Raw genomic sequence first — 50,729 nt, forward strand, 5'->3', positions numbered from 1 at the left:
CGAGACTAATAAGGAAAAACTAATGAACGAAAACACTATTCACCACCTATTTGAGAACGGGAAAACAACTCAAACAGAGGGGTAAAGAAGGAAGAAAAATAAAGACGAAAAAACACATGGGCATAGATGTTGACAAACTCAAGTCAACCATTTCCCAACGCTTAAAGTACTTACATAAATAAATCAATCTAATTCATTTTCCCAAGACTCAAATAAATAAAAAGACTATTATATCCCCATAATACACGGATGAAATACAAGATAAACACTTAAAAAAGGATAAAAGTGACATAACAAAAAAAAAGACGAAAAATGGACGAATAAAAATTATTGTTCATTACTGTTTCAAATCGATAGTGGGCTGATTTATAAAGTGGGCTGATTTATAAAGTGGCCTATCACATGTTAAAGCTCAAAAAATAAACCCAACCTTCGGCTACCTAAACAGTAGCATATTGCATGTAGAGAATTTACATTTTTAGTTCCTATTATCTCCCCTCCCTTCTCTCTTTCTCGCGCCGACAACTCCAGAGTTCAGACCCCTTCTCTCTTTTCTACCTCCCTCTCTCCCATTCTGTCCCTCACGCCCATTCATTCTCTCCCTCTCTCTCAACTCCTTTCCTCTCCCTTCTCTGTCTCACGTAGCAGAAAACCTCACAGCTACTATAGATCAACGAAAGACAGTATCTACAGAAACGCTCCCTCTTCCGAAGTCTAAGGTGGGAAAACCATAGACCCTGCAATCAAGCTCCTTGGGAAGACGATCCTGGTGGGTAGGAATCGTTTGGAGAATTTGTTGATGATGATTACGAGTACTCTTTTGGATTTGCATTAGAGACTTTTTTTTCCTGATCTGATGAATATTTAGGTTTTCTTTGTTTGTGGGTTTCTGGGTTTTTTTTGTTTTATTTGCTCGGGTATATTTTGGCCGAATGATAAAAATCTTAGTGATTTTTTCGACGTAATGAAATTTTGGGTAATTTTAGTTTTTCCGTGTTTGATGAAACTATGCATATTGCGAAAAAATTTGTAGTGGGGGCTCGTTTGGAGAATTTGTTGATGATGGTTATGGGTATTTCTTTGGATTTCCATTGGAGAAAATTTTTATTTCCCGATCTGATGAATCTTCGGGTTTTCTCTGTTTGTGGGTTTTTTGGTTTTCTTGGTTCGGGTATATTTTGGCCAAATAATAAAAATCTTTGTGATTTTTTTGACGTAATGAAATTTTAGTTATTTTGGTTTTTGTGTCTGATGAAACTATGCATATTGCCAAAGAATTTGTTGTGGGGGCTCGTTTGGAAAATTTGTTGATGATGGTTACAGGTATTTCTTTGGATCTGCATTGGAGAAAATTTTTATTTCTCGATCTGATGAATCTTCGAGTTTTCTCTATTTGTGGGTTTTTTGGTTTTCTTGGCTCGGGTGTATATTTTGGCAAAATGATAAAAATCTTTGTGATTTTTTTGACGTAATGAAATTTTGGTTATTTTGATTTTTTTCGTGTCTGATAAAACTGTACATATTGCCAAAGAATTTGTTGTGGGGGCTCGTTTGGAGAATTTGTTGATGATGGTTACGAGTATTTCTTTGGATTTGCATTGGAGAAATTTTTTATTTTTCGATCTGATGAATCTTTTGGTTTTATGTGTATGTGGGTTTCTGGGTTTTTGGATTTTCTTGGATTGATTGTATTTTGGCCGATAGAAGAAAATCTTGGTTATTTTTACGACGTGATGAAAAATTGGGTTCTTTTGATGGTGCCGATGTCGAGACTAACAAGAAAATATTAATGGATGAAAACACTGTTCACCCCTTACTCGAGAATGGAAAAACAACTCAAACAGAGGAGTAAAGAATGAAGAAAAAAGAAGATGAAAAAATGTATGGGTATAGATGGCAGACAAACTCAAGTCATCCATTTCCCAACACTCAAAGCATTGATACAAATAAATCCATCTGATTCATTTTTCCAAGACTCAAATAAACAAAAAGACTATATCTCTATAATACACGGATGAAATACAAGATAAACACTTAAGAAAAAGGATAAAAGCGGCATAACAAAAAATAAAAAAGACGAAAAATGGATGAACAAAAATTATTGTTCACCACTGTTTCAAATTGATAGCGGGCTTATTTATAAAGTGGCCTATCACATGTTAAAGCCCAAAAAATAAACCCAACCTTCAGCTACCTAAACGGTAGCGTATTGGGTATAGGGAATCTATATTTTTATTTACTATTCTCACCCCCTCCCTTTCTCTTTCTCGCGCCGATAACTCCAGAGTCCAGACCCATTATCTTTTTTCTTCCTACCTCTCTCCCTCCTCCCTCACGCCATTTCCTTCTTTCCCTCTCCACTTCAGGGGCACTCTCTCTTCTCTCCTCTCATCTCCCTTCTATGCCTCGCATAGCAGAAAACCTCACAACTACAATAGATTGACGGAAGATAGTGCCTACAGAAACGCTCCCTCTTCTGAAGTCTAAGGTGGAAAAACAAAAGACCCTGCAATCAAGCTCATCGGGAAGACGATCCTGGTGGGTAGGAATTGTTTGGAGAATTTGTTGATGATGGTTACGGGTATTCCTTTGGATATGCGTTGTAGAATTTTTTATTCCCGATCTGATGAATCTTTAGGTTTTATCTGTTTGTGGGTTTTTAGGTTTTTTTGTTTTCCCTGCTCGGGTATATTTTGGCCGAATGATAAAAAGCTTGGTATTTTTGCGACATAATGAAATTTTGGGTAATTTTGGTTTTTCCATGTTTGATAAAACTGTGCATATTGCCAAAGAATTTGTTGTCGAGGCTTGTTTGGAGAATTTGTTGATGATAGTTACGGTATTTCTTTGGATCTGTGTTGTAGAAAATTTTTATTTTTCAATTTGATGAATCTTCTAGTTCTATGTGTATATGGGTTTCTGGGTTTTTGGATTTTCTTGGATCGGCTTTATTTTGGCTGATGGAAGAAAATCCTGGTGATTTTTGCGACGTGATGAAAAATTGGGTTGTTTTGATGTGGTTTTTTCCAGTTTAATGCATGTGTATGATCTGAGATCTACCATTTCTGTATCTCGAATCCTTTTGATGGTGCCAATGTGGAGACTAACAAGTAAAAACTAATGGTCGAAAATACTTTTCACCCTCTACTCGAGAACGAGAAAACAACTCAAATAGAGAGATAAAGAAGAAAGAAAAAGGAAGACGAAAAAATACATGGGCATAGATGGCTGACAAACTCAAGTCATCCATTTTCCAACGCTCAAAGTACAGACACAAATAAATCCATCTTATTCATTTTCCCAAGACTCAAATAAATAAAAAGACTATTATATCTCTATAATACACGGATGAAATATAAGATAAACACTTAAAAAAAAGGATAGTAGTGGCATAACAAAAAGAAAAAACAAAGATGAAAAATGGATGAACAAAAATTACTGTTCATCAATGTTTCAAATCGATGGCCACTTTTAATCATAGAATAGAGATATATATATATATATATTAATATATATATTAATATATTTGGTCATAAATCCGGTTGATTTTATTGTGACAGTGTGAAATTTATCTTTTGTAAAGTGCTTTATTAATATTATTATTATTTTTTTACTATTAAATTGACCCTCTTTTTTCTATTTTTGAGTTGATTTGAATTTAGAGATGAGATGAGATGAGATGATTTTAGATGAAATATAAAAATTAAAAAAAATATTGTTAAAATTTTATTTTATAATATTGTTATTATTTTGAGATTTGAAAAAATTGAATGAAAATTGAAAAAGTTAAATCATTTATTATATTTTATGTGAAAATTTAAAAAAATTGTGATGATGTAATGAGATAAAATAAAATATTTTTAAATAAAAATGGATTAATTTTTTGATAAATAACTCAGTTGAGATATTTTTTTAAAGAAATATCCCGAATTCGTCGGTGAAACCAAAAAGAACAGTATCCCACGGTCAAAGTATCTATTGTTGAATGTCGACCACTACTAAACGCTAACTTGCAATCCATCTGGAAAACACTCGACAAAATACTTGGGGACATTTGGGGCAACCTCAACACCCTTCAGGAACAGCCATCGAACCAAGCAATCCATTAATGCCGTTGTTGGTAATTGAAGTTGTTTAAGACTACTTTATTATTATTTATTACTATTTATAAATAATTTACTATTATCACAACATGCCATTTTTAAGTTCAAAATAATGGACCCCACTTCCCCTAAATCACCCAAGAGTCATCTTTGATTAAAGGTGGCTTCTTCCTACCATGCGAACACAAATCCTCCGAGTCATTGAAAATCCATTCTATCTTCCTACAATAAACCAAGTTTAATAATAAAAGTAAAATATAATTATGTTTAATAGATTTTAACAATTCTTACTCATTTAATAGTCATAATTTTCATTTTAAATTTTGTCATTTTTTTAATAAACCTGATAAATTAACAAATTTTAAGTAGAATAATTTTTCTCATCAGTCACTATTTATTTTCACACCCTATATCTTATTGAAAAAAAATTATCAGATGTAGAATATAGAGATAAATAATAACTGATGTATAATAAAACACTTTTAAGTAATCTCATACATTAACAAGTAACTATTTAAAATACGTCACCAATGATCTGTAAAATTTGGGATAAAAAATATTTTCCAACTATCTTAGCATAAATTGATTAGGAAAATACATTACATTCAAAGCCAATTACTTTTCGTAGGGCTTTCTAAGACTGCGTTTGGATGTTGAATTTAGCTTAACTGAGTTGAGTTCTTTATGAATAGTAGTGAGTTGAATAATAGAACGAGTTATGTGAAACTCATCTAAACTGAGTTTAAATTATGTTTTGATATTAAGATGAATTTAGTACTTTTTATGAGAAATTGAAAAAGGTTGTGGATCCACGTATAAAGATGTTTTAAGTTGAAAAAGATTGTGGGTCTCACCTGTAAGAAGATTTTAAGTTGGGATGAGTTTAATAATTTGAGAGTTGAGTATTTAGATATTAAATTTAGTTTAAAATTAGACTGAATTTAACTGAGTTTGAGAACTAAACGCAGCCTCAGATTACATGAAAGTAAGAAAAGAATAAACCTAACACGCCGTCGTTTAGTACGTCGCTAGATTCCCCTCCAAAGAAGTGATCCGAGCGCCCCGCCCCCAGATTGTGAAATGAAATCCGTGAAAAAGCAAAATGGACAGCATTAACTGCAAAATACGGTTTAAACCGAATGATTTCCTCGTAACAAAAAGTTTCCTTAGAGGGCATAAATGTAAATGTGTCACTACTAAAACAATGAGTGCAGCAAGAAAATTGCCAGCTGGCCATAACAATGTGGGGGCCTCGTTTTGTTCCACCTTCAAATTTCTAGACTCTCCAACACTCTGTCGCGCTGTCTCTCTCTCCTCTCTGTGTTTTCAGAAGTGGAAGGGAAAAATAGGAGAGCTCGCGATCCTACATGTCTATGGAACTGGCGGTTGTATCTGTATGTTTTCAGATTTCGAGTCCCTCTCTTTTCTTTATTCGTATTTATCTGGTTTGGTTAAGAAGATCTAAGCTAGATTATCCTTCAAAAATTCTCATTATTTATTTTTTTAGTTATGCTCTATGATATTTTTTGTTTTCGGTAAATGGGTTATTAAATTGGGAATTCGTATGAATTGTATCGTGAGCTGGATGATCATGGCCTTTTGGAGTCAAAACTTTCATTTAACGATATTTGATTTGCATGGGTTGGTGGAGTTCCAAACGTATTTACTCATAAAAAAAAAAGCTCCAAACGTATTTGAAAAAATTGGGGAAAGGTAAAAACAATAATAATAACCCAAACTGGATATTGAAATTGAATGTAGTTTTTGGCAGCTGAAACTAAATGTTTTTTTTTTTTTGGCTGTTTATGATTGAAACTCATCCAAGCCAAATGCTTACTTTAGGTATTATGGCCAAGACGGAGTTAAATTCGTTTTATTGGTTACTCTGAAGTTGCTGAAGTTTAGTCCATTTTCTTTCCAAGGCTCTCTCAAAAGCAATTGGAGCTTAATTTCTGATGTATTGATTCATTGCTCAATTTTTTTAACCGAGTTTTAATGATATTGTGGAAGTTATATGTTTAATTTATTTATCTTTTGGGTAAATGTGGTGTATATTTTAATAGATATTGGCAATTGGATTGAATAGTAGCGACCCATTTGGATTTTAAGAGAAAGAATTGGAAGTATTGTGGAGAATGGCATGCAAAGGTTGCTTGGAGTGCCTATTGAAGCTTCTTAACTTCTTGTTGAGTCTTGTGGGTCTTGCTATGGTTGGCTATGGGATCTACTTGCTGGTTGAGTACCAAAGATCTACAAGTAACACCCTTGTGGCATCACCCGTGAGAGGCGATGAGAGTTTGATACAGCTTGGCCGACCCCTGCTCATGGGTGTTTCTCTGTCCAGTAGTATTTTTGATGACCTGCCAAAAGCTTGGTATGGCTGCTGAACATTTTGGCTAAAATTTGTTATGGGTTTCTGATTTGTTCATACTTTTGGCATTATTGAACTTGTTGAATAACTGTCCTATCTTTTGATTTCAAAATTTGACTTCACAGAAAATGCAAAACTAATGGCATGTTTGGGTAACAACAAAATTCGCAAACATTTCTCAAATACAAAATACTTTTCTATTTCAAATTTTAAACTTTTCATCTAACCATTACCTAATTATTACTTAAACACAAATCAATACAACTTTTACAAACTTCAAAACAAAAATAATATTAAAAAATTATATTCAAACAACTGTTTAACTTTATCTATTCACTTTCACGAACTCCATTACAATACTTATTTTAAGAAATGTTTTTATTCAACTCTCTCTCTCCCCTTTCCCAAAACCTAATTTCAAACAAGTTCTCACAATTCTCAAATACTCCATTGAACATGCCCTAAGTTTTTGTGCCTGATTTCCATTGAACATATATTTTTTTTATAAGTAAATTGAAGCATCAAAGTGTAGCCATGGTGGTTTGAACCCATTCTCTTTCCTTTGAAAGAACACACTCTTACAATTGAGCATATATGTTATATCGCATATTTCTTGAGTTTCATATGATATTTGGAGGGAATGAGGGAAGCTGAAGAAACATAATTAAATATGGTCATGAAGGAAAGCCACGTTTGAGATTCTTTTTCTCTTTCATCATGCTTTCAAAGCAAAGGAAAAAAAGAGAAGAGGAATACATATGAATGGGTTTACTTCATTTCTTATTTATTAATGTAGTATGTGGTCCTTGCTTGTCATTAACATGCCATATTTGTTTTAATAGAAATGATAGCAATACTCTTATTTCAATTTTAACTCTTACATTGCTTAGTGATAGCCTGTTGCAAAATCTACCTCACAAGTGCTTAAAATTTGTTTATTACACGGTCTGTAACACATACATACTCTACTGTTATGTTTTACCATGCTTAACATTTGTGGTCACATTTAATTCCTGGAAGCAACTCTTGATCCTGGCATGAGATGTTAGATATTCTTACTATCACTTTAAGAAATTCCAACGCCTACTAAAAGTATACATGGGCTGCTCTATACCAAAGTTTCATTGGCCTGCGAACTTCTCTTTGTTTACTGGATAGGTGAATGTAGGGGTGTAAGAATCTCGATCCGGACCCAAAAAACCGACTGGACCGATTAAGGAATTGTTTGGTCTTGGTCCAAGAAAGTAGGGAAATTCAGTTTTCGGTCCGGTCTCAGTGTGGGGTATTTTCACCTCTGACTGAGCGATTTTTTTTTTTTTGATAATTAATAAGAAATTTTATTACCAAAAATTGGCAAAGCCCAAGTACACAAGATGTATACAAAGGAAATACCTACTACACTTTAGAAAGCAGGAAAAAGACTAATACAAATTCGGACGAACCGAATTTATTATATAAACTTTTAAATAATTTTTATATGATATTTTATAATTTTTTAAAGCAGTTATATAAATTGAAGACAAGTTATTATATAATTTTCTTCTAACTAATTATAACTAATTATGTAACTTTTTCTAACCTAATTATTTATGCTTAGATTGTATAAAATATTAAAGGTTAAGAACTTTAACATAGGGTATTAACTATTAATTATTGATAATACACATACTACTAACATTATTAATTTATTTTACTTAATTAAAATACTTATTAGTTAAGTATATACTTAGGGGACGCTTGAGAAATGAGATGAGATGAGAAATATGTAAATAGTAGTGAAATGGTTTGTGAATAGTAGTAAAATGGTTTGAGTTATAATGTTTTATGGGGTTTTGGAAAAGGAGCTAGAAAAATTTGAATAAAAATATTATAAAGTTAAAGTTTTGTTAGAATATAATTTTTTAATATTATATTTTATTTTGGGAGTTGAAAAAGTTGATTTTTTTTTTTTTTTTTGTTTAAAAGTTTGGGAAAGTTGTAATGATTAGTTTGAAAGTATTTGTGTTTGAGTGATGTTTGGGAAGGAAATAGGATGAGATGAAAAACGTTACCAAACTTTCCCTTAGTTAGACAACTTAGATTAAATCATTCACTTAATTATTTTTTTCTTTTTATATAAATCTTTTTGTAAAAAACTTGAAAAAAAAAGAAAAGAAAACAAGGGCCCGGACTGAAACACCCCAATAAGACTGACCGGACTGAACCAAAATGGTCTGGTTTGATCTTGACTTTTGGTGGACCAAGACATTCAGTCTGGTCCAAAATTCTCCTCCAAGACCAACCGGACTGGACTGATTACATCCCTAGATGAATGTACTGAGGCTTCTTGAAAAGCATTGTAGTAAGGTTTTTGATGCAGTCATGTTTGTATAGTCAAGTTTCATATTGATGATAGCAGATTTGAGTTTTGGGGATGTTGATAATTTGTTTGCCATAGTTTATGCTTTTATTTTATTTTTGGTTTTTTTTTTTAGTAATGGAAATCCTATCCAAGTGCAGAGGGGCGGGATCCAAGTATATGGATATACCCAACAAACAAGAAGATTGAAAAGAGCAAAAGTCCTTAAAACATAATAGGCTGGAAAATTGGGAGCTGTTCTGAACAGTCATCTTTTCTATGACACCATCCCAAATGAAATTCACCTCAAACGGTGCCCTTAATGGAAGACCATATACTTCATTGGTAGAAAAGATCCTACAGCCAAGGATGCGTGCCAAACTGCCAATATTGTCCACCTCTCCAACCAGTACTAATTTTGACTTAGCCAAGTTGATTTTTAACCCTGAGATACCTTTGGAACATGGAAATAAACAAAAAATATGGCATGTTCCGGGATAGCCCCACAAGAGATGAGAATATCAATAGTGAAAAGAAGATGTGACAGAATAAGCTCTTTTTCGTTACTTCTAGAGCCCACTGAGAAACTTGATGAGAGACCTTTGTTCACAGTAGTTGATAGGATTCTAAGTTGTGTAGAACTATTTCGGAGTGTTTTATTTATATTATTCTTAGCATCTAAGAATAACACCATTAAGATCAATGTATGCCATTACATAGAGTAGGATGTGACTTGTGAATTTAGATTTAACTTACCAAGATGTCACACTATCGAAGGTTTTTGCTCAAAGTACTGCTTTGCCCATTACATTATAGGCAGCCTCATTGTGTATCCATAGACTATGGGTGCTATACATTCCATCATTCATTTCTCATTGTTTTCACTCACAATCTTTTTATTTTCAGTGTTGATCTTTTAGAGTTACTGTAATGCCTCAATGGAAGACTCAAACCATATGACTTATACTCCAAAAAAATTAGTAATGATTTAATTGGAGCCCTATTGAAACATTATAAAGAGTAATAACTTCTCATTCCCAAGCAATATGAGATTTCATACACCACCTATCCTTATCTTTATCATATGGGGTATCACAATCTCTTCTCCTTAAATTCCCGACGTCCTCAGTTGGGTCAGTACATCGTAGGTGACACGCCTCAAGTCTCACATTTATGGTTGGAATAGGCTCTGATACCATTCGTAACGCCTCACTGTAAGGCCCAAACCACATGGCCTATATTCCAACAGGACTAGCCAATGATACAATTGGAGTCCTATTGAAACATTAGAAAGAGCAATAACTTTTTCTTCCCAAGTAATGTGGGATCTCATACACCATTTACCTTTATCCTTATCATATGGGGGGTATCACAGTTACATAAGTAAAATTGCTATATGTATATTGCATATTGATGATGGCCCCAAATAAACTAACTCAAATTAAGTGTTGGTCAAAGTGTGCTTAAGCGCAAAGCCTAAAGCACCAAGGCCGAAGCACATTTACAAAAGCGCGCTTTGTTGTGTAAATGCACATTTTGTGTGAGCTTAAAGTGCAGAAAAGCGTGCTTTTGTAATATATTTTTTTTAATTTTATAAAATATTATGTTTAATTTTTATGTCATTAGTTTATTACCTGATTTATGTTGCATAATACTTTAATGCATTGAGTTAATAGGCTAAATATGTTGCCACTTTTGTTTCTAAAGCTTGTTTTGGTATTTTATTTTTTATTTTTTATTATTACACATAATTTTTTAAAATGCGTGCTTTACTTTAGTCAGGTGCACGCTTGCACTTTGCGCCTAGGCTCTAGCCTCTAGACAGCATTTGCGGTTAAGTGTGCCTAGCGTTTTTACCAACACTAAATTTAACAAAACCGGTACTCTCAACTGCTTGGTATTTGTGAACTAGTTGATTTTTGCTGTTTTTTTTCTTTGAATAGATATGGCCTGTTATGTCTTTTCTCCTTGTCTTGACTCGTTTTTTTGTGGCCATGACACATCTGAATAAAAACTCCAAATCAAGTCAATTGTTTCAAAAGATTCCTTAGCAAAAAGCATTGGCTTAGGTGCGGTTTGAATAGTGAGATGAAATGCGATGATTTTAGATGAAAGCTGAAAGTTGAATAAAATATTATTAGAATATTATTTTTTAATGTTATTATTGTTTTGAGATTTGAAAAAGTTGAATTGTTTATTATATTTTGTGTGGGAATTTGGAAAAGTAGTAATGATGAAATGAGATGAAACACTTTCACTATCCAGATGGGGGCCTAGGCTTATTTCTACACCATTGTGTTTTTCCCAGGTCAAGAGTCGATGGCCACTTGGTCAAATGGCATCTCTAGTCCCATTAATTATGAATGGTCGGCATGGGCATAGCTTTGTCTTGTGGGGTATTTGAATTGCTTTCCAGTATAGTGTAAAAAAACTCATCATACCGAGTTTAATGAACTTGCTATTAAGCATTGGGTGGTAGTTTACTTGTGTACTTGGGCTTTGCTATCTTTATTAATAACATTATCATTTACTTATAAAAAAAAAAGTATTTATTGTTCCTTTTTTTTTTCTCTCTAATATTTTCAAAATTATTTTTCTGCAACCATTAGGTATTTGATCTCTTATTATGTGTATATGTTTTGTTGAAAGAACTAGTACCAAGTCCTCGATATATGCATATTCATATATGCCTTTAACTTGTTAATAAAAAAAGTCCATCTTGATGCATCAAACCAATTGACTGAACTTATTTGCATAATGTATTTTCAGGTTCATATACTTATTTATGGGTATAGGAGTGATTCTCTTTGTCATCTCTTGTTTTGGTTGCATTGGAGCTGTAACACGGAATGGGTGCTGCTTGAGCTGTGTATCCTAATAACTGATGCATTTCTCTTAAAATTGATAGTATTCATTGATCTGAAGAAAATATATTATTTATGTTAACTTTTCCTTAAAGGGATAACTGCCATGGAACTGTTGTGTGCACCACAGCCATGCATACTAGTAATGTCATGCATCATGAAATGTCATAAATATTGGATGGTTGATAGATTGCTATTGTGTCATGCTTCTTTTCTTCGTGGATTATTGGTTTCCTTAAACCGAGATAGTACTCAGTATTGGTGATCCTCTTGATCTTGGTAGAGCTGGGATGTGCAGCCTTCATATTTTTTGACAAAAGCTGGCAAGAAGTGAGTGCTGTTTTAATTGATTTCTCGAAATGTAAGATGTCTAGTCACCTAATTAGTTGTATGAGTTTGTTTGTAGGAAATTCCAACTGACAGAACTGGAGATTTTGACATGATATATGCTTTTCTGAAAGAGCACTGGACAATTATAAAATGGGTTGCTCTTGGTGCTGTTGTTTTGGAGGTAAGCACAACATTGTCACCTTTAACATAAACATGTGAAGAATTTTGGAATGGCAATATTTATATTTTCAAAATTCAAGCAATTTACCTTTTCTATTTTTTCCTTGCACAAATGTAAATTTGGAAAATCTAGGAGTCTTATTTTTTGGGGGCTTCAGATTCTTTTTTTTGTAAATTTGGAAGATTTCGTAGTATATTTAAGTTAACCTTGGTATTCTATGTCATTTCATTTTCTTAGGATGAAATGTTATTGGGGAAATTTTTGTGGATCTGTGGTTCAGGTTTGAAAAGAAAAGGAGTAAAATAAATATGATTGACTTTTGTTTAACTATGTTGAAAACCTTATTCGAGTTGTTTCATTCTTTTAGTGTACAGACCTTGACCCAAGAAAGGCTATAAAGTGCAATGCACTTTTAACCCCAGCGGTTGACTCAAGTGGTAAAGGCCTTGGTCTTGGGTGTGTGCTCCCCCAAGACAATTTTATCCAAACAACTTCTCTTTCTGCATACTCACTTTCACAAACCCACATACAAAATATATCTTACAAATTTTATACAAACTTCTCATTCTGCTTTCCCACTTTCACAATAATACCCCATACAAGACACATCTCAATATTATTTTTAATAATTCTAAAACAATACAGTAAATTTCACTAACCAAACATGCCCTTTGTTTTACTAAAACATTCAGTAATTTTTTCACCAGATGTTGTACCTGTCTTTAATTTACCACTTTTATTTATTTATTTATTATTATTATTATTATTATTTTTTATATGCATGGTAGTGACCTGTCTAGTAGACATGAACAACAGAAACGGTTTGACATGCATTTTAGAAATTTGTGCTTTGCTTCAATGAGGCACACGCTTTCTGTTTTGCACTTAGGCCCCATGAAGCCTTTGTCCTTCAGCGGACCTGGCACTTTTGACAACACTGACCAAAGCCTGACGATGTGCTGGTAGAGTCGTGATTGTAATATTCTCTATCTAGTTTGAAGTTCCATTGTGGACCTTGCATGCCATCTTGATCTATTCCCTCACCTCTACCATGAGTTGAGGAAGAGAAACTGTGTTTGGCATGTTGAAATCAGTTAACAAAGAAATTGAGATGGAAGTGTTCTTGCTATGTGATTTGAATCTCTCTCTCTCTCTCTCTCTCTCTCAAATACACGTGAAAAGCACTGGTTAGTATAACTGTTCATTTCTTTTGATGGACAACTGGATCCTTTATTAGGATTTTACCATGGAATTGCAGGCACTTCTATTCTTGTTAGCGCTTGTGGTCAGGGCAGCAAACAGAAAAGTAGAATATGACAGTGACGATGAGCTCATTGCCCCAAGGCAACAGATCAGTCAGCCATTGATCAATAGGCCACCAATTCCAGCTACAGGTGTACCTGTTGCTGGTGCCCTTGATCAGCGTGCAATTAGAAATGATGCTTGGAGTGCACGCATGAGAGAAAAGGTATGATCTGTTTGAGCAGAAGATTTTCTTCAAATATTTTAGTTTGTATGTTGTGGGGGCATTCATCTGGCTATCTTGAAGGATGATCTCTATCTGAACAACTCTCAACCATCATAAAATGTACCATTTTTAATCAGTTCCGTGTAGGGAAGCTTCCGAGGGTGCAGTGCACGGGACCGGGGTTTACTCTGCAAGGGTGGGTCCGAAGGGCCCTGCCTTGGAGAGGTTCCCGACATGAAAAAAAAAAAAAAGTGCCATTTTTAAATGACAGCTGATTTATCATGAAGTAGTTGGGAGTCAATCTCATTGATGGTTTTGAAAAAATTTCTCGTTCTGTCTGATTCTTGCTTTCTTCCATATAATTCCTTCTTTTGCCATTATTTTTTTTTTCCTGATATTCTGCTCCTGTCAAATTCCTTATCTGATATTATATTTTTGAAGAACTGTGTAATTTACCATTGTTAATTGACACTGTTCTGATCATCTTACAACTTTTCCTTATTGATTTGCAGTACTTCATTAAACCCATAGTGGTATAATCCTAGGCCGCTAAATATACTGTCTGATTCTTAAATATCAATGTCATCTAGAAGTGTATTGCATGATGATTGTCCCATCAAGACTATTCCTTGTGCAGTGCAAATATATACCTTATGACCTATCATCCAGTAGTAAACAGAGGATAAAGCACGCATAGTTTATAGTACAAATCTTATCAATAAATGGAAGAAAAAATAAAAGAGGGTAAAGGGGTAAAGGGATGACTTGATTGAGTTGTTCCGCCTTGTAGTTCACCAAGGATCATCACAGTATAGACGATAAGATAGTCACCCTCTATGTATGATTTTATTCATTGTTGTTAACTCTTTCCGGTAATGACTACCTATTGCATAGCTAACGCCACTGCTTTACCGTTTAACTCTATATAAACCAGTATGGGCTCGATACTTCAGAGTTCACCTACAACCCATCCGAGTCACACAGGTTGCAGCAAGCTGCCACCCAGCCAGCAGAGGAAAGGAGCCGTTGCAGCATCATGTAATGAGTTAATAAATTTTGTTGTGTTGGTCTCTGAAGAGATCTGTCCTGGACAATTGTGTTGTAATTTCAATTCTCTCTGGAGCTGAGCTTTTCTTTCTGTTGAGCTTGGGTACAATACACATTTTTCAGTATCTTTCTTCTTTCCCTACCTTCTAGATCTGCTGTTATGATGTTTTTCTTCTTGTCATATGCATTACCGTCTGGTGTCTGAAACTTGTGCTGCCATTGACTATAGTAGGTTTTTCTTATTGAGTTGCTGATGAACAAAATTTCATTTAACGGAATTATGAATAGATTCTATCAAGTTTCTTTAATCTGAAGAAAGAAAGGAAAGTATTACTTATCTGCATGCCTTTATGCATTGTTCAACAAATTGTATGATCATTGGCATGAATTGGTTTTGATTCCATTTGGATCCCAGGTGTTACCAGCACATTTTAAGGTTTTATCATGTGGTGCTGTGTTGGGCTTTATGGGCCTGTTGGAGGCTCCGGCTTGGTTTGGTTTTACAAACTTTTTAAAGTCAGTCCATCTTATCTCATTTCATTTTGAAAAAATCTGCTTCACACTTTACTGTGTGAAGCAGCCCCAGCACACCTAACGTGCTGGGGTGAAAAAAAAAAAAAAAAAAACTATGTGAAGTGTGTGGAGAGTGTGATGTACAGTAGAGTGTGATATAGCATTACTCTTTCATTTTATTTCATCTCAATCACAAATAAAATATTTTTTAATTTCAAATATTCAATTTTTTCATATAATCATTAATTAATTATTACAACTTTTTTAAACTTTTAAATAAAATATAAAAAATAATGTAAGTTTTTTAAATTTCAAAATAAAAATATTATTAAAAAATTATATTCAAACTCTCTTTTAATTTTATATATTTTTTTATTTAATTTTTTCTTTCTCATTTTTCAAAATTTTATAAAACATCTTAATTCAAATTATTTTATTATTATTTATAAATTATCTCACTATTATTTATAGATTTTTCATTTCATCTCACTTTATTTTATTTGTATAATCAAACGGGCCCTTAAATGGAAGAAAAGATAGACCTAAGAGGCATTAGATCATTTGTGGAATAGATCGTTGGAATATAATAGTTACTCTTATAATTTATGTAAGATTTTTAAAAATCTCATGAAATATATTTTTTATAAAACAAAAATGAGTAGAAAATTAAAAAAATATATTAAAAGAAATACTTTTTTATGGTTTGCCGAAGACTCAAAGATACTCCTTTTTTGTCAAAGGCCTGTTGCCTGATTGGCATAAACTTCCAATCTTCAAAATTGAGGTTTTGGGTTCGAAACTCCCATTCCCAAATGTATAAAATAATAATAAATAAATAAAAAAAGGACACCCATTTTCTCTCTAATTCCCTGCTGCATCTCATAGAAGAGCACTAAGAAATCATCCAATGACTTTGTGGTGTAAAACAACGATACGTTTTCTCTCTCAAAGATAAATATTTGGCTTTCCCATGTTTGCTGATTATCATCTAATGGAAAACATGAATTTTGCATTAGAAATTAAGATGATGCACTTCTTTTACCGTTCGTAAATAAAAATTTTAAGAGCACCTTAATGATCATATCACTTTATGTGTACCGACCGGCTTGTTTAGAAAAAGATTTCATCTCAAAATTCTCATTTCATCTCATCCTATCTTTTTTCTAAACATCACTCAAATACAAAGATTTTCAAACTAATCATTATAATTGTTAATGTCTTAATTTGCACAAAAGATCAGAAAGGAGGAAAGAATTATCCCCAGCCAATGAGATGATTCGGGCTTCGATACAGCATTTTTCGTGTTCATCCATAAAATAAATAGCAAATAAGCATAAATAAAGAGAGACACGGGGATTTACGTGGTTCGGCATATCTCACAATACAATAGGAAAATTTAGGGAAGATCCTTTGGAGTTGCAGTGGAGTTTGGCGTAGAGAGTTTCTATGAAGAGATCTTGTGTGTAAAGAGCTTGTTAAAAGTTCATTCGTTTTGTGGGAGATCTCCTCATATATATAGAGATATATTTCCTTGGAGTGATTGCCTTGTGAAGTCTATTCCTCTTAAGAGTCTGAGTCAACTTGTCCTATCTCTTCATGATTTTATCTCTTATCTTGGTTTTCGGCCTTATTTCGAGGCTAAATTATAAGCTACTGATTTGACACCTATAGATGCCCGTGATAAGGGCGATTTGTTGGACAAGAAGGCATTGAGAATCTTCAAGTCAATAATCTGTAAAATAAATTTTAAAAATTGGTCCTTGGTTTCCTGTTTGGTCCCCGATTTTTTGTTTGTTTGCTTTTTTTTTTTTTGCGCTAAGAAGTGAGGAGCTCAGCTTGGAGAGATAGGCGGGAAATTTAATCAACTGCATTAGGTGAGAGCACAGAGCTCTGTTTTGGCGAGAGATGTACCTGACTACGTCATGGGCGAGTGCGAAGCTCAATTTTGAGTTTGTTTATTTGTGTGAATGCTCGCCTGAGAGATTGTTTATTGTCAGCGAGTAGTGCATATTTCCATGATTGATTTTTGTGTGCATTTTTGTGATCGCTTTTGCTTTTGTTGGTAATAATGAATTTTCTGCCCCTTGGTTTAAATTGTTGTTGGTGTTCTCGTTTTGTTATTTGTTTGTAGGAACCCGCGCTTAAGTGGTCAGAGAACCTGTCGACCCCCTAGATCCATCTTAAGCAGTTGCTGAGCTCGTCGACTTGTTCCCGAAAGACACCCGCGCGAATATGTCGTATAGCATGGTAGCTCGTTCCTGAAGGTAACTCGCTAGCGGCAATTATGGTGCAAGCATAAACACTCAGCTTTTGTTGGAGAAGATGTTGTGCTTGTATTGCAATCCATGTGAGAGAGGTCGGACAGTCCAGAGAGTCGCCTGCTTGTTAGGCGCCTGGGAGGTCGGGCGGTCCTTGACCTTTCTCGCTTGTTGGCTGCACCGCAAGTCTTTAGACTCGACTTTGGCGGCTAAGTAAGGGAGTCGTGGGGTCTCTTGACCTGCACGCCCATTGATTGCACCTCGAGTTTTTGGACTTGACACTGGTGGCTAACTGTAGAGGCCGTGGTGTCTTCTGACCTCTACACCCGTTAAGTGCACTACGAATCTTTGGACTTGATACTGGTGGCTACCCTTAGAGGTTGTGGGGTCTTCTGACCTCTACGCCAGTTGAGTGCACTGCGAGTCTTTGGACTCGACACTGGTGGCTACCTTTAGAGGTCGTGAGATCTTCTGACCTCCATGCCAGTTGAGTGCACCGTGAGTCTTTGGACTCGACATTGGTGGCTACCTGTAGAGGTAGTGGGGCCTTCTAACCTCCACACCCGTTGAGTGTAGGACTGTTCACCTGACCAGACCCGACCCTAAAAGGTCCACTTATGGCCCGACCCGATCAATGACAATTATGTTTGGCCACTTGGCCGATTAACCGATTACCTGACCTGAAAAACGTATCGGGTAAACAGGTATTCTAACCCGAACATTTTTTATTTTTTTAATTTAATTTTAATAATTTATTTTTATGTATGTGATAATAATCTTAAAAATTTTGATTAACGTTCTATACAAAAAATTTGAAGGAAACAAAATCAATACATAGATTAAGAAATCACTTAAAAAGTAATAATAATAAGAAAAAGAAGAAGAGTGACTGAAGACATACTAAGGCCTCATTTGTTTTCACAATTCATTTCAACTTATCTACTCTCATTTCATTTAATCATTATAATTTTTTTAAATTTTCATACAAAATAAAATAAACAGTTCAAGTTTTTCAAATTTTAAAATAAAAATAATATTTAAAAAAGTATATTCTAACAAGATTCTATTCAATTTTTAAATTTTAATTTCAATTAAAATCAATGCATTTTATTTCTTCTATAAAAAATGAGGCCTTACGAACATACATACCAACAAACAGGTATAATGTATAAGGGAGCACGTATTTCATTTTACAACAAATTATAAAATCTTGTTTTTAGGCCAGTTGGGATAAGGGTTATTAAATTATCACAGGCTTTTTGGACGTGCGGGACCTACATGTTGACATGTTGTCATGCACCATTAGAGATTCAATTTCTGAGGTTGTATGTCAGAGATTTAAGACAAGGCAAATGGCGGTACAAAAATTAACTTTTTGGCTCTTTTTGGAAAGGGTTACGAAGTTACGGTTAACGGGTAATTAGCCGATACCAAACTGTTTTATACGGAAAAAAATAGAAGCAGAATTATTTACCCGTTTCACATTTCGGGTTAGTTAAATAAGCTCGGGTCGGTTCAGTTACACTGTTAAATTGTTCAGCCCTAGTTGAGTGTACTATGAGTCTTTGGACTCGACTTTTGGTTTTTTTAGGGTCATTGTTCACTATCAGTCTTGGCACTCGATTTTGGTGGGGCTGTTGCTCACTACGAGTCTAGGGACTTGACTTTGGTGTCTAAGGGCCATTGTTCACCGTGAGTCTAGAGACTTGACTTTGGTGGGGTGATTGCTCATCGCAAGTCTAGGGACTCGACTTCGGTGTTTGAGGGGATGCTCGACCGGATTGTTGTGGTGGGAGGCTGAGTTCGATCGTCTTGAGAGGTTTCACCTAAAACCAAATAGGTTACAAATTATAAGTTTAAGATTTGTAAACATGAGCCATTCTGCTTGAGTGTGGTGAAGGTCGGTGACACACAGGCGATGCCCACGAGCAGCTATGCTTTGGCATTGATGAAGGTCCGGGATGCCCGCAATACCAAACTGTCTATTCTGATGAAGACAGATTAATATGCCTGAGAGGGGCTTGTAAGCAGTGTTCCACACCACATGCGTGATTTCTAGCAAAGTATATTCCAGAGCAATTTTGCTGCTACTTTCCATTTTTCCTGATTGGGATTGTTCGCTGCAGAGGAGTTGGTCTAGTTGCTCGCCCAAGGCACTGGTCTGGTTGCTCGCCCAAGGCGTTGCTCTTGCACGGTGGGTTGTTGAATTTTTGCATGCCGGGAGGTGTTGGTCTTGTTGCTCGCCTAGAGGAGTTGGTCTTGTTTGGCAGTAATGAAACTGCTTTCATTGCCCGCCAAGAGGCGCCGCCTGTCATGTACGCAACTAACAACCAGGAGATATTATCTGCACTTGTGTGAATCTGGCGATGTGTTGCTCGCCATGGGGATGGCGAGATGCACTATAGTTACGTTGGCTGCTATCGCGAGGAGCTTCCTTGGCAAGTACTGGTGAAGGTGGCAAAAGAATTTTTCGAGTTGAGCTGCGGCGAGGGGCTCCCGTGGCGAGCATTTTCTTGACCTATGGCGAGGAGCTCCTGTGGCGATCAGTTTCTCAACCTCTGCACATGCCCAGTAGTTGAAGAAATGTACGTCGTGCGACATTGCAATGGAGTTATGGTTTCGATTGAATCCTTTGCAATGTGACAGGGACGTACACACTGGCAGATTGTCTGCTTGTTGGCGTTCAACATGCTTCAGGCTTACCACTGGCAATGGACACCATCGCCTGAGTTTTTGGTGTCCCCCTCCGCGTGATGCTACCACCGGCGGCTCTAGGCAGTGAAAACTCACAACGGACAATGGTGTTGGTGTTGATCTCCTACAACGAGTGTTGGTGATGGTGGTTGGGGGTGACTGCATTGCAGTAGGAAAACACCACACTGGCAATAGAGTATGCCGGCGAGCTAGGTGGTGGTCGAGCTGGTTTTGTTGGTGAGCGACAGTTGGCGTTGAGTGGGTTTCCATTGGTGCGCTCGAGCAAGAATGGCGAGGTGCATGGCGATGAGCTCCAGAGGGGTCAAGAATCACTACGCCAAGGTAAGAAAACGTCGGCGAGCACGGTGGTGGTCAGCGATGGGTTGGCTAGCGCATGGACTCCTGGTTTGGTGGTCCTTCGACAGCGTGCATCCTCTCTTCTAGTGTGCACAGGAGAAAATGGCGAGGTGCATGGCGAGGAGCTCCGTGGGGTCAGGAACCACCACGTCGATGACAGATAATGCCGGCGAGCAAGGTGGTGGTCGGCGATGGGCTGGTCGATGCATGGATGCCTAGTTTGACTGTCCTTCGGTAGCGTGCATCCTTTGCCTGCGCTATGCTGGACACAACTAGCTATCGATGTTGAGGAACCACCCCACAGGCGACAGAAACCACCGGTAGTGCGGTTGGTGGGTGGTGATTGCTCTGCTAGCTATGAACGCCGATGTGTGGGCCTCCAGCCACTCGTTGATCTTTGCCTGCATTGTGCAAGGCGTGCATAGCGCGCCATTGTGATGAGTGGCCAGTGAGGGGCTCTGCCGTTGCGGTATCTCCGCCATGCATGGCGGTCATCATCAAATCCCACTGTGCTATGGGGTGGTGGCTGCAGATTCGAACTCTGGTGCTTTAAATGTGTTGTGCATGGCATAATGCCTTAATATATATATATATATATTCGCTGCAGTGTTAAGAGTATAAACAACAAGAAAAATAATAAAGTTGAGGGGATCTTATCTGGTATTTTCTAAAGAAGATCTCGTGAGTCGGTGAATCATCCTCCTACCGTTACCTGAAATAAATAAATAAAAAATTGAATCCCACAGACAGCGCCAATTGTTAATGCCTTAATTTACACAATAGACCGGAAATGAGGAAAGAATTATCCTCGGCCCACGAGATGATTCGCACTTTGATATAGTATTCTTCGCATTTATCCATAAAATACATAGCAAATAAGCATAAATAAATAAAGACACAGAGATTTACGTGGTTTGGCATAATGCCTATGCCCACGAGTTGTTTGAGGGCGAAATCCACTATAATGGGTGCTTCTACAATCTCTTATGGTCTCACATATCTCACAATATAATAGGAGAATTAGGAAAGATCCTTTGGAGTTGTAGTGGAGTTTGGCATAGGGAGCTTCTGTGAAAAGATCTTGTGTGTAGAGTTCATTCGTTTTGTGGGGGATCTCCTCATATATATAGAGGTCTATTTCCTCGAAATGATTGCCTTGTGAAGCTTTTTCCTCTTATGAGTCTGAGCCAATTTGTCATATCTCTTCATGACTTTAACTTGATTTTCGGCCTTATCTCGAGGCTAAATTATAGGCTGTTAATTTGACCCTTACAATAACTTTCTCAAATTTTCAAACAAAAAATAAAAAACGATTCAACTTTTTCAAATTCTCAAATAAAAATAATATTAAAAAATTATGTTCTAACAATATTTTAAATTTACAGTATTTTTTATTTAACTTTTTCTCTTATTTTCCAAAACAAAAATGCTGAATGCAACCGGCTTGAGGAACCAGTGTGTAACCATGTCCTACGTGGTGGGTTAATGAAATGGTTTGTTTCATTTGAACCTATGCAACGACATGTTTTAGTTTGGAATTTCTCCTTCTCTCCATAGCCTTTCTGATCTCCCACGAACCCTTCCCCCTTCTCCTTCCCCTTCTCTTTCTTCTTTTGATCTCCATGTACCCTTCCTCCTCTTCTCCATCTCCATCCTTATCTTCTCAATATCATTTGAAACTGATCTTCTCCATCTCCATCTTCGTGAGTTTCATCTCCTCTTATCTTCTCCATCTTCGCGTCTCCTCTGATCCACTGAGTTTCCTCATCAAGATCTGTTTTCATCTGCTTAAGTTTTGCAAGTCTGTTTCCTCTTCAACCCACGAAGCCTTATTTTCCCCATTCACCAAATCTTATCCTCCTTGCCAACACCCATCCCAAAACCCTAACCCTAACCCTAACCCTAACCCTAACCTAGCCCCTTCCCCTTCGTCCCTAATTTTTGGACGTTGGGTTTGGGCATTAGGCAAATGGCCAGAGAACCCACTAGTTTGAGAACCGGCCCACTCGTTTATTTATTATTTTGACTTGAGCCAGGAATTGAGCCCATGGCTGCAATCGAGTTAGAATGTCTCCATGGGTGTCTCGTCCATTTCCATGGGTGTCTCTGTGAACAAGTGGTAGATCTTCTGCTTCGAATTTTTTAACTTAGTTCTTTTTGTCTTAGAATGGTAGATATCGTCCATCTAGTTTCAAGTTTGTCTTAGAATGTATATATTTGTGTGTAAACTGTAAAACTTAACTGTGAGCAAAAAAAAAAAAAAAAGAGAGAGAGAGAGAGAGAGCAAGAGAACATTTTTTCAATGATACTCTGTAGTTCGTGTGGGGTGAAGGGGAAAGGGCTCGGAATTCCATATGTATAAGGAATTTCAATTGTGGGTAAGTTACTTTCATAAAAACTTTCAAGCACCCAATTATGTGGGTCGCAAACCATATTTCAGTCTTTTTTTTTTTTTAAAGAGCCGGTAGCCATATGGTAGTGGCCCCGTCTCAAGTTTATTAATAAATCCTCACTTATGGCGGAGGAATACCGTGGTTACAAGCCAAGTATAAGGGAGTTAACAGATAAGAAATAAAAACAAAAACCTCCCAAATACAAACCAACCAAAGAACCGAAACAGAAGAATAAAAAAGACAACACAGCCTAAACAAGCCTATAAAAATAAACATGAAAGTAAAGACTAACAGGCCTAAATCAAAACAATAAAAACATCTAAACAAGCCTAACATAACCAGAGAAATAAGAAACAGACCTGGAACGCAAACTAACGGCGAAAATACGGAATACCTAAAAAATCTAGCCGCACAATACCTTTTAAATACCTGGGAAAATCTTGATTGCCGTTATACGTGACATTCATACCCATTTCGCCTTCTCTAGCAAGAAAATCCGCAGCACTATTACCTTCCCGAAATTGATGAGTCACAACAAAATTAATCTCCTCAAGCTCCTTGCGCAAAACCTCTCAAAAATCCCAAAGATACCACAAGGAGCATTTACCATTACAAAGCCAATCAACAACAATTTGAGAATCACTTTCAATAATCACATTAACCATATGGAACCTTTTGCACAATCTAATACCATCCAGAATTGCTTTCACTTCAGCGCCATTATTCGTTCCCATCCCATAATGAGCAGAGAAAGCCCCAATTAACAAACCATTCCAATCTCTAATAATGCCGCCCCCTCTTGAATTACCAGGATTACCTCTGCAACTCCCGTCACAAATAAGCTTCACCCATCCCGAAGGAGGCCTGGACCATTTAACAATTTTACTAGTTCTAATTGAAATGCGAGGCCTCTCTAAATTAAAATCTTCCAGAATCTTCAAGTCGTGCATGGATAAATTACTAACTGAATTAATATTATTCGCCAAAGATTTAATCCACACCCGAACACTTCTCCAAACAAACATAGCCGAATCATACTTCCCATCCATTCTAGCTTTACATCTTCTCTTCCAAAGGCACCAAGTGATGATACAAGGAATTAAACCAACAAGAGTACCTTTAAAGGATGATTTTTTTGCATAAGAAAACCAGACAGCTGCTCTATTTTTCCACGGCAGACTGCGCCTACAAGGAATACCCAAAGCAATTCTAGCATACAGCCAGACCTCAATAGCCACAGCCCCCATAGAAAAAATATGGTCAACATCTTCCATACACCTCATATCACAACAATCACATGCATAGGCAATAGACACGCCTTTACTTTGAATCCGAACGTCCACTGGCAGACAATTCAGCCAAATTTTCCACAGACATATAGAAATTCGTTTAGGAAGAAGCTGGTGCCAGAACCAATCATGCCAAGGTAATTCCTGACCTCTCTTCCTCACCACCTCCCAAGCAGTACGAGTAGAAAACCTGCCATCTGAAGAAGGTTTCCACACAAACAAATCCGGACCATGAGTAACATTAGTAGGCATCTGTAGAATTTCCTCTACAACCTCCTCACTAACCAGCTCCCTAAGAAAGTCCTCATCCCAAAAATTATTAGACCAACAATCTTGAATACACAGCCTATTATTAGAAACATCTTCCACCCGTATAGAAAGTGGACCCGAAGCCAACCATCTATCAAACCAAAAAGAAGCATTACCACCACGCACAAGGACATTCACATTATCCATAACTTCCGGCAGCATCTTTACAATCGATCTCCAGGATCTAGAATCAGTTGGCCTCACCTTATAAGTAGAAAAATGGCTTTGACGAAGATACTTAGCACGAAAAAAATCAGACCAAATATTGTTAGAAGACAAAATACGGAAAGCAAACTTCATATGAAGAGATTTTTTCACCTCTTTAAGATCTTTCACACCCAAACCACCTTCTCTAGTCGGCAAACAGATATTTCTCCACGACCTCCAATGATATTTTCTTTTACCATCATTCTCTCCCCAAAAACAATTTGCTAACAAAGCTTGAATACGAGACAAAGATAAGGAAGGCACACACATAACAAACAATAAATGAATAGGCATACAATTTAGAACATGCTTGATCAAAATCAATCTCCCACTCGGAGATAGCAGTTTAAACTTCCAACCGGCAACTTTTTTCCTGATTTTATCAATTAACGGATCAAAATCCGGGTTGTCAATCTACCAGAAACCAAAGGCACACCCAAATAAATAAAAGGAAAAGTACCTTCCTTGAAACTCGTAAGACTCAACAATCTTCTCTTACGAACACTAGGAATCAACTTAGAAAGAAAAAGAGCAGACTTATCCCTACTAATCATTTGACCAGACCACCTCTCATAAGTATCAAGAGTATGCATCAAATTATTAATAGACCTCTTACCCCCATTAGTAAAAATAAGGATGTCATCAGCATAAAGTAAGTGAGAAACCATAGGAGCACCAATAGGATGGCTAAATTTGCCAATCCTACCATCCTGAAAATTTTTCCTGAGTAGCCGAGACAATACTTCTTCCATGAGGATGAAAAGATAAGGAGAAAGAGGATCCCCTTAACGAAGGCCCCTAGCAGACTGGAAAAAACCTTTAAAGGTACCATTCATCATAACTGAAAACCACTGGGACTCTACACAATTAGCAATAATCTGACAAACAGTATCAGAAAAACCAAAAGCACGAATCACATTCAGTAAAAAATCCCAATTAACCCTATCATATGCCTTAGCCATATCAAGTTTAATCAAAACATTACCACCAACAGTTTTTTTATGAAGCGACTGAACTATCTCCTGAGCAAGGGTAATATTCTCAAAAATACTACGCCCCGGAATAAATGCACCTTGTTCATGAGAGACCAAACTATCAAGCACAGAATTAAGCCGATTCACAAAGATTTTTGAAAAAATTTTATAAGCCACGGAGCACAAACTAATAGGACGGAATTTATCAAAACTATAAGGCTCAGGCACTTTTGGAATAAGAACAATAAAAGAGGAAGAATAAAACCTGGATAGGGGAACACCCCTGAAGAAATCTCGAGCAGCCTCTACCACATTCTCTTTGAAAATATCCCAGCAAGACATATAAAAACCCGAACCAAAATCATCAGGCCCCGGGCTACTATTATTTGGAATAGAAAAAACAGCTTGTTTCACTTCTAATTCTGAAGGTGTCGCGCATATCCAAAGATTTTCTTCATCTGAAATTTTCTTCTCGATAAACCTCGACAAGTCGCAATGTTCCACCGCAGAGACATCGGAAAGGAAATTACGGAAAAAAACCACCGCCTCCTCATGAACCTTTTCAGCAGTATTCAAAACTCTCCCATCGGCAAGGACCATTTTATTGATATGCCCCTTGTTACGCCTCTGGTTAATAACCAAATGAAAAAATTTCGAATTTTGATCTCCCTCAGTCAACCAATTCTTTTTAGCAATTTGGCCAAGACGAGAAGCTTCTCTTTTCTCCCATATTTCAATCTTGGTCTTAGTAGCCACAAAATCATCCTCAATCTCCTCAGAAAAACCAGATTGAAGCTGGCTTTCCAAGAAATCTAACCTCTCTTCCAGCGCACGAATATTCACATCCACCCTACCAAAAACATTTTTATTCCAAGCACGAAGCGCTATCTGGGTTCTTTTCAAACGAACAGAAAGCTTTAAAAGACTAGACACCGCATCCTGCTGGTTCCAAGCTTCATTCACACACATAATAAGCCCATCATGTGAGCACCACATATTCAAAAACGAAATGGAGAAGGGCCATAGGAAATTGGTAGATGATCAGAGAAAACAACCATCGGACAATGATCAGAAGATTTACGGCTCAAATAATTGAAATGAGCTGAAGGAAATAGACTGGCAAAAAAATTATCCATGAGCACTCTGTCTAATTTTGCCCAACTTCTGGACACTCCCCCATGTCCATTACACCACGACATGCGCTGACCAGAACTAGATGTCTCTAACAGACCACAACAATCAATACAATCGTTGAACTCTAACATCGAAATAAAAGGCCGAGGGTTCCCACCTACTCTTTCTGAAACCCTACGAATAACATTAAAGTCACCCAAAACTAACCATGGCTGATCCAAATCTGTCCACTCTTCTAAATCATGCCAAAGTTCTCTTCTATCAACATATGAGCATTTAGCATAGACAAAAGTAACAAAAATGCGATGAACATCCCACTTGAACCAACCAGACACAGTTTGGGTCGTACAACGCACAATTTCAAAATTATTATGAATATTCCAGAACACCCACAACTTTCCACCCTGATTAGCATTTGAAGCATAGTGATTAAAATCCAAAGAATACCCAAGAGAAGCCATACGAGTATCATCAATAAAAGGTTCCGAAATAGCAAATAAAGAAACCTTAAATTTAAAAAGGAGCTTCTTCAATCTTCCTCTCGAACTGCCCAGCCCTCTAATATTCCAGAAAAAAAAGTTATCAGTCATAGATTCAACTTTTGGGAGCGGGTATGAACCCGTTGTGATTTTCTCAGAGCCTTATCCTCCTTCGGATTTGGAATCCCATTTACCATAATATGATCTGCATCCGACTCATAACATTTTTCTTTGCCCATCACTGTAGGGAAAGCACCTACTTCATTTTCAGACTCATAGAACCGCTCCCTCTCCCCCTGGAAAACCAGCATACGCGAACTCGACAAATCTTCCTGCACCTTTTCACCATCAACCTGCACCTGCGGAACACTATCACACCAAACATCCTCACAATCATCTTCACTGTCTTAGGCACTAATATCAATCAATTTCGGGCCAGTAACCATTTGAAAAACAGCATTAGCATCCTCTATACCAACCACAGTGTCCTCCACAGGAAGATGAATAACAGGCTCCTGCTGGGCGTTGCACACGTCGTGATGTTTGCTAATCAATTCCGATGGGGGGTTGATCACATCAGGGAAAACAGGAACAAGAATAGATGATCTCCTCTGCCCACTAACACACGCCCCTTCTTTGCTGCCCATCAGAATAGATTGATTGACATTACCTTTTTCACCCTCCTCTGTTCTTTCCCCTGCCTTACTGGATTCGGCTTTCGTAAACACGGTCTGTGTCTCAATATTTATTTTCGCAAGTTCAGCTTCCTGATTTGTCACCACAGTAGAGCTCTTCCGTCCCACTTCCTTCCACATTTTGGCTTCATCCTTGTTTTCCACGTTCCTGATCTTTTTCCCGACATGAACACGGCTTTCACGCTGCCCCATTCTACAAACCACCTCCGTATGGCCTTGCCTATAACATTTATTACAATAGAAACTTGGCTTCTCATAGACCACCGACTGCCATATCTGATGCAATCCAAACATTATAGGGAAACCTTTTATCTGCTCGTCTCTGAGATCGACTGCAACACATAGCTGTGCCCCTGTTGCTCGAGTCCTATATACCGTCGCATTGTCCGTTCCCAAAAACTTCCCAAAACGTGTGGCAAAACTCTGAAGACAGTCCAACCTATACAGATGCAAAGGGAGACCAGGCAGAAAAATCCATTGAGGAGCAATGGATGGCTCTTTTTTCAGATCAAAACCCATGGACCAGTTGAACAGACGGAACGGGACGCCTGCCACCATCCTACCTTCACGTGCCCATGCATGGAAGTAATCTTTTTCATTCACAAGGTGTAAAAGGACGTGAAAATCATCCATAAAATTGATCATCGGCACCTCACTAAACCCCCAAGTTTTGATAATATTCTTCCGTAAAACATCTATGGAAGGTCTGGAGGACAAAAACTTTAGAACTAAAGCAAACTTTAAATCTTCGGCTACCTTTTCCATCTCAAGATCCGAAAAAATGAAACCAAGATCACCATTAATAACCTCAGGACGCCGGACTGGAAGTTTAATTTTGGAGGAGGAATAGGTCGCTGCAACGCCTCCACAAACGTACGCCTTTCGCTGATCTCATTACCGGCTAAAAGTTCCAGCCCCACCAGAGGGGGCCCTTCCGGAAGCTTTTCCCACCCACCGGTGCCAGAGGCCTCCGGAAGGCCGCTCATCACTGCCCCCAAAGACTTGCGCCGCACAAGTGAAACCCTAGAAAAGCATGCAGAGAACCTTCACGTCCCATATTTCAATCTTGTTGATCACTATCCTCGTACAGAAAAAGAGTTGAAAGCTTAAATTAAATTTCTTCATTTTCTCATCTCCGACATGTTTTGTAGTATTCCAACTCTAGCAGTTAGTAACTTGGTACCGCTTAACTTGCTCCTCAATTCCCCCCATCATCTTTGGTTAAATGTTTTTTTATGTACAACAAAATTCAATGGTCCAGATATATATATTTATATGTATGTATATGGTTGACCTTACATGCAATATTGCAAAGATGAGAAAATAATTCCATGGTATATATGTTTGCTGCTATCGTCCACGTTGAAAACATTATTTTATATCCTTAAGACTCACATGCAAAGAGTAAATCAGTTTTGGCAGCTCTTTATTAAAATACTCAAGCCCGAGATCCATAATCACTTTTTTCCTCATGTTCTAATTATGTGTCATTATGGTGTTAACCCATGAGTATATCAAAGCAATCTAACTGCAAGTAACATTTCAAAATTGATGCTTGTTTGTTGGAACTTATAGTACTGCTTCATATGATGAAAAAATCTAGAAATCTTGCAAGTTGCAATTTTAAGATGGACTACAGTTATAGCTCTCCTTGGGATTGTCAGATGGAAAAAAGGAGAAGAACACTCATCTCCTTGGGATTGTACTTCATAATCTTAGATGAATTTTAGGAATGAAGTCGGACCGATGAGATGACCAAGTGATCATTATTGCTTGTATGAACCTACCAGTTACTATTAGCATTCTACAGAGATTGTGGTGTTTTATTTGTATAGCTTTTGCACTCCCTAAATTAAAAGGGAGGCTCGCATTTTTGTATTTTGGTTTTCCTTATTCTTTCTAGTCATATCTCTTGTATACAAGTGAGGCAACCCTTTTTTCTTTTAATAAAATTGACTTGCATATACATACAAGTATATGTAGCTCTTTTTTGTCAAACAATTCATTTAGTTTTGAAAAATGATAAATGGTGGAAATAATTTCTGCTGATTCTGGGCCTTATCCTTTAGGTGGATATATATTCCTAATATCTTTGGTTAGTAATTTTTGTATAGCTTCCCATTCATAGGAAAAATATTTCAATTATGTCCTCTAACTTGGTGCAATGACTGCATTTGAACTAAATTTTCATGGGTAGCATGTGGATGTGTCAGATGCTGTTAGAGATAATCTTGTTTCGTTGGCATCAGAGTTGTTATCAATACAAGACAATGGCGATATTAATTTCTATACTGCATGTACTGTTTGGTTGGTTTCTTGATGTGCCATGCTGATGAATTTATTATGGTAAGTTCTGATTGGCTTGTGCATAATTTTGCACCAATAATGGACAGGGTGCTTGTCCAGCATGTAAGAGGCAATTTGCTGGTTACAAGAACCAAATGATTCATTGCACAAGCTGTGGTCCTGTGGAAACGTCGTATGGCAGCTGAAAGGGGACGACTTGTTTTCAAGAGATGGGAGGGGCACCACTACTTCAAAGTTTGACCCTGAGATTATAGACGTGGAGTTTGAGGATAGAAGAGCTCAAGAATTCGAAACTGAAGCACCATGTATTGGAACCAATGGCTATACTATATTGGACAAATATTTTTATTTTTAGTTGAAGAGATTTTTATTTGTAGTTATTTTTGTATGGTATGAGAAATTTTATGTGGAAATATGATGTTGGTGCTAGCAGCTTTACACCATCTGAAATTTGAGTTTGTGTAATGATATGAGTTTGTGCAATGATACATTGACATAAATAGTAAATAACTTCCGAAATCTAAAATTTGTACACAATATTGACATTGACATAAATACTTTGATACACTGACATTGACATAATATTTGTTCACAATCTGAAATCTAAATACTTTGATACATTGGCATAATATTTGTATACAATCTGAAATTTGTTTATACCGTCCGAAATCACATAGCAAATAACTTCTAACACTAGTCTGAAATCACTTAGATACTACCAAGTAATATGAAACAACAATGGCAAAAGCCCAATACACCCGCAATAGTGTGCATGAACGCCTTATTTAAGCTTGTTGCTTTAAAAGCATCAATTCCTTCACAACCTCCTAATTTCCATTGGATAGCACAATCCCCCTCTTCTCGATCGCATCCACTCTTTTTCGAAGCTCAATATCCTTCTTTTTGAAGCTCTAAAAGCACCACTCTCTTTCTATTGGATAGCACAATCCCTCACTATCTGTCCAATTGAAAAACTTGCAGTATGTTAATCCTTGATCATTTTATACATATTTAAAAAATGTTAGGTGTAAATAATATTAAGTGTCGGACTATGAACACATATGAAATGTTGTACAAATGTAGTTACCTCTGTGTTGTACTTTGGACAGCCTCAGAAGGGTCGCCCTGGATTTCTTGTAGTATCTCAGTGTGACTTTAACTTTACAGAAGCATAATGGTTGATTCAAAGTACGTTTAGCAAATGATGAAGAATATATTGATGATGATGACATTCTACTATGGACCAGATTCACAATGTAGTTAAAAATCAACAGAAAAAAATAATTTCATTGGATTCCAACATAGTAAAGACAATAGATAGCATTATAAAACTGTTAACCTTATTAAAGACAATAGATAGCAGTCCCTTTTTCTTGGCTTGCTGTATATGTGGAGATCAGCAGTAAGTCTTTCTTTGCTTTTTCTTCATAAATTTTGTGTAATGCCAACACCACAAAGATGATTGATAATAAATGCTAAGAAACCTTGGGTGACCATCATCATGACTTTGGTGTGAGCTCAGTTTTACCTTTACTCAAATAGCCCCAGTACAAATATTTGACTTTTGAACAGTTTTTTTTTTAAAGAGTCCTATAATAAAAATGGTCTATGAAAATGGGCTAGATCTCTTCGTATAGACAATGGTGGGTGATTTGAGTGAGGGTATACCTCTGTTATCAATCCTATCAAGCAAAATAAAATACACAAGCAAAGAAAGTAAAGAGAGAGATAAGTATAATACCAATTATAATACATAAACAATACAGTTTTAAAAATCCACAATCCTTTCCACAGTAACCTTTGTTAGCTTGGATCCTTTATTATATATCAACATCACGTGAGAGAATGAAATTGACTGCAATTGATGTGCCAGAGTAAGAATTTGTACACAAATCAAACGATTAGTTGCATCACTTCATGAAAAAATCCCCAATCTTCTAGTGGAAAACTTTGTTATAGAGTGAAACAAAATCTCCAAGCTACTAATATAAGATTAGTAAGAAAATATAAAGAAAAACTTAAAAAAATCACACCTTATATTGTCAAAAAAGTTAGTGTATACCTCTGTTATCAATCCCATCAAGCAAAATAAAATACACTAACAAGGAAAGCAAAGAGAGAGATAAGTACAATACCAACTATAATACATAAACAACACAGTTTTAAAAATCCATAATCCTTTCCATAGTAACCTTTGTTAGCTTGGATCCTTTATTATATATCAAAATCATATGAGAGAATGAAATTGACTGCAATTGATGAGCCAGAATAAGAATTTGTACACAAATCAAATGCTTAGTTGCATCATTTCATGACAAAATCCCCAATCTTCTAGTGGTAAGCTTTGTTATAGAGTGAAACAAAATCTCCAAGCTACCAATATAAGATTAGTAAGAAAATATACGAAAAACTCAAAAAAATCACACATTTTATTGTCAAAAAAATAAATAAATGATTGGGCCGGTTCTCAACTTCTTAACTCGGGGATTTACTTTCCAAAGAGCCCAGAGAACCCGCTCGTTTGAGAACCCGCTAGTTCTCAACAACTGTTTTTCGAAATAGTTTGTTCTACACTTTTTCTATACGAGGATAGTGATCAACAAGACTGAAATCTGGCGCTCCTCGCCATGCATGCACGCAACCCCCTCCCCGGCGCTCCTCGCCGGAGTTGATTCTCATCATTCCCCTTCTCCTCTTTCTTTTCCTTCCTTTTTTATTCTTATACCAGTTACTTTTCTACTCTTCTTCGCAAACTCTGATGGAAGAAGTTTGTCTTTTCATGGTGGAATCGAAAACTTTTATTTTCACGAAGATGGGTGCAAATAGCTTTCGCATTACTGAAAGAAATCGTCGCATGGCTCTGTTTCTTCTCATTAATTGGGGGGGCTGCCTCTTGGTTAGTTAGGATGGTGGGGGAAGCCATTAACTCCCATCGACTCAAAGGTTTTTTTAGGAAGTTGAGGGTTGGAAATAGAATACTCACTCTGCAGCATCAAAGAAATGCTAAAGGTTGTTACCTGCTTTTGGAGGAGCTCAATAACGGTAGGAGAAGGGGCCCATTGATTGTTCCAGAAGGAGTTAAGGGGTGTGGTTGGGAGGGATTTGCTTATCATCTCAGAAAGGCGGCTGAACGTGTTGTTGTGCAACCAGAGGGTGTTACGCGTAGGGAAGGGAGTTCTGGTTTCGTCTCGAATTCAAGGGCCCAGCCTCATATGTCTCTATCTTGGCTGCTTCCATGGAGCCGAAGGGAAACACGCATAACTGAGGTGAGAGGCATGGTCCTTGCCTAGCGATCCTAGAGAGGCAATCAGATGGATGTAAAAAGGTTGGTGAAGTTGAGGGCATTCTTTGGGCTGTCAGAGTTAGACTTTCGGGAGTACAAGAGGAAGTTTCTTTTTTAATGAATAAAATTGACCTGGGATTGAGCATGGTGATGGCACTAAGCAGAGAGTCATTGGGATTTTCTGCTCACTCAGATACGGTAAGAAGGGAAGATGAAAGGACAAGGACAAGTGGGTTTAAAGGACCATCTGATTTGGATGGGTTGGGCGCACTCACTAGAAGGCCCGAAAGCCCCTTTCTGTGTTTGAACTCACAGAAGGATTTCGGGCCTCAACCCGAGTCCCATTTCTCATAGACACAGGCCTTGTGCCCCCAGACATGGGCCTCAAGCCCAATTCCAAGGCAGACAACCGTTAGGGCTTCTTGGGTGGACTAGCAGGCAAAGGTCCCGGAGCCTTCGCCTTACGGCCAGATCAAGTCCCCGCCGGTGGCTTCTCTGGCCGACCCAACGCCGTCAATGACATCACCGACGGCTGCCGGTGACTTCTCTGTCTTGGGAAACGAACTCCAGGACGTCGCCTGCTGTTCCCGAGCCTCCGACACCTTGCCGCAACCACAGAAAGGGCCGATGGTCACCGTCAACCTCATGGGGTTTCCTTCTGAGCAACCCCTAGACGTCGCCTGCTGTTCACAGGCCTTCAACAGCTCGCCGCAGCCACAAAAAGGGCCGATGTTCATCGTCGACCCCACAGTTTCTCCTCCAGAGCAACCTCTGCCCTCAGATGGCAGGGCTAGTGTCATGGGGCTGTTGGCTTCATCTGGGCCAGTATTGGGGGAGGCTTCTGAAGCTCCCTTGCACCTTCTAGGTCTCTTAGAGACTCTTTCAAAGGTATTGTGCACAGAAATGGAAGACATTGATGATGTTTCTTCCTTTGATGGGAGGGTCTCGGACGTAGGCTCCTCTTTTGGGTCAGAACTTCAACTAGTGTGTAAGGAGCTAGGGGCTTATGTGCAGCTGACTGACTCGTGTGAACTCGGGGATATGCCTCATCCTCTGTGTTCACTGCCATCAGCAACTTCTGGGGATGATTGGATCCTTTAGAAGGTTAACGATATGTGCCATTTCCTAGGTTTGACCTGTGAGGGTTATGAGGACCAGTTGCAAGCTAGCTAAGAAGGATAGGGAGCTTAGGAGACTTACCTCCTCTATAAACTATGATGCACGGGAGGGTAGTGCGAGCAAGGGGCAGCACAAGGATAGGGTGAATCTGGGCGATCCATGAAGCCCAAGATTCTTTCATGGAATGTTCGCGGCTTAAATGACCCGAACAAGCGCCTTAAAGTGACGAATCTATTACGGGATTGGAAGGCGGGCGTTATTTGTTTGCAAGAGATGAAACTAAAGTTTATTGATAGGTACATCATTAGAAGTTTGTGGAATTGCTCTTATGCAGGATGGACCTCCCTTGCTTCTAAGGGTGCTTCAGGGGGGTATTCTGGTGTTGTGGGATAAGAGAGTAGTTAATCTTGTGGAGGATTGCATCGGGGATTTTTCGGTAGCTTGTACTTTTTCGAATGTGGATGATGGTTTTAATTGGGGTTTCGAAGGTGTTTACGGGCCAAATGACGACAGTAGCAGAAAACTTCTCTTGGACGAGATAGCTGGCCTTTGTAGTTGGTGGGAGCTTCCATGGTGTATCAGGGGTGATTTCAACATCACTCGGTTTCCGAGTGAGCGTTTGGGGGATTCTAGTACGGGTTCAGCTATGGCAGATTTCTCAGCTCTTCTTTTTGAGTTAGACCTAGTGGATCTCCCTCTAGCAGGGGGGATGCCACTTGGTCAAACAGAAGGGTCTGGTCAAGATTGGATAGATTCATTGTTTCTCCTTCTTGGGAGGTTTACTTTCCCTCTTTATGCCAAAAACAGCTTTCCCGGTTGTGTTCGGATCATTTCCCCATTCTTCTTGATAGTGGGGGTATTCATGAGGGTTAGAGATACTTCAAGTTCGAGAACATGTGGTTGAAGGCGGATGGGTTCATAGAAAGAGTTAGTTCGTGATGGGCCTCATATTAGCTCACCGGCACTCCTAGTTTTATTTTAGCCGGGAAGGTTAAAGCGTTAAAGAATTAAGAATTTGGAATTGGGAAGTTTTTGGGAACATCAATGATCAGCGGGATAAACTTTTTAAGGAATTACAGCAACTGGACGAGAAAGAGGTGGATAGGGTTCTATCAGCTGATGACAGGGCAAGAAAAATGACGGTAGTCACTGAGTTAGAAAAAATCACTTTTATGGAGGAAATCTCGTGGAGGCAAAAATCACGGGCACTTTGGTTGAAGGAAGGGGATAGGTGTACAAAGTTTTTTCACAGAGTTGCAAACTCTCATCGAAAGAATAACGCCATTAAGGTTCTTCATGGGGAGGGCAGGATTTTATTGGGTAGAGACGCTATCAAGGATCATATTGTCCATTTCTATGATAAGCTGCTGACTGAACAGTACCTTTGGAGGCCCAAGGTAGATGGGCTTGTTTTTTATTCCATTGATCACACAAGTGCGGTTTCGTTGGAGAGGACCTTTGAAGAAGATGAGGTGTTTGGTGTTCTAAAAGGTATGAATAAAGATAAAGCCCCGGGACCAGATGGCTTTCCAATGGCTTTCTTCCACGCCTGTTGGGACATTGTTAAGGAGGATCTAATGAGGGTTTTTAGTGAATTTCACTCCTTTATGAAATTCGAGAAGAGCCTTAATGTCTCTTTCATCGCTCTCATTCCCAAGAAGGTGAGGTCGGTGGAAGTAAATGATTTCCGTCCCATAAGTCTGATAAGTGGGGCTTATAAGATCATCTCTAAAGTGTTAGCGAAGCGGCTGAGTGAAGTAATGGAGAAGATCATCTCGAAGTCCCATAATGCTTTCGTGAAAGGAAGGCAAATACTAGATTCGGTACTCATTGCCAACAAATGCCTGGAGAGCAGAATTAGAACTGGCATTCCTGGTATGTTGTGTAAATTGGATATGGAAAAGGCATTTGATCATGTGAACTGAGATTTCTTGTTGTATATTCTTGGTAGGTACGGCTTCGGGGAAAGATGGTGTCAGTGGATAAAGCACTATATTACAACTGTCAAATTCTCTGTCTTGGTTAATGGCACTCCTGAAGGCTTTTTTAACAACTCTCGGGGACTGCGACAAGGGGATCCACTATCCCCATTATTATTCATCCTAGTTATGAATGTGCTGAGCAAAATGTTGGAAGGGGCGGTGGATGGGGGCTTCATTTTGGGGTTCTCGATGGGCAGTTCTACACATGGAAGATTGACAGTCTCCCATCTTTTCTTCGCCGATGATACTTTGATCTTTTGCGACCTGGATCTGAATCAAATTCGCTCTCTAAGGGCACTTCTACTTTGTTTTGAAGTTGTATCCGGCCTTAAGGTGAATCTATCTAAGTCGGAAGTAGTTCCTATTGGCTTGGTTAACAACTTAAATGAGGTAGCTGCCTTATTGGGATGCAAAGTCTCATCATTACCTATGAAGTACCTCGGACTCCCCTTGGGGGCCCCTCACAAATCTAAGGTAATGTGGGAAGGGATCATTGAGAAAATTGAAGGCAAACTGGCGGGATGGAAGAGACTTTACTTGTCTAAAGGCGGGAGAATCATTTTGATTAAGAGTACGTTATCCAACCTTCCAATGTACTTTCTTTCATTATTCCCTATTCCCGTAGGGGTGGCGAATAGACTAGAGAAGATTTTTTGTATTTTTTATGGGGAGGGCTAGAGGATGCAAAGAAATTTCATCTGATCAATTGGGATAAAGTTTGCACCCCGTTGTCTTGCGGTGGGCTGGGTTTAAGAAATTTGAGAACTTTTAACAAGGCACTTCTCGAGAAATGGCTATGGCGTTACCATCATGAGAGGGACACTCTTTGGAGGAATATTTTAGATGTTAAATATGTGAGCATCTAGGGAGGGTGGTGCTCTAAGGAAGTCAGAGGGGCATATGGAGTGGGAGTTTGGAAACTGATCCAGAATAGTTGGGATGATTTCCTAGTCAATTGCAGGTTCTTGGTGGGAAGGGGATGCAAATTAGGTTTTGGCACGATATATGGTGCGGGGATGGTTCTTTGAAAACTGCTTTCCCCTCTCTATATAGGATTGCGTCTGATCAAGGCTCATCAGTGGCTGATAATATGTGCAGAACCATCGATTCCATTCATTAGTCTGTGAGATTCACCGGAGCTATCCAGGATTGGGAGGTGGGAGCCATTACTGATTTCTACAGAATCTTATATGTGTTGAAGATTAACGCAGGAGGGGAGGATAGCTTACTCTGGTCATGCACAGGGAATAAGAAATTTTCTGCTCGTTCATACTACAAGGCCTTGGTGAACCATTCCCCTAATGCTTTCCCGTGGAAGAGCATTTGGAAGAGTAATGCTCCTCTCAAGGTTGCTTTCTTTGCTTGGTTGGCCTCCCATGGTAAAATTTTAACAATCGACAAATTAAGAAAACGTGGACTTTACATAATGGATTGGTGCTACATGTGCAAACGCAATGGTGAATCAGCGGATCACCTTCTTCTTCATTGTGAAGCAATTAAGGTATCGTGGGATATAATCTTCTTGAGGCTCGGTATCGCATGGGTCATGCCTAAGAGGTTGATAGATCTTTTGTTTTGTTGGTGAGGGATTAGGGGCAATTGCCAAATTGCTGGTGTATGGAAGATGGTACCCTTATGTTTAATGTGGTGCACGTGGAACGAAAGAAATGGTCGCTGCTTTGAGGATAAGGAACGCTCTCCGAACAGTTTTAGGGATTTCTTCTTTCATGCTTTGTTGCTTTGGGCCTATTCTATTGTATGGGATGGAACAAGCCTTAATGTTTTGTACGCTACTATCAATAGCACGTAGTTTGTAATTAGGCACTTTCCTGTATACTTCCTATATACTCGGACTTTGTCTCTTTACGTGGTTCAATAAAACTTCTTTTTACCTATCAAAAAAAAAAAAAAAGTAACCCACCCACAATTGAAATTCCTTATACAGATGGAATTCCTAACCCCTCCCCTTCACCCCACACGAACTACAAAGTATTATTGAGAAAAATGTGGAAAAATGTTCTCGCTTTTTTTTTTTTTTTTTGCTCACAGTTAAGTTAACCCAAATTTCTTCTTTACAGTTTACATGCAAATAACTACATTCTAAGCCAAACTTGAAACTAGATGGATGAGATCTACCATTCTAAGACAAAAAGAACTAAGCTAAAAAATTCAAAGCAGAAGATCTACCACTTGTTCATGGAGACACCCACGGAGATAGACGAGACACCCAAAGAGACACCAACGGAGATGGAGGAGACGCTAGAGGAGACATTGGAGGAGTCACCCACACCAAGACGACGAGGAGCACCACCTGACCCGAAGACGACGACGAGGATGACGGCAAAACAAATCTTCAGTCCAGACCCAGACGCAAACGCGATCTCCTCTTCTGAATTCTAAAATCTTATTTTCCCTCCCTCCTTCCGTCTGTTCTGAAATTTGAGGAAACAAAGCTATGATTCACACATGGGAGACCCAAAGACGACAACGACACAGAGAGCAAACGAGATTGGTAGATTCAGTTTTCTATGCGTGTGTGAAATGAAAATCCGAATCCTTCCCTTGTCTCTTTTTTTTTTTTAATATTAGCTGCTGATGTGGCAGCCAGTTCCTCGGTGGGGATGCAGGGGCGGTTGTCCCTAGCATTTTTGTTTCCAAAATCCCATAAAACATTAGGTTTCATTTGTTTTCACAACGATTTTTTTTTATCTCATCTCATCTCATTATTACAATTTTATCAAATTTTCACATAATAAAATAAATAATTCAACGTTTTCAAATATCAAAACAAAAATAATATTAAAAAATATATTCTAACAATATTTTATTCAACTTTCAATTTTTATCTCAACTCATTTGGAAAAGTAAACGATTATAAACTTTAAATGGGTCCCATTAATTCTTTTTAAACTCAAATTATCTCACTACTATTCACAAAATTTACATCTTATCTCACTCTCCAAGGTTATCCTAAAATATCTTAATTATAAACTTTGAATGAGTCCCATTAATTCTTTTTAATGGAGTCTACTCATCATGTTTCGTTTTTCTTTGCTTTGAACACAAGATTTGAAGATTTTGCAACAATTTTGATTAAGACGTAAAAGGCCGGTTTCTGGATAACATTATAGATTTAGGATCTTCTAAAAGGTCAGTTTGTGGTGTATTTTTTTTTTTTCCTTTTTTTTTTTAATGTTTGTAGTACTTCTCAAAGCAAAATGATCTTAAAAGTTCGAAGCTAAACTGAAATTAATAATTTATACGTACAGTCCACTTAATATTTATTGAAACATATATTATATAATCGACATTATATATTGAGCGATCACTGTGTTTGGATACTCCATTACTATTTAATTTATTATTATTTTCAAATTATTTAAAATCACTTCACTACTCAAACATAGTTTAAATTAAATTAAAAACAAGTCTCTCATGATATATAATTGGTCAATTAATCTACAAATTGAGTCATCATGAACGTCAATCATGACAGCATGATCATTTGGTTTAAGGTGGGTAGTAGTATTCCATCATTAGGATCATGACGAGTGTTGTTTCATAATTTTCTTTCCCTTGTAAAATGTCTTCACTTTCTTAACACAAGTACGTACAGTTTCAAATTATCAACACTTACCTGTTAATTAATAAATAATATTAGATATAGTCGTAAAATATTCTTTACACATACATACGCATTAATACATAAATATCGTATAATTTTTTTAAAAAGAGTTTTGATACTCATCATCTCTACACACCACACTATATATATATATATATATATATTTTTTAATTTTTTTTTAAATTTTATTCTTCTTAAACTTTTTAAATTTTTCTGCTTATCATCCATATATCACAAATTTGATAAGAGAAAAAAATATGATATGTGATGTGTGAGATGATGAATATGATTTTTTTTTTTTTAAAAAAAGGTCTATTATTAAAAAAATTAATTTTTTTTATATAAATTTCATATTTATTATATTTTCAAAAAAAAAAAATTATGCGAAGATTATGTACTATTGAAAATATCATTTCTTTTAATTAATTGATTCATTGATAGCTAGTGATCGGTATTAACAGTCAATGATGGTATACTGTGCGCGCACGTAATTCTCAGAATTAGAACTCTTTCAGCATTTTGCTTTCTCTGACTGCGAACGAAGCCTCCAGCTCTTTTGGTCCAAAAACATAACTGGCCTGAAGGTATTTTGTCAAGAGGTAGTCACCGTTTAGATAACGAGATAAGATAAAATAATTTTAAATAAAATTTAAAAATTAAATAAAATATTATTTTTTAATATTATTATTATTTTGAGATTTAAAAAGGTTAAATTATTTATTATATTTTGTATAGAAATTTGAAAAAATTGTAATAATGACATGAAATGAGATGAGATGAAATCATTTCTATATTCAAACATGACTTGATTTGATACTTTAGATTGTAAAGTTACTTTTATTAAAAATTAAATAGATCTAATCGATTCTATAAACTTACATCAGTTTATGAATTTATCTTTATGTAATATTGTTATGTCTACAACATATATCTTTTACAAAATACCACTAATTTGAAAGGGAATTATAGCTGTGATGGGCCAAATCGTGAGTTGAGAGGCAAGCTAATAGCTAGGCATGAGTGATTAATTCAGAGTTTGTTTGGTTTTTGTTTTTACTGATAGTTACATATGGAGTGACAATATATGACACGATCCATAAACTCAACACAAATACAACACCAAATTAGCGGGTTTGGATTTGATGTTAATGAGTTTGGATTTGATGTTAATGGGTTTGGGTTAAAATAGGTCAACCCGCTTAACACGAAATCAACCTATTTTGATCCGTTTAGATTTTATTTCAAAATTAAAATTTTATTATTGCTAAACTGTAATATTGATTTTTCTCAGTATTATAATGTTTTTATTGTTGGAATTGTAATTTTATACCTATGCTCTTATTTGTTATTGTACAGTTTGTAACATTAGTTTTATTATATGTTAAAATTTAAGAAATATTGATATATATTTTGTAAGATATTGTTGCTACTAATAAATATAGATTTTAACTTTTATATGAAATTATGTTAATCAGGTCAAATGAGTTATGTGTGTTAGTTTAACTCATTTACATGAAGAAAGTTTAAATGTATCGTGTTGTGTTAATATATTTCTAATTAATTATTAAATGAATTAAAATAGGTGACACGACACGACTCATTATCTAAATATGTTGGGTTAGAGTTTGAAAATTTGACACGTTTAGCTTAACAGATCGGATTCAAATTAACCTATATAGTTGAATATTCATAATCTAACACGACACGAACATGATCTGAAAACACGATGCCACCCCTAGTTACATGACATGCATGATCATCATTATACGATCATCATTATACCTTTAATTTATGATCATCATTGCAAATTAGCTGATATTTGATGATAGGGATCCAAAAGAATAAGTACTGCAACTCATAGCTAGCTAGCTACTTCAATTATATATATATATATATATATATATATATATATACACACAAACACTAGTGCAGGCACAACGTGCGATGTACGTTTGCCTAGTTGGATTTTTTTGATTGTCTTACAGAAATTTGTTCAGAGAAATGTTAAAAAAAGTTGACCAAGAAGATAAGTTATAAATCTGTTTTTTTTTTTTCCCATTGTCATTGTAATTTTGGGCCATATTGGACATGACCAATTGAGACAACATTGAAATTTTTGTGTTGTTGCTGTTGAGTTTGTCTGAGTTTGCTGCAAGTTGAATCATCCATTATTTTTCTAAAACTTGCAATGCCATGTTTTTTATAAATAGTAAATGCTCTTGTATATTAAATATTTAGTGAGATTAAATGATCAACAAATATATAAATAATATGCACATAGAAAAAAATTTAAAATTGAAAAATAACACAGTTTTTTTATAAGCAATTTAATTATATTATTAGAATTTTTAAGTTTAGAAATTGAAGTTGTTATTTATGGTTTATATGTTAATTGTTGTAATATATAGTTGAATTATTTTATAGAAAAAAGAAGAGATATCTTAAAGTATAATTAAGTATTTTTTGTCAAAAAAGAAAAAATAGTAAAACTGAAGAAAGTTACCTCTCCAGTATGATTTATGAAATCAATTATTGTACAACCCAATGCCTCATCTGCAAGTTCGCCAAACATAATTGCAGCTAATTTTCCCGTCCCATCATCAAGCTCAACATATGCCCGGCAACTACAAATGATGTGTGTATTGTTTTTTGTTAGCATTTGTAAAAATTACATACAAAAAAATTTTGGAATGAATTATTAAGTAGTGAAATTTGAAGAATATATATCGTGGTTGAGTAACACTTTGATATTTGCAGTGATAACAAAGAAAACTTTCATTTTGGTCATGCCCAGTTCCCTTGTTACAATTGATGCATAACATGTCAAAAAATATTTGGCGCATCTTGATGATATTTATCTTTGCCTTGATCCAGAATTTTACTTTTTATATTATATTAGAAAAAATGTTTTACACAGTAAGAATGAACAAAAATTTAAGCATGGCATTAAGAAAAGTATTTTACCTCCATTGGTTGCAAACTTTTGAGCAACGCAACAACATCACAATTTTGTATTATTTCTCGAACACCAACCGATGATAAAGATGTGGATGAGTATTTCAAAGATTTTGCAATAATACTTTCAAGCATTGAATCATTAATTGCCATCCTTAAAAATTAAAAATAAAATTTAATTTAAGATTAATCAATATTAATATAATTGTGCTATTTTTAACGCATTAATAAAAGGGAAATATAGATCTATAGCTTTTGATAGAAATATACTATTGAAGAATTGCTTAAATATGGATTACCATCTTTGTAGCGGCTCTGCCTCAGGAAGAAGATGATTGATTGTAAATACACTTGTTGGCCGCGATGAAAGAGATAATCCTGTATTATAAATACATATAATTATTAGTTAGAAAATATATGATTCCAAAGAATATTTAAAAATGTTAATTATTAAAAGTACCATTATAAAACTGAACTCTTAGCTTTGTTGTAAGTATAATTGGTTTTGTTTGAACAAAACGACCCCATATTGTTAAATATATGAGATTTAAGCTATGACATATAAAGCAAACGAATCAATAGAAAATTTTAAAAATAAAAATTGCAAAGTAATTTTAAAACACTAAAGAAAGAATTTTTTTACCTCTTATCTATAACATAGATTTCTTGAATTACAGTTGGTCCACTTGTTAATGTTATATCTCTAGATGGCTTCTTATGAATGACAATTGCTAAAAGGTCTGATTAATAAGATTTACATTATTAGTTTGTCGTTAATAAAAAATGTCAAAAGAAAAAAATAAATTACCTATTTCTACAATCGAGTCTTTATAAGGATTTAACTCTTCGAAATGAATGAGGTTGTACTTTGGCATTCCTACCTCACATTCATTCTCTGACACTTCTTCAATGATTGTTTTAGAATTTAGAATACATTGATATTCATGACCCTCAATCCTATATTTAGGATCCAATGGCTTAACATATTTGTTTGTAATATAATATGATCGAAAAATCTGCAAAGAATCATCTCGCGAATCAATATCTTTACCAAACAGTGTTGTTTGGACCCGATTTCCCTGTATCATATGAGAAAATATGAATAATTACTTTCTATGATAAAATATAATTACATAGGAGGTAATATATATATATATATATATATAATAAAAAATATAATGATTTTGTTTTTTGGTAAAAGAAAGTATAATCACAAAAATAAATAAAATACCTCTTGATTGACCAATGTCAAGTTTTGGCATTTCACTAGTGAGTGTTGCCCAGTTTGTTTGGGGAATTTTTCAGCCACAAGCATTCTTATTTTTCAGTTCCTTGTAGGTGGAAAAATATCTTTAATTGATGTATAAATGGTCCGCATGTTGAAAATTGACAACCTAGAAACAAATTAAATGTATAAGTATAGAATATAAGATATACATTTAATTAAAATGCAGACTAAAAAGGAATGGAAAAAGAATTGTTTTTGTTTGATTAAAAAAAAAGTATAATGAATATCTAATTTGTTAGTAGTGGTTAAAAATGAATTTTAGAATTTTATTTTATTACCTGTATAATATCAATCAGAAGATGCAAATGTTAATAATTCTGTATACACAATATTTTTTGTGCAATTGTTTTCCAAATCTTTAGTTGAGATTGGCCATATTAAAATCTTGATTGCAGAAATAGTCTTAACTCTTCATAAAGCCACATATAACTGTCCATGCGAAAAAAGGGGATGAGGTAAATATATTCCAACAAAATCCAATGTTTGTCATTGTGATTTGTTTATACTCATTGCAAAACTTAATTTAATAGGGAATTGAGTTCGCTTGAATGGAAAACCACTATTTTCATAAGGATTTGGTAAAAATGAAATTTTTGGAATAAAAACATTTTCCCACTGTGATGACCAACTACAATTTCTGCATAAATGACGTTACGATCAAAATTGCGATAGATAAGTCATGTTCCATTGCATAATCATTCTAAAGGGTTAATATTCCTAAGCAACATGATTGGAAAATTTTGTCATGATGAGGAAGTTCATTTGGTGTTAGAGTATTTAAGAAATCTTCCATAACTGCCTGTTCAGATGCATCAATCGATTCATCAAAGCTGTAATATCATTTTAGCTCCCCAGGAAATTTCTGAATTAACAAAGTGTTTATTTCATCAATATAACTATTCTTTGGTGTCAAAATAGCTCGATTCATCATGGTTGAAATATTTAATGAATAATCACAAATATCATAAAAAACAGCATCCACCAAATGATCCAAAAAAGTGACATCATTTTCATATGGGATTAACATGGCTGCAGGGATTTTGACATGTTCATCAATTGTGATTGGTGGCATCTCATTGCCTAATTTCAATATGTATTTTAAAAAGTTTGGATCTAATCTTGCACGCATATTTTCAGTCAAATGAAACTTTGTTAATGTTGGCTATAGGTAGGAAGAAACTAAACTAGCATCAATTTGTTGTTGTTTTGTGCCTTTTTGAACCACAGATAGAATTTGGCAAAAATCTCCACCAAACACAACAACCTTTCCACCAAAAGATAGTTCTGAATCATTAATGTCTTTCAATATTTTATTCAATACTTCTATGACTTCTTTTATTGACAAATGAGCTTCATCCCATATAACTAACTTTGCTCTTTATAGAAGTCTTGCAAGCTCAATTTGTTTACTAATACCATATATGACATTTTTGTTAACATCTAACGATGTTTTAAACTGTGAATGTGCAGTTCGAGTTCCAGGTAAAATTGATGCAGCAACACTAGATGAAGCAGATGCAAGAGCTACTAATTATTTTGATCTTACTATCGCAAGGAGTGCCTTATATAAGAATGTTTTCCCTGTTCCATCAGTTCTATCAATAAAGAATGCAACGATTTCTTTTGACAACTTTTTCCAAAACAGAATTGTAAACATTCTGTTGTTCACTATTAAATAGTGTCGATGCAAAAATATTTTCTTCCGGGATTGGAACAGCCAATTCATCATCAATTTTTCTAGACAAAAATCCATCTTTATCAAAATGAATGTTTTGGTCAACAAGATGGAACGAATTAATGTCTTTACCCATTGATTCGAGTATTGTGAAAATGGAGCGCAAAACTTCTGTTCTAACATTCAATGAAGAATGTTCGATTAATTGAAAATCAGCTGACATATCTTGTTCAAAACGTTTCCAAAGATCTCTTGGATTTGTGGGATTACAATAAATCAAAATTGTCGCGAACAGTCTTCTCAAATTAAAGGGCATATGATAGAGAGAGGCTTCATATAAGTATTCTTCTAAACTATTATCTCTTTGTAACAAATCATGCATAGTAGTTGCTTCACGAAATGTAAGGGCCAAAACACCATTTATTATTTTCAGATCATCAAATGATAAAGGACCTTTTATGTGATTTAGTAATATTCGCAGATAATACATTTCTCATTCAAAAGGATTTGTTGTAACAATTCAACCTATAACAATTTGTTTCTTTCTAGCAGTCCACATTTTGTACTGTTGGCTCCAAACGTAGAACTCCAGGAATTCATTATACAACAATTTTCTAGCATTCACATCGACTTGATTTGTTGCAAAAAATTCTGTTAATATTGATTTTGCAGAAAGGTCGGAGTTCACCACATTGGTTAAGTTTACATGTACTCGAAAAGCCATTTGGTATTGATTTTCAAGATATAAATGCAAGCTATAAACTACTGGATATACCTCATTGACAATAAATCTAGATATTCTCTACATAGCCTCTGGTGGAACAATCCATCGAGCTAATTGAAATCGTTCGATTTCATCAACTTGTTGATTCAATTGTTCAGAAACCAAGTTGAAAGCAACATTGTCATGACTTTTGTAAATATATTTATAAAGATACTTAACTGCTTTTATTGTAGAACATATTTCGACGTTAATATGACAATCGAACATCACAAGCAAATAAGGATTATATGAAACTCCCAACGATTATCCAAATCATGACCTCTAATTCTAATTGTTGTTCCATTGTTAGAGCGTCTATATATTGGGAAGCAATAATTTCCAACAACTTTGTTCGGCACAAACTATTTTGGGTAATTACTTTTGCAACAACTATTTTTTTTCATGCATACATTTGTTGAATTTAGAATTCCGCAAGGTCCATGCATCATATGTTTAACAACAGGTGTATGTAGATGCAAATTCTTGTCTTTATTGGGCAATTCAGCAGAGACAATCTAATCAAAAGATTCTAGTGCATATAACTTTCAATCTTGACGTAATATAATAAAAAAAATGCGCATGTGGAAGTCCTCTTTTTTGGTATTCAATAACATATACATATGCTGAAACTTTTCCAAATATCTCTCGTTTGAATAGCTTATACTTTCGCTCCTCTAATTTTACTCTAAAGATTCGATCAATTAAATCAGGCCGATTTTGAGTTTTCTCATACGGTTGCAATTTATTTGAAATCTCTTTCCAGTTTGGGTTGCAAGTGATTGTTAAAAAAATATCTGGTTTACCGTACCATTGAACTAAAGTCATCTCTTCCATATATCTTTTTTGAATGTCCCTCGGACCCCCAATAAAAGATGAAGGCAGAATCACACGCTTACCAGTTCTAGAAGCATTTGTCTCCCCAAGATTGACGTTATCAATAATGCCTTGATATAGTTAAGATCGAATGCGTTGTTGATTGCAACAAAAATAATCTAACTTTGATGTTTCAATCTTAACATATATATCAACAACAAATTATTGAAAAAGCTGACCAGATAATAGGAGGATAAATTTGATATTTTCTCTTATTTGTAACTTGTAAAAATAATATTTACGACACGAAACAATTGGATTTTTTTTTTCCTTAACACTACAAAAAAATGATAAATAATTTAGAAAATTACATACCTAATATGTAAATGGTGGGTTATTATATAAAAACTTTAGAGTAAAAAATTTAACCTTATTGTTCTCTTGTAAGTAATTCTTTTGCAGATGTTGATTGATGAGGATCAATTGATCGGACTGTGCAATTATCAGCAGATACATATATAGCTCTTTTGTTAATTCTTTATATACCTTGGTACCATCCAACATCACCAAAGGGGAGTAACAATGGATATTGAAGCGGATCATAAGATGCGAAATAATACTAAACAATATGACTCCCACCAACATGGTTAAATACAAAAATGTCATGAGGTGTTAACTGTTTTACATCATCATTTTCAACCCAAATTGTTGCAACTTCTGATGATGTTGGGGTATTAAATACCCGTTGATCTAATCCAGAATCTGATCTTATACGATTTTTTTGATATTCTAAATTTGGTAGGTCACCAATCGATCGAAAAAATATAGAATATAGATTTACACGAAGAATTTCCATGAACTATGCAATAATTGATAAATTCATTCTAACTGAATCAAGAATGCAATTTTTAAATTCATGTTCAGTATCATAGAAATATAGCTGCAAATTAGAAGGTCGACCATTTGAAGGAACCAAATCAGAAAGATAGTGATAGATGTGACCTTAAGCTCGAAATGTATAAATTCTATTATTTCTTTGGCACAAATTTCTGTCAAATTTAACTCCAAATGATGTAACAGTAAATTTGTTGTTGTACATTCAAACGTATGTCCAGAATTGTACAGATTTAGGAGTGTTTGAAACAAACAAACTATAAAGTTGATCAGAAAGAAATTGACCAATTCGCACGACAAAAACTGTTTGTTTCATGGAAGAATCTCTTTGCTTTACAATGCTTACAATGTGGCACATTCAGTAAATAATTAGCTTAAAACGGAACATTTTGTAATATTTGTATATGCATAGCAATACGGTAACGCGATGCACCTATTAAATTGGGGTAAAATCAAGACAATGGAATAAACCTGATTAAAATCAGTTGAATGATTTCCTTAGGTTGTTCATAAATGTCTACTGTTTTTGTCAGTGCATTTGCTATTTTTGTTTCAACAAATCTATAGAGTAATTCAAACTGGTAGAAGAATCCAATAAAATATTTAATTAGGTAGATCCTTCTAAATCAGCCCCAAGGACATCAACATCTAGAGGGATACTTGCCTCTTGTGAGGAGGTCATTCCAACAATGTCAACATTTCCATGGGAAATTCGGTATCTTTTTCATTTAGATTGTTGAACATTATAGTTTTGACCATCGCTAATAGATTGAAGATGATCATCTAATGTACCATCAATTGGTAAAATCATTTGATTAACATCAGATGGCATTGAATCTTTTAGCTTGATCACATTTCTTTTAGTAGCCTTTCTTTGAACATATCTTTCTCTAGCTCTTTATCGAAATTCAGTTATTTTCTCTTCTGAAAAATCTTTATACTATATTTTTTTCTTAATTGTTTTTGAGAAGCTTCAAAAACATGTTTCTAAAATTTAAGTTTAAGGGAAATTTTTTTCAATTTTTTGCTATAATAAATATTTTATAATTAATTAACAAAATCTTACCATTCATTATATTAGCAGAGCAAACCACAGGCTGGAAAATTGCAAATTGTAATAAAACCAGAAGCAATCGAACTAGTGATCACGATTTAATGTAAAATCCTCAACGAACAATGCATTTTAGATTCTCTAAAATGTTTACCGATTCCAACACTGAACATTGCATAATAAATATGTCTAAGTATATAAAACTTGAACCAATATTATTTCAAAACATAGAAATAATTGGCAAATAAATATATAGATTTAAAAATGCATGGAACACAAGAAACAATTTGTAATAGATAGCACAAAAAAATACTTACAGTTTTTTTCTCAAAAGGAAACAATATTTGGTTGAATTCAGATCTTCTGATTGAGAAAATAATCCATATTTTTCAAAACAAAAATTATGTTATTTTTTGGCGAGAATATTTTCTTTACAATTTATAAAGTAAAAAATACTTTTTAAGTTACATTTATTTTGAATGCAAACAATACAAAAATTATTTATAAAAAATAATAAAGAATTAATAAAATAAAAGTTTAAAATCTATTTTCGAATTAATTTAAAACACCAAGAACATTCATTTGTTTTTGAAATATCAAATTCAAAACACAAAAATATTTCTCTGTTATTGAAAAAAAAGATATGAAAAATTAATAAAAAGATAACTAAGAGTTTTTTTGCATTATTACAAAAAGAAGCTTTTAATTTCTATAAATTAATCTTAAAAAAGGGAATTTTGTTTTTGAATGTTTGTAAACTTACTATTATAATAAATAGACCATATTCTTAAGAATAATGCAATAATAATTTAAATCTATAAAATTAGTTTTTTATGAAAGACAAATTGTCTGATAATACAAGAAAATTAAAATTAAAAATAATTAAGAATAAAATTGACCATGTTTTTTTTTAAATGGATTTTTGAAAAATTCTCTTGGATGGTTAAATTAGTACTGTTAAAAATAACAG

The 50,729-nt window shown here is 35.7% G+C and overlaps 1 protein-coding gene and 1 long non-coding RNA gene across 3 annotated transcripts; both read left to right on the forward strand.

Annotated features, from left to right (window-relative positions):
• The first annotated feature begins 5,338 nt into the window (after positions 1-5,338).
• On the forward strand, positions 5,339-15,010 carry LOC108982940 (tobamovirus multiplication protein 2A-like). 2 transcript variants are annotated; one of them, XM_035687587.1, is made up of 7 exons: positions 5,339-5,497; positions 6,167-6,477; positions 11,582-11,681; positions 11,926-12,006; positions 12,083-12,187; positions 13,446-13,655; positions 14,590-15,010. In XM_035687587.1, exons 2-7 carry the CDS (start codon positions 6,239-6,241, stop codon positions 14,695-14,697), a joined length of 843 nt encoding a protein of 280 aa, XP_035543480.1. In that variant the 5' UTR covers positions 5,339-5,497; positions 6,167-6,238; the 3' UTR covers positions 14,698-15,010. The 2 variants fall into 2 exon arrangements, with proteins under 2 accessions (XP_035543480.1, XP_035543481.1); XM_035687588.1 differs by lacking the exon at positions 5,339-5,497 and adding an exon at positions 5,946-6,060.
• Positions 15,011-22,029: 7,019 nt separating this feature from the next.
• LOC118344649 lies at positions 22,030-30,754 on the forward strand. The gene is made up of 2 exons (XR_004798427.1): positions 22,030-22,643; positions 30,398-30,754. It is a non-coding gene; the product is annotated as an uncharacterized LOC118344649 (long non-coding RNA).
• Positions 30,755-50,729: the final 19,975 nt, after the last annotated feature.

The sequence above is a fragment of the Juglans regia genome, chromosome 2, assembly GCF_001411555.2.
Source record: "Juglans regia cultivar Chandler chromosome 2, Walnut 2.0, whole genome shotgun sequence".
Lineage (NCBI taxonomy): Eukaryota > Viridiplantae > Streptophyta > Magnoliopsida > Fagales > Juglandaceae > Juglans > Juglans regia.

Coding starts and splice junctions, on each gene's coding strand:
- LOC108982940 (XM_035687587.1), top strand. CDS start 6,239: ATGGCATGCAAAGGTTGCTTGGAGTGCCTATTGAAGCTTCTTAACTTC. Junction 6,478..11,581: donor GATGACCTGCCAAAAGCTTG/GTATGGCTGCTG, acceptor ATGTATTTTCAG/GTTCATATACTTATTTATGG. Junction 12,188..13,445: donor TTGGTGCTGTTGTTTTGGAG/GTAAGCACAACA, acceptor ATGGAATTGCAG/GCACTTCTATTCTTGTTAGC.